This window comes from Gorilla gorilla, chromosome 19 (genome assembly GCF_029281585.2).
Source record: "Gorilla gorilla gorilla isolate KB3781 chromosome 19, NHGRI_mGorGor1-v2.1_pri, whole genome shotgun sequence".
Classification (NCBI taxonomy): Eukaryota; Metazoa; Chordata; class Mammalia; order Primates; family Hominidae; genus Gorilla; species Gorilla gorilla.
The window spans coordinates 22,211,140-22,281,737 of NC_073243.2; the positions used below are offsets into that span (position 1 = coordinate 22,211,140).

The following is a 70,598-nucleotide window of genomic DNA, read 5'->3' on the forward strand; positions in this document are numbered from 1 at the left end:
ACATTCCTATATGCCAGGGAGCTTGCTGGGTACAGTAATACAGCAATAAATGGGTCCTGCCCTCCCTTAATGAACTTAAAAAGTTGGTTCTTAATAGCTGAAATGCAGTTGGGTGTGGTGGCTCACGTCTGTAATCCCAGCACTTTGGGAGGCCGAGGCGGGCTGATCACCTGAGGTCGGGAGTTGGAGACCAGCCTGACCAACCTGGAGAAACCCCATCTCTACTTAAAACACAAAAGTAGCCAGACATGGTGGCAGGCTCCTGTAATCCCAGCTACTCGGAAGGCTGAGGCAGGAGAATCACTTGAACCTGGGAGGCGGAGGTTGCAGTGAGCTGAGATGACGCCATTGCACTCCAGCCTGGGCAACAAGAAGGAAATTCCGTCTCAAAAAAAAAAAAAAAAATCAAAATAGCTGAGATGCTTCCCTGGTATATGCTGGATTGATTGAAAAAACAGAAATCTCCACCCCTCTCTATATCCATTCTCTACACAGTATGACTTTGTAGATCCCCCCACCCCCCACCAAAATGTGGAATCTATTTCTCTGGCCCTTGAACCTGGGCAGCCTTGCAATCTGCTTTGGCCAATAGGATGCAGCAGAAACGATGCTTCAGTTCCAAGCAAGGCTCTGAAGTCCTTGCAGTCTTCCAATTTCTCTCTTGGACCCCCACCCAGCCATTCTGTGAACAAGGCCAGGCTAAGCTAATGTGGCCCAGTCATCCCCATTGTCCCAGCCCAGAGCCAGCCAAATATGAGACATGGGAGCAAGGCTACCCTAGACCAGCCAACCCCAAGCCAACCCACCAGCTGACCACAGACGCATAAACAAGCCCAGCCAAGATGACCCAAACCTGGCCAGACCAGACCTATAGCCTCATGAGCTATAATCAATGCTTACTGTATAAGCCCTGAGCTTTGAGGTCGTTTGTTACACACCAATTGCTAACCAATACACCTGGGGATCTTATCTACATCTCCCAACAAGTCTGGGATCTTCAGAGAAATTAAACAATGGCTTTTCCTAATCATCCTAAGTTTATACCATCTTTAAGTGACAGAAAAGATTTGAACTCAAATCTATATGAGAAGAAAATGCTATTTTCTCAATCACATAGGACTTTCGAAGGCTTCACCTGGCTTCTCCACTCTGCCATTTTTAGATTGCCAAAAATCAAGCAACACAAAGTACATAAGTTCTCACGAGAGTATATATTCACTTATATGAAGTATATACACGAGAGTGTATGATTTCACTTATATGAAGTTCTGGAAGCTCTAGAAGAGGCAAGGCCAATAAATAGTGAAAAAAAAGTAGATCACTGGCCTGGAAACAGGGAAGTGGTTGGACTGCCCAGAGGCATGAGGGGACTGGTGGGGGTGATGGCAATGTTATCTACTGTGATCGGAGTGGTAGTCACCTAGGCATGCATATTTGTCAAAGTCATCTCTACTCTTTAAATGAGTGCATTTTTATTATGTAAAAATTATACCTTCATGAAGTTGACTTCCAAAAGTTGGAAAAAAAATAAAAGCTTAAGAACACTATAACATCTTTTTAAAATTAAGGAGAAAAAATTTCAAAATGTTAGCAGTGCTTCCAATCTCCCAGTGCTTATTTGTCTCCCAGAGCGGTCTTGCGAGGAGGTCGTGAGAAGAGTCCTCCTCCCCACCGCCATTTCTGTGGCTGGGTGGTCCCACCAAAGGCAGCTCAGTGACTCTCCTGGCTGGTCTGACCCAGGCCAGCCTCGCAGACCCAGTGGTAGGGCCTCTGGCAGACGTCGTCATTCCACCTGCCGTCTGGATGGAAGTGAGCACAGTCCTCGCCTCCACCCAGCCCGTGCCCCTGCCAGTCGTCTGGCTGGCCTGGCTTCCAGTTCCTGAGAGGAAAAGACAACAGCAAGCTAGGAAGGGTAGATGGAGTAGAATTCAGTTCAGGGGAGGAGAGGCTGCCAGTCAGATCCCTGGGGGAAACGCTGACAGAGGACATTGGCACAGAAAGCCAGGGTGCACTCACTGGAAGCCGGTCGCATAGTCTGTTCCATCCACCCACTTCCAGGCTCCTTCAGGGTCACTGAGGCCCATCCAGGTGTATGCGGAGCCTAGATATTTCTGGACAAAATTCTGGGGTGACAGAAGAGCAGTGGTGACTTCTTCCCATCCCAGCCAACTCCTTAAACTAGTGATTCTCAACTTTAGCTCTTCGTTAAATCAGCTGAGGAGTTTGGAGATGTTTCTCTGGATGCTCAGGCCTATTAAATCTCTGAGGGTGTGGCACAGATGACAGTCATTCTGGAAGCTCCCAGATGATTCCAATGTGCGGCCAAGCTTAAGAACCATTTCCCTAAATAGGACATGTCTTAGGAACTGAGTACCAGAAGCCCTCACCTGCTCCTCCCTGGAGTTGATGACCACCAGGTGTGCGTTCTTCAGCTGGCAGTACTTCTCAGCCTCGGCCCAGGACATCCCAGCACGAGAGAACCAGTAGCAGCTGTCTTGGTGCTCCACCCAGTTGACGGGGCAGCAGGTCCCATCAGTGGAGGCTGAGTGGGGAGAAATAGGGTGGAGAGGCTGAGGCTCTGCCCAGTGGGCCATGGGCAGAAAAGTAGGGCCAGGTACTCCTCACACCTTCCTCACCATTGTTGTTGAGAGTAGCCACCTGGCAGGTCAGTTTCTTCAGGTCTTGCACCAGCTGCTGGACTCTCAGGAGCATTTCAGAATGAACTGGGACACACACAGATGGGCAGTGGGGACAGTGGCCTAGGTGTGCCTTCTGCGTAGTGTGTTCCTGGAGCTCAGATACCCCTGCACAGGGCCAAGCCAGGGAATGTTCCTTCCCGCCCCCACCCACCCCCTACATCATGACCAGGTGCAGCCATCAAATCTGCTTTGGATTCCTCTGCCCCTGTTTCTCCAGCCTGCTCTCCAGAGAAAGCATGCTGCCTTTTTTTCTTTCTTTCTTTCTTTCTTTCTTTTTTTTTTTTGAGACGGAGTTTCACTCTTGCTGCCCAGGCTGGAGGGCAATGGCGCGATCTCGGCTCACGGCTACCTCCGCCTCCCGTGTTCAAGCAATTCTCCTGCCTCAGCCTCCCTAGTAGCTGAGATTACAGGCGCCCACCACCACACCCAGCTATTTTTTGTATTTTTTTTTAGTAGAGACGGGGTTTCACCATGTCGATCAGGCTGGTCTCGAACTCCTGACCTCGTGATCCACCCACCTCGGCCTCCCAAACTGCTGGGATTACAGGCGTGAATCACTGCGCCCGGCCTGCATGCTGCCTTTCAAGCTGCTGGCTGAAGGGGAGGGTGGTTCAGCACCAGGAGTCTGTTCCCACCTCCACTGTGTCTGAGCGCCTAGCCCCCCACACCCATACTCGGAGGGTCTCTCACCTGCCTGCCGTTCCTGCTTGAGACCCTCCACCTCAGCTTTCAGAGATGCTATCGTTTCTTCCAAGCTGCTGCCTGGAGGACATGGAGACTTGGCTTAGGGGTCAACTTCCTCCTCCCTGGCCTGGCCCCAGCCCAGAGCCCCATCCAAACCAGACTCACCCTGGGAAGTCAGTGCCTGGACCTCCGCCACAGTGTTTGAGGTGAAGTTGCTAAAATCTGTTCTCAGGGTCACCAGGTCCCTCTGAAATTTGGAATCTAAACAGGTGGATGGGAAGGTCAGTGCTGGGATTCATCGGGTCCTCTGTGCCAGCACCGAGCAGGGCCCTCCATAAGCATTGCCTTATTGGGTCCTCACGGCAACCCAGTGGGGCAGGCACTATTATTGTTCAATATTGCCGATGAGGAAACTAAGCCTCAGAGAGGTGAAGTAATTTGAGTACATAACCCAACTACTCAGTGACAAAGCCAGCAGCCATCCTGATTATGGGTCCGTCAACTCTCTCCATCACTACCCCCACCACCGTCCCCATCGATCACTCCATCAGTGCCCCCCCACCATTCCCATCAATCACTCCATCAGTGCCCCCATCACCGTTCCCATCAATCACTCCATCAGTGCCCCGACCACTGTTCTCATCAATCACTCCATCAGTGCTCCCACCACCGTTTCCATCAATCACTCCACCAGTGCCCCCATCACCATTTCCATCAATCACTCCATCAGTGCCCCCATCACCGTTCCCATCAATCACTCCATCAGTGCCCCCATCACCATTCCCATCAATCACTCCACCAGTGCCTCCCCACCATTCCCATCAATCACTCCATCAGTGCCCCCATCACCATTTCCATCAATCACTCCATCAGTGCTCCCATCACCGTTCCCATCAATCACTCCACCAGTGCCTCCCCACCATTCCCATCAATCACTCCATCAGTGCCCCCATCACCATTTCCATCAATCACTCCATCAGTGCTCCCATCACCGTTCCCATCAATCACTCCATCAGTGCCCCCATCACCGTTTCCATCAATCACTCCACCAGTGCCCCCATCACCATTCCCATCAATCACTCCATCAGTGCTCCCATCACCATTCCCATCAGTCACTCCATCAGTGCTCCCACCACCGTTCCCATCAATCACTCCATCAGTGCCCCCATCACCATTTCCATCAATCACTCCATCAGTGCTCCCATCACCGTTCCCATCAATCACTCCATCAGTGCCCCCCCACCATTCCCATCAATCACTCCATCAGTGCCCCCATCACCATTTCCATCAATCACTCCATCAGTGCTCCCATCACCGTTCCCATCAATCACTCCACCAGTGCCTCCCCACCATTCCCATCAATCACTCCATCAGTGCCCCCATCACCATTTCCATCAATCACTCCATCAGTGCTCCCATCACCGTTCCCATCAATCACTCCATCAGTGCCCCCATCACCGTTTCCATCAATCACTCCACCAGTGCCCCCATCACCATTCCCATCAATCACTCCATCAGTGCTCCCATCACCATTCCCATCAGTCACTCCATCAGTGCTCCCACCACCGTTCCCATCAATCACTCCATCAGTGCCCCCATCACCATTCCCATCAATCACTCCATCAGTGCTCCCATCACCATTCCCATCAATCACTCCACCAGTGCCCCCATCACCGTTTCCATCAATCACTCCACCAGTGCCCCCATCACCATTCCCATCAATCACTCCATCAGTGCTCCCACCACCGTTCCCATCAATCACTCCATCAGTGCCCCGACCACTGTTCTCATCAATCACTCCATCAGTGCTCCCACCACCGTTTCCATCAATCACTCCATCAGTGCCCTCATCACCGTTCCCATCAATCACTCCATCAGTGCCCCGACCACTGTTCTCATCAATCACTCCATCAGTGCTCCCACCACCGTTTCCATCAATCACTCCATCAGTGCCCCCATCACCGTTCCCATCAATCACTCCACCAGTGCCCCCATCACCATTCCCATCAATCACTCCATCAGTGCCCCCATCACCATTCCCATCAATCACTCCATCAGTGCCCCCATCACCATTCCCATCAATCACTCCACCAGTGCCCCCATCACCGTTCCCATCAATCACTCCACCAGTGCCCCCATCACCGTTCCCATCAATCACTCCACCAGTGCCCCCATCACCATTCCCATCAATCACTCCACCAGTGCCCCCATCACCATTCCCATCAATCACTCCATCAGTGCCCCCCCACCATTCCCATCAATGACTCCATCAGTGACCCCCCACCATTCCCATCAATCACTCCATCAGTGCACTGCACAGTGTTCCCATCAATCACTCCATCAGTGCCCCCCACCATTCCCATAAATCACTCCGTCTGTGCCCCCACCACCGTCCCCATCAATCATTCCATCAGTGCCCCCCCACCGTTACCATCAATCACTCCATCAGTGCCCTCTCCTCCATTCCCATCAATCACTCCATCAGTGCCCCCATCAGTGCTTCAGTGGCTCTGTTGTGAACCCCATGACTGTTGGTAGCACTGTCCTCACCATGCCCCATTGTCATCTCCACAGCTGCCCCCAACACTGTGCCCTGCATTGCTCCTACTGTGGACCTCACCATCGCCCTGCCACTGCCCTACTGTAGCACCCCATTATTTATCTTCTACCCCATTATTTCTCTCTTGCCTGTCCACCCCTGTGACCCTCACTTTGGAATCCAACCACACAGATGATGACCAGCAGCAGGAGGCCGAGGCCCAGGGACAGCAGGAGATGGCAGGGCCCAGAGCGGAGACGCTGCAGGAGGGACTGGAGAGGAGGTGGCCCTGCAAGAGGAGAGGGTGTCAGGATGAGGAGGGTCCAGACACCAGAGACGGGAGAAGGAGAGGGCCCAGGGAGCTGTCTAGTGAGGAGGGCTGGGCACAGGGGATGCCAGGGGAGGGTTAGACAAGGAGGATTTTGGGGTGGGGGATGCCCAGGCCTTTGACTTCAGGGACCAGCACAAGTCCTCAGTCACACAGCCCCCTCACACCCCTGGGGACCCACGTGATAGCGATATGAGGGGTCCCATGGTCAGAGCTGGGGGCAGGGGCAGGAGGACACAGGGAGAGCTGGGGGCAGCCAGCCCTTCATGGGCTTATGCTCACCTACCTGCTGGACAATCAGGTTCACAAATGAGTTTCCTTCCAAACCCAACTACTTATCTTTCCCTCCACCAATGCGCAGCTCTCGTCCCCACCCCACAGAGCATCAGAAGCTGGGTCCACTGTGATCCTCCCTGTCCCAGTCTTTCTAGAGACCTTGCATCCTCTTCACACTAGGCCCGTCAGAGGCTGGGGCCTGACCTCCTCAGAGTGAGGACCCACCAGTGCACATGGTGGAGGTACAGAAATGACAGGAGAAATCCTTCTAAACATATAAAGAGGGCATTTTAGGAGAGTTTCCCCTTTCCTCTTACCATTTTTAAACCCCTGGACTTTCATCTCATTCTCCAAGTACTGGAAGTTTTCATACGTCCTTGTCATGCTTGAGCCAACACGGCTCTGAGGTTGTCACAGCTGAAATGGAGGCAGGGCCGGCGCCCAGTCTGGGGTGGAGCTGGGGAATAGGAGGTTGGGACTAAGTTGGAGCCGAGGGCAGGGCTGACGTTGAGTTGGGAGATGAGGCTCAGGTTGAGAATGAGCCCAGGGTTAAGGCTAAGACGGAAATGAGCCTGGGTTTGCAGTCGAGTTAGAATTGGGGTCGAGTTGAGTTTGGGAGTGAAACTGGAGGGTAACGTTGGAGCTAAACGCATTGCTAGGACTACCCAGAGGGCCAGTAATCAGGCAGGACTGGAGGTTGTGTCTCATGCTAGGATTGGGGTCAGTATGCACGTTGGAGCCATGGATGGAATTGGGGTTAACTTCGGTGGTGAATTTGGAAACAGAATAGAGTCGAGGTTCAATTTTGGCTTTGGGCTGGTGTTAAAATTCAAGTTGATTCTGGGGTTGGGGTTAAAGTAGGAGCTGGGTGGGGGGCGACAGGTGCGGTGGCTCACGCCTGTAAATCCCAGCACTTTGGGAGACCAAAGCAGACAGATCACTTTAGGTCAGGAGTTTGAGACCAGCCTGGCCAACATGGTGAAACCCCATCTCTACTAAAAATACAAAAATTAGCTGGGTGTGGTGGTGTGTGCCTGTAATCCCAGCTACTTGGGAGGCTGAGGCACGAGAATCACTTGAACCCAGGAGGCAGAGGTGGCAGTGAGCCGAGATTGTGCCATTGCACTCCAGCCTGGATGACACAGTGAGACTCAGTCTCAAAAAAAAAAGAAAATGTAGAAGCTGGGGTTAGTATTGGGGTTAGGGCATGGCTGGGCTGAGGTGAAGATAAGGCTGGAAATGGGCCACCCATGAGGCTGAGTTTGAGTCTTAGTTTATTTTTATTTTTATTTATTTATTTTTTGAGATGGAATTTCATTCTTGTCGCCCAGGCTGTTGTGCAACGAGGCCGTCTCGGCTCGCTGCAACCTCTGCCTCCTGGGTTCACAAGATTCTCCTGCCTCAGCTCCCGGAGTCTTAGTTTATGACAGGGGATTGTGGCTGCCGTAACCCAATCTAGAATCCAGTGAAGGGAACAGAGTCTCAAATCTCCACATAGTAATTAAATCCCACACTGCCGCCTTATATTTATTTTCATTTAGTCCTACCCAAGACCCAAAGTCCCCCTCTCCCTGCTTCCTCTGACATCCCCTGTCCCCTGGGTCTCACCGGCACCGGCAGCACCATTACCTGTGGGAGGTCTGGAGGGTGTGATTCCCACGTTGGTTGTGCAGCAAGGACCAGAGGTGGGACGTCACTCAGAGTTGGGAGCGCTGTGTCCTGGAGAGCTGGGGTAGAGGTGACTGGAGTCCTGCTGGTCTTGGGTCTGAAATCCCAGGAGCCCTATCATCTGGGACATCCCATCTCCTCAACTTTAGACAGTAAATGAGAATGAACAGGGATTAGAACACACAGAGACCATGTGTGGGTGGGGAGAGCTGGGTTTGAGGCCAGCTCTGTTCTCCTCCTCCAGGCCATGCCTACTTCCTTTCCTCTTCTCGGAGCTTCCTCATTTTTACCATCTGGGAGCAGGGCTGGATCGGAGGTATAATCTGCTGTTGCTCCTCTACCCTACACTTCCTTTCACTTCCTGCCTCTACATTTCCCAGAATTGTTGGGTCTCCATCATCGCACCTCTGATCCTAGAGAAGCCCAGTCTGTTCTCTTGCTCAATCCTGGCCTGAGTCCCTGGCATCAGCATCCTCTGGGTCCCAGTCATTCGGCTGCTCAGCTGTGGCCTCGCTCGCCTCACTCCACTCGGAAGGAGGGATGGGGGTGCCAGAGAATAGAACTTCTTGGCCCTAATAGGACGGGAGAAGCCAAGGAAAAGAGCAAATTTTATTGAGTAATCTGTGATAGGATTATGCCAGACATTTACCTTCCACAACCATTCCCCACAAGCACCTGGGGAGGCATTTTGGATGACGGACTAAAGGCTCAGAGCCCAAGATCACACACAGCTTGTAAGCAGACAGTTTGGCACCCTGCTCTGGCTCTCAGCACAGGCGCTGTCTTCATGAACGGGATTCCATTTCATCCCATGATCCCTGCCCAGCCCCTAAGGGAGCTGCCCTGAATCCACACGCACATCCCTTTCAGTAGGAAGGAAACTGAGTATCTTACAAGGTGGAGAAGGAGAAGAAATACATTTTAGGTTATATTTTCTATGTACATGGGGTTGTGTTGTGCTATGTGCTTTTTTTTTTTTTTTTTTTGGAGTTAACAAGCTATCAGGAACATTTCTCCACATCAGTTTATAAAATGTACTTGATCTACCTGCACCTCATTTCATCATAGGCACCATAATTTATTTATTTAGCATTTCTCTACTGACAGAAATAAATCAGAAATTTAAGTTGTTTTTTTTTCTTTTTCTTTTCTTTTTTATTTATTTATTTATTTTTTTGAGACAGAGTCTCACTCTGTTGCCCAGGCTGGAGTGCAGTGACACAATCTTGGCTACTGCATCTCCTGGGTTTAAGTGATTCTCCTGCCTCAGCCTCCCGAGTAGCCGAGATTACAGGTCCCGCCACCACACTCAGCTAATTTTTGTATTTTTAGTAGAGAGGGGTTTCACCATATTGGCCAGGCTGGTCTTGACCTCCTGACCTCACATGATCTGCCCGCCTCAGCCTCCCAAAGTGCAGGGATTACAGGCGTGAGCTGCCACGCCCGGCCAGGTCGTTTCCAGTTTTGTTTTTATTTGGTATTCGGTATTTTGATTAGTATATGCTGCAGGTTCGGTTTTTGGAAGCCAAGGTTGAGGCTGAATTCGGGGTACAAGCTATTTATTAGGGATTAGCACTTCGAAAAGGAAAGTGGATGAAATGGTGCTGGGCAGAGGGAGAAGCCCAGCACTTTGGAGAGCTTCAACCAAACCAACAGGGAGCTCTGGGTTCAAACAATGCCACCCCTGGGAGCTGTCCAGCATTGGACTGCCACAGGGTCCTGTAGAGCACCAGCTCCTTCGGTCACTGGCAGTCAGCCCTGACATGGGTGTGACCTCAGGAAGCAGCTGTCTGCAGGTTACACTCCCCACAGTGGGTCACCACATCCTTCCTAGAAGGGGGACCTGGGTAGCTCTCTGTGTGTCTACCACAGTCTTGCAGTGTATTCACGTATTAATTTGGAGATAATCAACATTTTGACATTGTTGAATCTTCTATGAAAAGAACATGATATTTCTCCATTCACTAACTTTTTTTTTCAGTCTGGTTCAGTGGGTTTGAAGCTTCTATTTTTTTTTTTTAGTTCTGGGATACATGTGCAGAATGTGCAGGTTTGTTACGTAGGTATACATGTGCCATGGTGGTTTGCTGCACCTATCAACCCATCACCTAGGTTTTAAGCCCCGCATGCATTAGGTATTTGTCCTAATGCTCTCCCTCCCCTTGCCGCCCACCCCCTGACAGACCCTGGTGTGTGATGTTTCCCTCCCTGTGTTCATGTGTTCTCACTGTTCAGCTCCCGCTTATGAGTGAGAACATGCGGTGTTTGGTTTTCTGTTCCTGTGTTACTTTGCTGAGAATGATGGTTTCAAGCTTCATCCATGTCCCTGCAAAGGACATGAACTCATTCTTTTTTATGGCTGCATAGTATTCCATGGTGTATATGTGCCACAATTTCCTTATCCAGTCTATCATTGATGGGCATTTGGGTTGGTTCCAAGTCTTTCCTATTGTAAATAGTTCTGCAATAAACATACATCCAATCACTCTTATACACATTTATTCATCCATTTGAGTACTTATCGAGTCTACAGCATGCCAAGCACTTTCCTTCCCAAGAGGCAGAGTTCAGGAGTTCAAAAGTAAACAGACAAAAAAGTCCTGCCTTCATAGAGCTTACCTTCTAGTGGGTCACCAATAAACAAAATAAATGAGTAAAATATACATAAGCCGCATGGCAATAGTGCTTTGCGGGAAAAGAGCAGGGATATGAGATAGGGTCGATTTTTAATGTCCCTCAAGAATAGGGCATGTATTAGTCCATTCTCACATTGCTCTAAATAAATACCTGAGACTTGGTAATTTATCAAGGAAAGGGGTTTAATTGCTTCGTAGTTCTGCAGGCTGTGCAGGAAGCATGGTGCCGGCCTCTGCTCAGTTTCTTGGGAGGCCTCAGGAAACTTATGATCACGGTGGAAGATGAAGGGGGAGCAGGTGCCTCACATGGTAAGAACAGGAGCAAGAGAAAGACAGGGGATCAGATTTTAAATGACCAGATCTCACAGCTGGGCGCAGTGGCTCATGCCTGTAATCCCAGCACTTTGGATGGCCAAGGCGGGCGGATCATGAGGTCAGGAGATCGAGACCATCCCGGCTAACACGGTGAAACTCTGTCTCTACTAAAAATACAAAAAATTAGCCAGGCGTGGTAGCGGGCACCTGTAGTCCCAGCTACTGGGGAGGCTGAGGCAGGAGAATGGCATGAACCCAGAAGGCGGAGCTTGCAGTGAGCCGAGATCGTGCCACTGCACTCCAGCCTGGGCAACAGAGCAAGACTCCATCAAAAAAAAAAAAAAAAAAAAGACCAGATCTCACGAGAACTCCCTCACTATCATGAGAACAGCACCAAGGAGATGGTGCTAAACCATTCATGAGAAATCCATCCCATAATCCAATCACCTCCTACCAGGCCCCACCTCCAACATTGCGGATTACAATTCAAGATGAGATTTGGGCAGGGACACAGATCCAAACCATACCAGAGTGTCAAGAAAGGCCTCACTGGGAAGGTGATATCTGAGCAAAGTTTGAAGGAGGTAAGGAAGCAAGTCACAAGGGGCTCTGGCAGGAAGAGTGATGCAGGGAGCGGGCAGAGCAAGTGCAAAGGCCCTGAGGTGGGAGAATGTCTGGTGTGTATGAGGATCATCCATTTGACCGACTTGCCAGAGATTTTATAGAGAAGTGAGTCAGGGAGGAGAAGAGTAGATGAGCAATGGGGGAAAATGTGAGCCTTGTTGGCTGTTATTAAGGATTTGTTTTTACTCTGAGTCAGAGATGCAGACTTTGAAGGGGTTGGAGCAGAGGAATGACATAACCTGACATATGTTAACAGTAACGGTGTGGCTTTTGTGTTGTGAATTTGATGAAACAAGCTGGAAACAGAGAGTCTAGGTAAGAAGCTGCTGTCATATCCAGGTGAGAAATGAGGTGGTCAGAAGTGTTGTGATTCTGGATATATTGTGAAGGTGGAGCAGACAGAATTTCGCTGATAAATTGCTTGCGGGTTTCACGAAAAAAATAGTTCTCCTTCTAGTCCCCAAAATAAATTAAACATTGAGCATTTTCTATAAATTGCTGACTCCCTAGAAAAACAACTTCAACCCTGATGTTTGCAATGCTGACGCCTGGGTAGGTCATGACCTTTTGTGCATATGAAAATCATGTGAGAAAACCGCTGGGTTTTGCCATCATGAGTAGACTGATAAAAACGTGCTCACAATGGTAATCTTGGAGAATTTCCCTTTCAATACCTGTTGTGGTTTTAGTTTGGCAAGACTGTCCTAAAGTCTGATTTATTTGCCAGGTCTTGGCAAGCAATCTTCTTTTCTTTCCTAAATGCTTCTGTCCCTGAGACCCCTTTCACTGTTGACAATGATCGTTTCCCTCTTCCGCCACATTTTCCGCGAATTCTTACCCTCTCCTAGAACCGCTACTGGTCAGGACTTTTTTTTTTTTTTTTTTTAAGCTAGGAACAAGAGAAAGCACGCTCGTGCCACCAGTTCTTCATGAGATTCTTCCAGACCATACAGAAAGACAAGTGATTGGAACATATGAAGGTTGAAAGGGAAAGAGAACTGTCATTATTGGTAAATGACATGATTGTCTACTTTAAAAATCCAAGAGAAACAGCCCCTCCTGGGCTCAAGTGATCCTCCTGCCTCAGCCTCCTGAATAGCTAGGACTACAGGCATGCACCACCACACCAGTTAAACATTTTACTGTGTAGAGAACAGATCTCACTATTGTTACCCAGCCTGGTCTCAAACTCCTGGCCTCAAGCAATCCTCCCACCTCAGCCTCCCAAGGTGCTGGGATTACAGGTGTGAGCCATCATACCCAGCCTGTGTATTCTTCGATAATTTTTATAGTTTCAGCTTTGATGTGTGTCTATGATCATTATGAATTAGATTTTTTCATATATATACAGTTGTTCCAGCACCATTTATTGAAAATACTTTTCTCCATTTAATTATTTCTACCTATATAGTTGATAGAATTCATCAGAGAAGTCATCTGAAACTGGATATTTTCTTTGTTGAAAGATTTTAAATTGTGAATTTATTTGAATTCAGGTAAGTCTGTTCAGATTTCCTATTGCGTTTTTAGTTTTGGTAATGTGTATCTTTCAAGTAGTTTTTCCATTTTATTCTATTTATGGGCAAATTTATTGGCAAAAAGTTGTTCATATTATCCTTTTGATGTATGTAGGATCTGTATTTATATTTTCTTTTTTTTTTTTTTTTTTTTTGAGATGGAGTCTCACTCGTCACCTAGGCTGGAGTGCAGTGGCGCGATCTCGGCTCACTGCAAGCTCCGCCTCCCGGGTTCACGCCATTCTCCTGCCTCAGCCTCCTGAGTAGCTGGGACTATAGGCGCCCGCCACCACGCCTGGCTAATTTTTTTGTGTGTTTTTAGTAGAGACAGGGTTTCACCGTGTTAGCCAGGATGGTCTCGATCTCCTGACCTTGTGATCTGCCCGCTTCGGCCTCCCAAAGTGCTGGGATTATAGGCGTGAGCCACTGCGCCCGGCCTTATATTTTCTTTCATTCTTAACACTGGCAATTTGGGGGTTTGTTTGTTTGTTTTTGAGACAGAGTCTCACTCTGTTGCCCAGGCTGGAGTGCAGTGGCATGATCTCGGTTCATGCAGCCTCTGCCTACCAGATTCAAGCGATTCTTGCACCTCAGCCTTCCAAGTAGCTGGGATTACAGGCGTGCGCCACCATGCCCAGCTAATTTTCGTTTTGTTTGTTTGTTTGTTTTTTGAGACGGAGTCTCGCTCATCGCCCAGGCTGGGGTGCAGTGGCATGATCTCGGCTCACTGCAAGCTCCGCCTCCCGGGTTCACGCCATTCTCCTGCCTCAGCCTCCCGAGTAGCTGGGACTACAGGCACCCACCACCACGCCCGGCTAACTTTTTGTATTTTTAGTACAGACGGAGTTTCACCGTGTTAGCCAGGATGGTCTCGATCTCCTGACCACGTGATCCACCTGCTTCGGCCTCCCAAAGTGCTGGGATTACAGGCGTGAGCCACCACACCTGGCCAATTCTCGTATTTTTAGTAGAAATGGGGTTTTACTACATTGGCCAGGCTGGTCTCAAACTCTCAGCTTTAAGTGATCTGCCCACCTTGGCCTCCCAAAGTGCTGAGATTACAGGCATGAGCACTGTACCTGGCCAACACTGGCAATTTATGTCTTCACACTTTTTTTCTATCAATTTTATCAATTTTATTGATCTTTTCAGAAACAGTTTCTGGTATAATTAATTTTCCTTATTTGTTTGTTTATTTCATTGACTTCCGCTCTTATTTTCTTCATGTTCGTACATTGGATATAAACATCTTTTTCTGGTCTCTTAAGGTAGAAGCTTAGATTCTTTGATTTTTGGCCCTTTCTCTTTTTCTAGTATAAGCATTGAATGTTGTAAAATTTCATCTAAGCATTGTTTTGAATGCAGCATCTTCTCATTTTCTTTTTGTTGTTGTTGTTGAGACGGAGTCTCGCTCTGTCGCCCAGGCTGCAGTGCAGTGGCAGCGCTATCTCGGCTCACTGCAAGCTCCACCTCCCGGGTTCACTCCATTCTCCTGCCTCAGCCTCCCAAGTAGCTGGGACTACAGGCGCCCGCCACCACGCCCAGCTAATTTTTTGTATTTTTAGTAGAGACGGGGTTTCACTGTGTTAGCCAGGATGGTCTCGATCTCCTGACCTCGTGATCCACCTGCCTCGGCCTCCCAAAGTGCTGAGATTACAGGCGTGAGCCACCGCGCCGGGCCCTCATTTTCATTCAGTTAAAAATATTTTCTAATTTATGGTTTCTTTTTTGATCCATAGGTGATTCAGAGGTATATTGTTTAATTCCAAAATATTTGGATTTTTTTTCCACTTTTTTTGTTATTGATTTAATATATTTAATATTTAATTCCATTTTGATCTTAGAAAATGTATTATTTTTAGCTTTAAACATTTATTGAGGGCTTCCAGTTCCAGGTAAAATGATGGAAACACATTCCATCCTTTCTGTCCCATTGAATACAACTCTAAAATGTGGGTAGAATATATGCATCAGCTTATTGAAAACCCTGAAAAATGAATTGTAACATGTTTGTTGTAGCAAAACACCAGAATTTGAAGTACCACTGAATTGGTAGCAAGTTTACCATTTTTTCTTCTATGGTTCCCCAACCTGAGTTCAGCATGGCCAAAATTCTGGAAATGAACACTGTGGCATGGATAGAGGGAGCTCCAGGAAATGCTTTCTAGGCCTGGCTTGAGGAACTCCTAACACTCACAGGAAATACAGAAATCTCCTGTGGATTTTTGGATTTTTCCCCCCTTTCTTTTCTTTTTTTTTTTTTTTTTTTTTTGTGACGGAGTCTTGCTCTGTCCAGGCTCGAGTGCAGTGGCGGGATCTCGGCTCACTACAACCTTCGCCTCCCAGGTTCAAGCGATTCTCCTGCCTCAGCCTCCTCAGTAGCTGAGACTACAAGCACATGCCACCACACCCAGCTAATTCTTGTGTTTTTGGTAGAGACAGGGTTTCACCATGTTGGCCAGGATGGTCTTGATCTCCTGACCTTGTGATCCGCCCACCTCAGCCTCCCAAAGTACTGGGATTACAGGTGTGAGCCACCACGCCCGGCCTCCCCCTTTCTTTTCTTGTGCCATGTCCATGGTCAATCTCATGGCAGCAATGGCAGCACTGGGATGACTAGGGCCAGGAGAGGCCAAAACTTTAAGGGAGAAGAACCTTCCTCTCTGTGTAAGGGAGCTGCAGTTCCAATAAATTGAGAATGCCTTTGTGTTGTTATTGTTTTTTTTTTTCTCTGTGCCCTTCCTCCATTTAGACCTTTGAGTTTCTCACGATAGAGCCGAAAAGAAGAGCTGCAGGAAACCAGAGGGTACCAGGGAGACCATGAAGATATGTATGCTTGGGAAAGCTACACGGTAAAGTTGTTGATGAGCTCCAGGGCTGACCACTGAGCCGTGCTTGTAAGGATCTCACCCTAATTAGCATCCTAAAGACTTTCAGATCTAAACTCACGAACAAACTACCACTTATGCCGCACACTAACCAGAGTGGCACACAGTCATGACAGACCTAAAGAGATCTTAAAAAAAAAACAGAAGAGAACATAACATATCAAAAGGCTTTAGAACTGAACTGACATTGGAACCATACCCTACAGAGGTGTGTTGGAACACACAGCCTCAACCTAACCAGGTCAATTGCCTGCTAAACAAAAATATCAACTGTGGGGAAAAGAAAGAGAGATCAGACTGTTACTGTGTATACGTAGAAAGAAGTAGACATAAGAAACTCCATTTTGTTCTGTACTAAGAGAAATTCTTCTGCCTTGAGATGCTGTTAATCTGTAACCCTAGCCCCAACCCTGTGCTTGTAGAGACATGTGCTGTGTTGACTCAAGGTTTAACGGATTTAGGGCTGTGCAGGATGTGCTCTGTTAAAAATGTGTTTGCAGGCAGTGTGCTTGGTAAAAGTCATCGCCATTCTCTAATCTCGAGTACCCAGGGACACAGTGCACTGCGGAAGGCTGCAGGGACCTCTGCCCAGGAAAGCCAGGTATTGTCCAAGGTTTCTCCCCATGTGATAGCCTGAGATATAGCCTCATGGGAAGGGAAAGACCCCAGCCCGACACCCGTAAAGGGTCTGTGCTGAGGAGGATTAGTGAAAGAGGAAGGCCTCTTTGCAGTTGAGATAAGAGGAAGGCATCTGTCTCCTGCTCATCCCTGGGAATGGAATGTCTCGGTGTAAAACCGGATCGTATGTTCTATTTACTACGATAGGAGAAAACCGCCTTATGGCTGGAGGTGAGACATGCTGACGGCAATACTGCTCTTTAATGCACTGAGATGTCTGTGTAAAGTCAAACATAAATCTGGCCTATGTGCACATCAAGGCACAGCACCTTTCCTTAAACTTATTTATGACACAGAGATCTTTGCTCACATGTTTTCCTGCTGACCCTCTCCCCACCATTACCCTATAGTCCTGCCACATCCCCCTCTCCGAGATGGTAGAGATAGTGATCAATAAATACGGAGGGAGCCGGGCGCGGTGGCTCACGCCTGTAATCCCAGCACTTTGGGAGGCTGAGGCGGGCAGATCACGAGGTCAGGAGATCGAGACCATCCTGAACACGGTGAAACCCCGTCTCTACTAAAAATACAAAAAATTAGCTGGGCGAGATGGTGGGTGCCTGTAGTCCCAGCTACTCTGGAGGCTGAGGCAGGAAAATGGCATGAACCCCGGGGGGCGGAGCCTGCCGTGAGCCGAGATCGCGCCACTGTACTCCAGCCTGGGCGACAGCGAGACTCCATCTCAAAAATAAAATAAAATAAAATAAAATAAATACTGAGGGAACTCAGAGACCAGTGCCGGCGCGGGTCCTCTGTATGCTGAGCGCTGGTCCCCTGGGCCCACTGTTCTTTCTCTATACTTTGTCTCTTTGTCTTATTTCTTTTCTCAGTCTCTCGTCCCACCTGACGAGAAACACCCACAGGTGTGGAGGGGCTGGCTCCTTCAATCAACAGTCTCTATAGAATCTAAACAAGACCTAGAATCTCATAACTTAACATTTAAAATGTTCATAATAGGCTGGGCCCAGTGGTTCATGCCTGTAATTCCAGCACTTTGAGAGGCCGAGGCAGGTGAGTCACCTGAGGTCAGGAGTTCAAGACCAGCCTGGCCAGCATGGTGAAACCTCGTCTATACTAAAAATACAAAAGTTAGCTGGGCATGGTAGCACACGCCTGTAATCCCAGCTACTCGGGAGGCTGAGGTTGCAGTGAGCCAAGATCGCACCATTGCACTCCAGCCCGGGCGACAGAGCAAGACTCCATCTCAAAAATAAAACAAAATAAAATAAAATGTCCAGAATACAATCCAAAATCATTTGACATATAAAGAACAACTAAAAGTTTGACCTGATGGTAAAAGGCAGTGCCAAGATGACAACAATGTTGAAATTCTCTGACAGACTTTAAATCAGATATTATAAGAATGCTTGAGTGAGCAATTGATAACACTCTTGAAACAAATGTTAAAATAGAAAGCCTTGGTAAAGAAATAGAGGCTATAAAGAAGAACCAAATAAAAACATTAAAACTGGCCAGGTGCAGTGGCTCATGCCTATAATCCTGGCACTTTTGGAGCCCAAGGCAGGAGAGTCACTTGAGGCCATGAGTTCAACACCAGCCTGGGCAACATTGTGAGACTCTGTCTCTACAAAAAAAAAAAAATTTAAAAATTAGCTGGGCGTGGTGGCATGCACCTGTAGTCCCAGCTATTGAGAAGGCTAAGGTGGGAGGATTGCTTGAGGCCAGGAGGTCAAGGCTGCAGTGAGCCATGATCATGCCACTGCACTCTAGCCTGGTCAACATAGCAAGACCCTATCTCAAAAAAATTAAATAAATAGAATTTTAAAAATTAAAAAATAAAAATGTTAAAATTGAAAGGTACAATAATTGAAACAAAAAACTCAATGGTTGAACCTAGAGCAGAATGGAATAACAAAGGAGTCAGTGTATTTGAAGATACATCCATAGACACTACCCAAGCTGAGGAACAGAGAGAAAAAAAAAAAAATAGGAAAAAAATAGCAGAGCCTTAGGGACCGACTGTCGTCCAATAAGGAAATATCTTTTTTTTTTTTTTTTCTGAGACAGTCTCACTTAGTCGCCCCGGCTGGAGTACAGTGGTGTGATCTTGGCTCACTGTAGCCTCCACCTCCCAGGTTCCAGAGATTCTCCTGCCTTAGCCTCCCAAGTAGCTGGGATTACAGGCATGCTGATATTTGTATTTTTAGTAGAGACAGGGTTTCACCATGTTGGCCAGGCTGGTCTCGAACTCCTGACCTCAAGTGATCCACCCACCTCAGCCTCCCAAAGTGTTGGGATTACAGGCGTGAGCTATCACACCTGGCCACTTAGAAAGAAATTTATTATAAAATGCTTATGTTAAAAAGAAGAAAGTTCTCTTAAGTCAATAATCTAAGTTCCCACCTTACAAAATTAGAAAAAGAAACACAAAAGAAACTCCAAACAAGCAAAAGAAAGGAAATAACAAAGATAAGAGCAGATATCAATGAAGCTGAAAACAGAAAAACAGTAGAGAAAATCAATGAAACCAAAATCTGGTTACTTGAAAAGATCAATACAATTGATAAACCTCTAGCAAAACTGATGAAGAGGGAAAAAAGCAGACACTACAAAATACTATTTGTAGGGTCCAGCCCTTTGGGGCTTAGCGGGTGTTCTCCCCGTGTGCGGAGACGAGAGATAGTAATAAATAAAGACACAAGACAAAGAGATAAAGAGAAAGCATCTGGGCCCGGGGGACCACTACCATCAAGATGCGGAGACCGGTAGTGGCCCGGAGTGACTGGGTTCGCTGATATTTATTGCATACAAGACAAGGGGGCAGGGTAAGGAGGGTGAATCTTCTAAGTGATTGACAAGGTGCAGCAAGTCACATGATCACAGGACAGGGGGCCCTTCCCTTTTAGGTAACCGAAGTAGAGAGAGAAGGCAGCATACGTCAGCGTTTTCTTCTATGCACTGATAAGAAAGATCAAATACTTTAGACTTTCACTATTTCTTCTACCGCTCTCTACTACGAACTTCAAAGAGGAACCAGGAGTAAGGGAGGAACATGAAAGTGGACAAGGAGCGTGAGCATTGAAGCACAGCACCACAGGGAGGGGTTTAGGCCTCCGGATGACTGCGGGGAGGCCTGGATAATATCCAGCCTTCCACAAGAAGCTGCTGGAGCAGAGTGTTCCCTGACTCCTCCAAGGAAAGGAGACTCCCTTTCGCGATCTGCTAAGTAACGGGTGTCTTCCCAGGCACTAGCGTTACCGCTTGACCAAGGAACCCTCAAGCGGCCTGTATGCGAGCGTGACAGAAGGTTCACCTCTTGCCTTCTAGGTCACTTCTCACAATGTCCCTTCAGCACCTGACCCTATACCTGCCGGTTATTCCTAGGTTATATTAGGAATGCAACAAAAAGTAATATTAAAACCTAATGATTAATAATGTTTATAATAATGATTGATAATTGTCCATGATCATCTCTATATCTAATTTGTATTATGACTATTCTTATTCTAACTATTTTTTTTATTATACTGAAACAGTTTATGCCTTCAGTCTCTTGCCTCGGCACCTAGGTACTCTTTCGCCCACAACTATTATCAAGAATAAAATAGGGGATTTCACTACAGACCCTGAAAAGATTAGAAGGATAATAAAGGACCATTATGATTACGCACAAAATTTCAACAGTTTAAACGAAATGGAACAATGCCTCAAAAACCACTAACTACCAAAATTTACCCAAGATTAAATAAATAAACTGAATAGGGCCTGGCGCAGTGGCTCACGCCTGTAATCCCAACACTTTGGGAGGCTGAGGCGGGAGGATCACAATGTCAGGAGATCAAGACCATCCTGGCTAATACGAGACCCCGTCTCTACTAAAAATACAAAAAATTAGCTGGGCATGGTGGCAGGCGCTTGTAATCCCAGCTACTCGGGAGGCTGAGGCAGGAGAATCGCTTGAACCCAGGAGGTGGAGGTTGCAGTGAGCCAAGATCACGCCACTGCACTCCAGCCTGGGCGACAGAGCAAGACTCTGTCTCAAATAATAAATAAATAAATAAATAAATAAATAAATAAATAAATAAATCGTTCTAGAACTATAAAGAAATTGATTTTAGCCAGGCATGATGGCTCACACCTGTAATCCCAGCACTTTGCGAGGCCGAAGCGGGAGGATCACTTGAGCTCAGGAGTTTGAGACCAGCCTGGGCAACATGGCAAAACTCCATCACTACAAAACAATACAAAAATGAGCCGGGTGTGGTGGGTTGCACTTGTGGTCCCAGCTACTCTGGAGGCTGAGGTGGAAAGGTGAATTCAGCTGTACACCCACCAGCTGTACACTCACTGCAGGAGGTCGAGACTGCAGTGAGCCATCATTGCACCATTGACTCCAGCCTAGGCGACAGAGGCACTGTCTCAAAGTAAAAAAAAAAAAAAAAAAAGGAAAGAAATTGAATTCATAGTTTAAAACCTTCCAAAACAGAAATCACCAGCCCAGATGGCTTAACTAGCGAATTCTACCACACATTTAAAGATGAAGTAACACCAATTCTATGCAATCTCTTCCAGAAAATAGAAGAGGGACCACTTCCCAACTCATTTTCTTAGGCTAGCATTTGCTCTGATCCTGAAAGCAGACAAAGGTAATACAAGTAAAGAAAACTACAGACCAATATCTCTCATGAACATAGACATAAAAGTCTCAACAAAATATTAGCAATTGGAAACTAGCAATACATAAAAGGATAATATACTATAACTAAGTAGTGCTTATCTCAGGCCTGAAAGGCTGGTTCAATATTCAGAAGTCAATTAATATAATCCAGCATATTAACAGTCTAAGAAGAAAAGCAACAGAATTGTATCCACTCATGCAGAGAAGGCATTAGACAAAATTCAATATCCATTTATGATTTTTTTAAATACTCTTAGTACACTAGGAATAGAAGGAAAGTTCCCCAATAAAGGGCATCATCTACTAATATGTCATTCATTGTTATTCAATAGACTTTTTTTGGATTTTTCTTCCTATACATTCAGCTGTCGAAGACAGTTTTAATTTCAGGTCTCAAAAGTCCAGCCCAGACTAAAGCAAACCTTTTTTTTTTTTTTTTTTTTTTTTTTTTTTGAGATGGAGCCTCGCTCTGTCGCCCAGGCTGGAGTGCAGTGGCGCGATCTCGGCTCACCGCAACCTCCGCCTCCCAGGTTCAGGCAATTCTCCTGCCTCAGCCTCCCGAGTAGCTGGGACTACAGAAACACACCACCACACCCTGCTAATTTTCTGTATTTTCAGTAGAGACGGGTTTTCACCGTGTTAGCCAGGATGGTCTCGATCTCCCGACCTCGTGATCCGCCTGCCTCGGCCTCCCAAAGTGCTGGGATTACAGGCGTGAGTCACCACGCCGGCCGATTTTTTTCTTAACACTCAGCACCACTGTCTGTCTGTCGGAGGACTGCCTTCACGCCGCTACAGAAGGCAGGAAGTCACAGAATGGATGATAGCCTGTGACTGTTGCGTTCTGAGGTGTGAGTACTCCAGCTCCCCTGTTCCTAATGGGGGCAACTCTGAGATGTGACCTACACTGTTTCCAATGCTCCCCAGTGGGATTGAGATAGTTACACCACCACCAACAATGCAAGGCTTGCCTTCGAGCACTTCCTGATGAATTCCTTTCCCAAGAACCAAGCTCTCACAGCGAGCTTCAAGTGCATGCACGCTTGCCTTCCTTCCCTTCCTCTTCCTGATTCCCCATTCTCCTGTCCACTTCTCCTAAGAGCACTTTCTAATGAATCACTTTCATAAGAATCATCTCGGGGACTGACCGAGAGAAGCCAGGACTGGAGTCCTGGGAGGTTCTGTTCCTCCTTTCTGTTTCTTTTCCTCTTCTCAGTACTCCTCAAGGGCTGGGTCAAGGGAGAGAAGAATGCAAGGAAACCAGCGCTGCCATCTGTGCTAGTGTGGCGGTCGAGGAGGTCTCCACAGCAAGCATCCGACACTGGCTTTCGTGAGGTCTATTGGGGGTGTCCAGAGACCCCCGCAGGATCTTTTGTGACCCAGCCGTTCACCACCAGTTCCTGCCCAGATGAAAACTGTACACCCACCGCCTCTTACAGCCTCGCTCTGCCATGCAGTCCTCTTGGGCAGGGTCCTTCCTAGTTGGCTCAAGTCTGACATCTGTAGAGTCGCCTCGGCTCACGGGTTCTCTGACATTCTTATGCTGCCAGACTACCAAGTGCAGCCTGATTGACTGGTGGACGGGGCAACTCCAGCCCAGGTGTTTGTCTTCAGACTTCTGCTGTCAAGAAGCAGAGATGAGTCTGTTTCTTCACAACTGCCACAAAACTCCTGAGGACACAGCCATAGCCTCCACTAAAACTCTTCTTGCCCCTCTCACGTAGCATTCTACGGTGGTCCCAATGGTGTCTGCATCTTATAAGGCTACCATCAGGCCTGGCAGGGAGATGCTCGTGTTATCCCCTGGCAGACAACCACTGTCTCTAAAAACAGTTCTCTTGCAACTCTATTATCTCACTGATAGAGGTTTAAAGAAGCATTCCCCTTCCTGTGGAGGGAAAAAGTGTTGAATCCCTTGTTACACATCTAAGAATTCCCTTGAGGCCGGGTGCGGTGGCTCACGCCTGTAATCCCAGCACTTTGGGAGGCCGAGGCAGGTGGATCACTTGAGGTCAGGAGTTCGAGACCAGCCTGGCCAACATGGTGAAACCCTGTCTGTACTAAAAACACAAAAAGGAGCCAGGCATGATGGCGGGTGCCCGTAATCCCAGCTACTCAGGAGGCAAAGGTAGGAGAATCACTTGAACCCAAGAGGTGGAGGTTGCAGTGAGCCAAGATCGAGCTACTGCACTCCAGCCTGGGTGACAGAGCAAGACTCCATCTCAAAAAATAAAAAAACAAAAAAGAATTCCTTTGAAACAATCCCCTTAAATCTCCATTCATCTTTTGTGTAGTCTGGGAAGAGTGATGGTGATTATGTTGCCTCTCTTAGTTAGTCCTGCCTAGATGCATCCAGCTTTTCTCTGTTTTAAATGGGCACTTACCAACGATCATTCTCAGCTTTGGGAATCTAGCCAAATTTTCTATAACAACAGGAAAAGTGTCATTTAACCTCCCTATTTCTTGTGGTCATGTCACTTTTCTCAGTTCCTTAATTGGGCTTGCCAAGATGTTGTTTACCATATTAGTCTTTTTGGAAATGGGTTTTTGTTAAGAGGATAACATGACAAGCTACAGACTTGGAGAGAATATTTGCAAACCACATATCCAACAAAGGGTTAGTACCTAGAATATATAATGAATTATCAAAACTTGACAGTGAAAAAGCAAACAATCTCAATTAGAAAATGAGCAGAAACCTGGGCACAGTGGCTCACGCCTGTAATCCCAGCACGTTGGAAGGTTGAGGCAGGCGGATCACCTGAAGTCAGGAGTTCGAGACCAGCCTGGCCAACATAGCAAACCCCATCTGTACTAAAATACAAAAATTAGCCAGGCATGGTGGCGAGCACCTGTAATCCCAGCTACTCGGGAGGCTGAGGCAGGAGAAACACTTGACCCTGGGAGGTAGAGGTTGTGGTGAGCCGAGATCGCACCACTGCACTCCAGCCTGGGTGACAAAGCGAGACTTTGTCTCAAAAAAAAAGAAAGAAAGAAAGAAAGAAAGAAAATGGGCAGACGACATGAAGAGATGTTTTACCAAAGAGGATAAGCAGATGGAAAATAAGCACATGAACAAACGTACAACCTCATTAGCTGCCACAGAAACGCAAATTAGAACCACAGTAATGTATCACTATATATCTATCCAAAGAGCTAAAACTTTAAAATATTGACAACAACCAGATACAGGTGAGGAAGTGGGCAAACTGGATCATTTATACATTGCTGGTGGGAATATAAAATGGTACAACCACTCTGGAAAACAGTTTGGCAGTTTCTTTTAAAAGTAATCATGCACCCACTGTATGACCCAGAAATTGCACTCAGGCATTTCTCCCAGAGAAATAAAAATGTGTGTTCACACAAAAACTTGCACATGAATATTCATAGCAGCCGTATTTGCAACAGCCAAAGACTGGAAACAACCCAGATGTCCTTCAATGAGTAAATGGCTAAACGAACTGTGGTACGTCTATCTATACCATAGAATAGCGCTCAGCAACAGAAAGAAATGAACTGTTGACACATGCAACAACTTGTAAAAATCTCGAGGGAATTACGTTGAGTTTGAAAGTCAATTCCATGGCCGGGTTCAGCGGCTCACGCCTGTAATCCCAGCACTTTGGGAGGCCGAGGCAGGTGGATCATGAGGTCAGGAGTTCAAGACCAGCCTGGCCAAGATGGTGAAACCCCATCTCTACTAAAAATACAAAAATTAGCCAGGCGTGGTGGTATGCACCTATAGTCCCAGTTACTTGGGAGGCTGAAGTGGGAGGATCACTTGAGCCCAGGTGTTTGAGGCTGCAGAGAGCCATGATCATGCAACTGCACTCCAGCCTGGGTGACAGAGCGAGACTTTGTCTCAAAAAAAAAATACATATATGTATATGTGTGTGTGTGTGTGTGTGTATACACATATATATGTATATGTACACATACAATTTATATATATATGTATATATAGCATTTTCTAGATTCTGTGATGTTTCTGGTAGCTCTCTGCTTTTGAAATTTGTGATTTTTTTAAATTTAAATAAATGGTAATTTTTATGCTTAATTTTATATCCATAATTTTGTAATTGTTCTTACAGAGGGCTCCCCAAAATTGTGTACACCTCAGGCCCCATAAAACCTGGAATCACTTCTCTGGCTCTAGGAAAAAGTACACCAAGTACAAGTAAAATACTGATTATACGACTGGTTTGCACGTCTGGAAAAATTATATTGTCAAGCTTTTTACAGTTCAGGAAGACTCAGCAATAAGTTAAAAGAATATGAGGCAAATTTTTTTAATGGAATACTGATTACTTTCAGAAGAAATGAGAGTTGTGCAAGAAAGGGAATGTAATCAGATTATAGTAGTTGACTCAGCAGTAACCATATTGACACAGATACAACTGATACAAATTTTAAAGTAGTATTTAAATACAAATTGTAGACTACATTGGAAGATTTTACCTCGTTTACATGATAGCGACTAAATAATGTCTACAACTCATACGAAGATGAAATATCAGTTTGTGTGTCTTACTTAGAACTGCAGATGTCAGTACTAGAAGAAACAGCTAGAATCACTGAAAGCAGTTTCTCCAGGCAGCAAGAGGAGCTAAAGGGGGCAGGTCAAGTAACCTAGAGCACTGTAAAACTTCTAGTTTTATAGACTTTATACTTCTAGTTTTATAGACTTTATAAAATTTCTAGTTTTCTATAAAAATTCTAGTCCTATAAAATTTTAGAGTGTATTATTACTTCCATAATTTATTTTTTGAGAAAGGATCTCGCTGTCTTACCCAGGCTGCAGTGTAGTGACACAGTCACAGCTCACTGCAGCTTCAATTTCCTGGGCTCAAACTATCCCCTCATCTCAGCCTCCCAAGTAGCTGGGACTGCAGGGATGCACCACCACATCCAGCTGGGGTGTGTGTGTGTGTGTGTGTGTGTGTGTGTGTGTGTGTGTGTGCATGTTATAGAGACTGGGTTTCCCCATATTGCCCAGGCTAGTCTCAAACTCCTGAGCTCAGGCGATCCACCACCTTAGCCTCTCAAAATGCTAAGATTATAGGCATGAGCCATTGCGCCCAGCCTATTTTCACGGTTTTTAAAATTTAATCCCAATCGTGTACATTTTGAAGGGGCAATCCTAGAAAATTTTGCAACTGAAAACTGGGAAGTCCTGACCTATCCCAAGCTTATGAGCAAAAAAATTACTTTGAAACATTCTATGTGAAAACAAAGAAACAAAAGTGGTAACTACTTGCCCCCTACAGAGAATGATTACATAATGCATGGTACATCCCTACTTTGGAATTCTCTACAGCTGCTAAATCCAAGGAGGTAAAACCTGCCAGGTAATGGCATAGATTAGATTGGTGTCCACAAGACACCGTGAAGCGGAACAGGCACTATGTAATGACATAATATTGCATCTACTCATGTACACAGGAAGGGCTCTGGCAGGGGACACAGGAAAGAGTTGACCCTGGGGAGACGGAGGAGGACTGAGAGGACACTCGTGTGCGTGCGTGTGTGTGTGTGTGTCATTTAAAACATTTTTTTACTAATAGAATGTATTACTTCTGTAATTTAAAAATTTAAAAATATGGGGCCGGGCCCCGTGGCTCATGCCTATAATCCCAGCACTTTGGAAGGCAGAGGCGGGCGGATCACCCGAGGTCAGGAGTTCGAGATCAGCCTGGCCAACGTGGCGAAACGCTGTTTCTACTAAAAATACAAAAATTAGCTGGGTGTGGTGGCGCATGCCTGTAATCCCAGCTACTCGGGAGGCTGAGGCAGAAGAATCGCTTGAACCCGGGAGGTGGAGGTTGCAGTGAGCCAAGACCGCACCATTGCACTCCAGCCTGGGCAACACAGCAAGACTCCAACTTAAATAAATAATATAACCGCTGAATAGTCTTTTTAAGGTCAGTTTCAGAATGTTCTTGGAGCGGGAAGTTTGCCCACTGTGGAGATTGTTGGTGACACCCTGTGTTGAAGATATGTCTAGATCCGCTTGGGGCCAAAAAGACAGAGCCACGGTGGTGAGAAAGTGACTTACCCATCCTCCTCCTCGTCGTGACCATTTTCCTTGAAGGCTGAGAGTGGAGCTGGGGTATGCCCTGCGACCCGGTCTGGGGAGAATCCAACCGCAGAGAAAGATGTTTCCTTTGGGAGCCCTGGTGTGTCCGGAATTGGTGGGTTCTTGGTCTCACTGACTTCAAGAATGAAGCCGCGGACCCTCGCGGTGAGTGTTACAGTTCTTAAAGGCGGCGTGTCCGGAGTTTGTTCCTTCTGATGTTCAGATGTGTTCAGAGTTTCTTCCTTCTGGTAGGTTCATGGTCTCGCTGGCTCAGGAGTGAAGCTGTGGAACTTCGCGGTGAGTGTTACAGCTCTTAAGGCAGTGTGGACCCAAAGAGTGAGCAGCAGCAAGATTTATTGCAAAGAGCGAAAGAACAAAGCTTCCACAGTGTGGCAGGGGACCCGAGTGGGTTGCCGCTGCTGGCTGGGGCAGCCTGCTTTTATTCTCTTATCTGGCCTGATTGGTGCGTTTACAATCCCTGAGCTAGGCACAAAGGTTGTCGACGTCCCGACCAGATTAGCTAGATACAGAGTGTCAATTGGTGCATTCACAAACCCTGAGCTAGACACAGGGTGCTGATTGGTGTGTTTACAAACCTTGAGCTAGATACAGAGTGCCAATTGGTGCATTTACAATCCCTTAGCTAGACATAAAGGTTCTGCAAGTCCCCACCAGACTCAGGAGCCCCGCTGGCTTCACCCAGTGGATCCTGCACCGGGGCGGCAGGTGGAGCTGCCTGCCAGTCCGGCGCCGTGCGCCCGCATTCCTCAGCCCTTGGGTGGTCGATGGGACTGAGCGCCCTGGAGCAGGGGGCGACGCTGGTCGGGGAGGCTCCGGCGGCACAGGAGCCCACGGAGCGGGGGTGGGGAGGCTCAGGCATGGCGGGCTGCGGGTCCCGAGCCCTGCCCCGCGGGAAGGCAGCTAAGGCCTGGCAAGAAATTGAGCACAGCAGCTGCTGGCCCAGGTGCTATGCCCCTCACTGCCCGCGGCCGGTGGCGCCGGCCGGCCGCTCCGAGTGCGGGGTCCGCCGAGCCCACGCCCACCCGGAACTCGCGCTGGCCCGCAAGCGCCGTGCGCAGCCCCAGTTCCCGCCCGCGCCTCTCCCTCCACACCTCCCCGCAAGCTGAGGGAGCCGGCTCCGGCCTTGGCCAGCCCAGAAAGGGGCTCCCACAGTGCAGCGGCGGGATGAAGGGCTCCTCAAGTGCCGCCAAAGTGGGAGCCCAGGCAGAGGAGTTGCCGAGAGTGAGCGAGGGCTGTGAGGACTGCCAGCACGCTGTCACCTCTCACTGGGAGCCAGGCGGACCCTCCAGCCACAGCCCAGCCAACCCCTTTCCCACCAGTGCCAGCCACTAAGCCCGTCTGCTCCAAGCCCCTTTCCCGTTTCCCTGACCAATGTCCCTCGGGATTAGGGACCAAGGAGCAGCTGTCTAGGATGCGCGCCTTGCGTCTTCCACGCCCTCCCCTCTCCCTCCTCTTTGCATGCTGTTTCTCAGTTCCCAATAACCAGGCCACACAGAGATTCAAGCATTTGTTTCTTCTTTCCTACGCCATTGAAGAGGCTGACGATTTTAATAATTACAATGAATTACAGAAGGAGGTGGGATCTCAGTCCTCCAGGGTCAGGGACTCTTAAACTACCTCCTTTCTCTCTTTGCTCAGCTCTTCCCCATACCCCTGTCTCAGTGTTTCTTCCCTTCCTCAAAATCCTCAACAGAGAAGCCAGAGCTGGGCAGGTGTGGGGTATGGGTTAGCCAGAGGTGTGCCGGGGTCAGGCCGCCTCGCCGGTGGCATTCCGCCTTTTCTCACACACCCAGCGGTACACCTGCAGGCAGAAGTCATCGTTCCAGCGGCCATCCGGCTGGACTTCAACACAGTCTTCACTTCCACCCAGCTCGTGCCCGTGCCAATTATCTGGCTGAGTGACAGCCCAGTTCCTAAGGAGGCAAGAGAAAACTCGGACTCTGCCACGATGGTGAGAAAGCGACTTACCCATCCTCCTGCTCTTCATGACCATTTTCCTTGAAGGCCGAGAGTGGAGCTGGAGTGTGCCCTGCTACCCAGTCTGGGGAGAACCCAACCGCAGAGAAAGATGTTTCCTATGCCCAGTCCCAGCAACCTTCACCCCCAGCCCAGAAAAGCACAGCTTTGGAGGGGTTGGAGTCTGGGGAGGAGAGGATTGGGGAATTTGGTCCCTGAGGGACGAGTCAGGGTAGCTTGGAGTGAAAGGCCAGGGGGCTGTCCCCAGAGAAATCTAACAAGGAGATGAGGGAAGAGGCCACTTACTTGTAGCTGTGCCTATAGTCTGTGCCATCCACCCATTTCCAAGAGCCATCACTGTCCGTGAGACCTATCCAGGTATTGAAGGGGTTCGTGTGTTGTACAATGAATTTCTGGAAACACAGGCAAACAGGAAATTTCTAGTCTCTTGTGCCTTTCTCCTCCCTCCATGCAGGCATGGAACCGTGGCCCCCCTCAGCCTTCCCCAGCCTGATCTGCCCCCAGGCTGAAGCACCAGCTCCCGACAAGACTGCTTCCTAGCTTTTTCTTCTGTCACTCTAGCTACTGTTCAGTGCACATTTGCTAGGCTAGACTTTGTGCTGTCTGTGCAAAGATGATCTCATTTAATCCTCAGAAGCCCTCTAAGATGGGCACTGCAGTGACCACATTTTGCAGGGAGTTGCAGAGCCAGAGAGCCAATCCTGTACCTGAGTTAGTGGCCACTGTCCCCTGTTCACAGCCCTGGGCCGGTGTCCCCCTTCATTCCCAGCTTATGGCTCTACCCAAGTTCCAGTTCTCTCCCTGTCTTCTGCCCACAGCCTCGAACTCCTGGGATCCCGACCCTGGTCCCTGCTCTTACTGGCCCCCAGACCCCAGACCCACTGAAGATCTCAGTTTCACTGGCCTCTCAAGTACATTGGCCCCTGGTAGCTCTCGCTTCTATGTGTAGCTGTCATTTCCTGAGATCTGTCAGGCCCGGGAGCTTCTAAGCTTGGACCCACTGCCCAGGGCCCCATTATGATCTAGCTACGTGGAGTCTGACAATCGGGGCAAAATAGGAAGACACCGGGGTGTGAGGAAGCAGCCCGGACAGCCAGTTGCCAGGGGCTTGGGTGAAAGCGGACTTCGAGCCTGCAGATAGCTCCCCGGGACTCACGCTCACCCACACTCCCAGCACGGTAGCCCCTCCAAGTGGCTTTCTCTTACACATACAGCTGTTACTGGGGACCTAGGTCCCGTGGTTCGGTAGGGTAGGAGGGGAAGGTGTGGTCACCTGGTTTTGTGGAGAAAGTGGAGAGGGATGGATCCGTTGAGCAACGTGCACACTTAACAATTCCCTTTGACAGCCTGGAATTTTCCTTCCAACAGTATTTGAAGGACAATTGCCTAATTCTACTCTCACTCTCTAGAAAAACAACTAAGGTTGCAGTTATTCACCTCTTCTGATTGAGCATCAGAAACTGGGGCATCCCTAAATTCTGGAATCCCACAAATAGGACAAAGTCCCATGCATGAAGGGGCAGCCCTCAGAGGCAGGTGAGGCTGCTCCCCAAATTCAGAGGAGTCAACGGAGTTGGAGAGAAAGTGCCTGGAGACAACACACACTATGCGCTGCTACCTGCTGCCAGCCCTCCCTCCCATCACCACGAGAAACAGAACAACTGAGCAGACTACAAATTAGCAGCATCCAGCCCGCTGTGTTAAAGACTGAGAGGAGGAATCAAATCATGCCAGATGATCAGAGAAGACAGTCCAGGAGAATTCATTCCCCCTTTCCTGGGTGAACCATAGGAAAGAAAGCACTGTGCCCATTCACAAAAGTAATGGAGAAAATAATCATGAAACTTATGCCCCCAAAAAGAAAGAGGAAGATGAGGCAGATGAAAAATGAACTGTGATATCAAAAAGAGAGGTGAAAAATAGACTTTGAAAAGAAGCCTTGTTTTGGAATATGAGGGGATGTTGGAGAACAGTTTCTTTTTTATTATTATTATACTTTAAGTTTTAGGGTACATGTGCACAACATGCAGGTTTGTTACATATGTATACATGTGCCATGTTGGTGTGCTGCACCCATTAACTCATCATTTAACATTAGGTATATCTCCTAATGCTCTCCCTCCCCCCTCCCAAGAACAGTTTCTTTACATGCTTAAAAAATTGTAAAAAGAATGACATAAAACATGAAAGAAGATATAAAAAAAAGAACATGATAAGGAAAGGAAATGAAAAGTTTGAGCTACATACTAAAAAAAAAAAAGCCCAGGTGTGGTGGCTCATGCGTGTAATCCCAGCACTTTGGGAGGCCAAGCCAGGTGAATCACCTGAGATCGGGAATTGGAGACCAGCCTGACCAACATGGAGAAACCTCGTCTCCACTAAAAATACAAAATTAGCCAGGCGTGTTGGCGCATGCCTGTAATCCCAGCTACTTGGGAGGCTGAGGCAGGAGAATCGCTTGAACCTGGGAGGCGGAGGTTGTAGTGAGCCGAGATCATGCCATTGCACTCCAGCCTGGTCAAAAAGAGCAAAACTCTGTCTAAAAAAAAAAAAAAAAAAAAAAAAAAAAAAAATCCAGGCGCAGTGGCTCATGCCTGTAATCCTAGCACTTTGGGAAGGCGAGGCGGGAGGATCACCTGAGGTCAGGAGTTCAAGACCAGCCTGGCCAACATGGTGAAACCTTGTCTCTACTAAAAATATAAACATTAGCCAGGCATGGTGGCAGGCACCTGTAATCCTAGCTACTTGGGAGACTGAGGCAGGAGAATTGCTTGAACCGGGAGGCAGAGCTTGCAATGAGTCGAGATCGTGTCACTGCACTCCAGCCTGGGCGAAAGAGCAAGTCTCCATTTCAAAAAATAAAAATAAAAAATTTCAGATAAAACACTTGAGGGGCCGGGCGCGGTGGCTCACACCTGTAATCCCAGCACTTCAGGAGGCCAAGGTGGGTGGATCACGAGGTCAGGAGTTCAAGACCAGCCTGACCAACATGGTGAAACCTGTCTCTACTAAAAAATATAAAAGTTAGCCAGGCAAGATGGCGGGTGCCTGTAATCTCAGCTACTCGGGATACTAAGACAGGAGAATTGCTTGAACCTGGGAGGCAGAGGTTGCAGTGAGCCAAGATCGCGCCATTGCACTCCAGCCTGGGCGACAGAGCAAGACTCCGTCTCAAAAAAAAAAAATTTTTTTTTTTTTTTCAGATACAACACTTAAGGAACCTAGGAAAGGAAAGACTCAGACACATGGGAATAAGAGGTATCCTGGTCTCCTCACCTTTCCTATGGAAGTTATACAAACTTTTAGTTTTCAAAGCCAATAATTTTCAGCCTATTATTTAAAGTTATACAAGTAATCACTGGAATAACTCTAAATAAACTACATAGTTTCCAAAATACCATAAAGAAGAAAACAAAAAGAACACCTCTCACATAGCAATTGTAAGAAAATTAAGAAGCATGTAAAGCAGAAAAAAGAAAGGACTAGGGTTAAACGTATCTATTAAAATGTAAATGAGACACTCACCTATTAAAAGAAAAGGTACTTATCAGATTTTTAAACATCAAAAACAAAACCTGCCAGGTGCAGTTTTTGGATTACAGTGGCTCAGACACCTGTAATCCCAATATTTTGGGAGGCCCAGGCGGGCGAATCGCTTGAGGCTAGGGGTTCAAGACCAGCCTGGGCAACATGGCACAACACCATTTCTACTAAAAATGCAAAAAACTACCCAGGTGTGGTGGTGTGCACCTGTAGTCCCAGCTACTTGGGAGGCTGAGGTGGGAGAATCCCTTGAGCCCGGGAGGCACAGGTTACAGTGAGCTGAGATCATGCCACTGCACTCCAACCTGAGCGATAGAGCCAGATCTTGTCTCAAAAACAAAACAAAACAAAACAAAAAACCCATACAGGAGAAATACCTTAAGCGTAGCTGCCCTGTGATACCCCTCAGGGAATGGTCCAGGATGAAGCAAAGATTAATTTAAATCAGCATTTTTTCTTTTTTTTTTTGAGTCAGAGTCTCGCACTGTCACCCAGGCTGGAGTATAATGGTGCAGTCTCAGCTCACCACAACCTCCGCCTCCCAGGTTCAAGCGATTCTCCTGCCTCAGCCTCCTGAGTAGCTGGGATTACAGGCACCCGCCACCATGCCCGGCTAATTTTTGTATGTTTAGTACAGACAGGGTTTCACCATTTTGGCCAGGCTGATCTCGAACTCCTGACTTCATGATCCGCCCACCTCGGCCTCCCAAAGTGCTGGGATTACAGGCGTGAGCCACTGCACCCAGCCTAAATCAGCATTTTTAAGGGCGAGATCCAGGAGTCGATATATTTTTTTTAACTCTTGAAGAGATTGCAATGTACAGTCAAGACTGAGAATCATTAATTGAAAACAGAGATTTGAAAAGGTAAGAAACAAAAGGATGGACAGAGATACAGCAAGCAAATGCAAGTGACAAAAAAATCAAGGACCGTGGTATTTATATATCAGATAAATTCAAGGCAAAAAGCATTAACTGGGACACACGTTGGCTTCATAGTGACGAAAGCACCGTCCGCCACGAAGTTGTAGTGGTCATGAGCTTATTGTGTGCCAAATCACAGAGCACTGAGATCTTAGGTTGAACTGCATGAAACTGACATTTTTATAGGTCAAAACTGATGAAATGTTGGCAAGTTCAACCTGATCAGTAAAGCAAAATATGTTCGTACTCACAGTATGCTGTAAAGTACTAACAGAGCCTGATGTAATGCAAACAATATATCTATTCTGGCCCCTGTATCATATGGCTTAACTACTGTGGCATTAATATACTTCGAAGTTCAGCCGGGCGCGGTGGCTCACGCCTGTAATCCCAGCACTTTGGGAGGCCGAGGTGGGCAGATCACGAGGTCAGGAGATCGAGACCATCCTGGCTAACACTGTGAAACCCCATCTCTACTAAAAATACAAAAAATTAGCCGGGCGAGGTGGCGGGTGCCTGTAGTCCCAGCTACGCAGGAGGCTGAGGCACGAGCATGGCGTGAACCCGGGAGGCGGCGCTTGCAGTGAGCCGAGATGGCGCCACTGCACTCCAGCCTGGGCAACAGCGAGACTCCATCTCAAAAAAAAAAAAAAAAAAAACTTCAAAGTTCATGCCAAGCACAGTGGCTCATGCCTGTAATCCCAGCACTTTAGGAGGCTGAGGTGGGTGGATCACCTGAGGTCAGGAGTTCGAGACCAGCCTGGCCAAAATGGTGAAACCCCGTCTCTGCTAAACATACAAAAATTAGCCGGGCATGGTGGCGTGCACCTGTAATCCCAGCTACTCGGGAGGCTGAGGCAGGAGTATCACTTAAACCCGGGAGGCGGAGGTTGCAATGAGCTGAGATCGTGCCATTGCACTCCAGCCTCGGCAACAAGAGTGCAACTCCGTCTCAAAAAAAAAAAAAAAAAAAAAAAAAAAGCTTCCAAGTTCATACAGAACAAGGCCCTCATAGACCCCACAGTACCAAGGTGGCACGTAGCAGTTGAAAACACTGGCTAAAGAGAGTGTGTGGGTCTGCATTGTGGCCGCATCTCTCGCTAGCTGTGTGACAAGTTACTTAACATCTCTGTCCCGTAGTGTCGACATCCCCCCCTCCCTCAAACTGGGAATAATACGAGTACCCGTGCCCTGGGATGGTGGGGTTTGAAAAAGTGAATGTATGAAAACACATAGTAAGTGCTCAGTAAATGTTACCATTATTACCCTCCTTTTCCAAAACTGCCCTGTCTATTCTAAAGGGTTGATTCTTCTCCACGAACTTTGCTGTCTGGCAGCAGCCGTGGGAAGGGAAAACAGAGCACCTTGGAGGGAACCGGTCACCCTCTGCAGGTGAATCACGGGATTCCTGCCTCCTCGGTTCCTTCATCCACGTGACCAGCACTCCGAAGGCCAGCATAGCAAGAAGGGACTCTCAATGCCTTCCCTGTGTTCTCCGCCCTGTCCTGGCCCCTTCGGTCACCCTGTCTTGCATTCTGTCTCCTGACCTGCTACACATCACCTGGTTGCCTGGCTCCTGTCTCTTTGCCAAGCTCCAGGCTGCAACCTCCCACCTCTTAGAATCGACAGCTGCTTTAGATCGGAAAGTTGAACATATTAAAAAAAAAAAAACAAACTAAAAAGATTCAGTGGCTGTTTCACTGAACCTGCCAGAACTCCACCACAATTCTGCTTCTGGACTCTTTTTTTAGATTAAAAGGATAGGCCAGGCGCGGTGGCTCACGCCTGTAATCCCAGCACTTTGGGAGGCAGAGGTGGGCAGATCAGGAGGTCAGGAGTTCCAGACCAGCCTGGCTAACACGGTGAAACCCCGTCTCTACTAAAAATACAAAAAAGTTAGCCGGGCGTGGTGGCACGTGCCTGTAATCCCAGCACTTTGGGAGGCCAAGGCAGGAGAATGGCGTGAACCCAGAAGGCGGAGCTTGCAGTGAGCCGAGATCGTGCCACTGCACTCCAGCTTGGGTGACAGAGCGAGACTCCATCTCAAAAAAAAAAAAAAAAAAGTATAAAATAAGCCTGATCCAGCCTCCCAGAGCAGGCCTTCCAAGGGCTTCCTCCTGCCTGTGGGAAGCGTGGCCTCACCTGCTCCTCCCAGGAGTTGATGACCACCAGGTGCGCGTTCTCCAGCTGGCAGTACTTCTCCGCCTCAGCCCAGGCCTTCCCGGAGTGAGAGAACCAGTAGCAGCTGCCTTGGTGCTCCACCCAGTTGACGGGGCAGCAGGTCCTTTGGGAGCCTGAGGGGACAGGGGGCAGGGGGATGAGATCCAGCCGGAGGGGCAGGCACACTGGGCCTGGAGAGGGCCCCACCCCTACCGTTGCTGTGGAGGAGCTCCATCTGGCAGGCCACAAAGCGCAGGTCCACGGGGAAGTGCTTCAGATGGAAGAGCAGGGCATCGTGATCTAGGACAGACAGGCTGAAAGTGCTGCCGGCAGGTGTGGTCCCCACCTGCTAGGCTCCAGCCTGTGGCTGGGGAAGCATATACACCCACAGACACGTACACCATGCACAGACCACACCACACACCATACCACACACACACCACAGACATGTACACCACACATAGACCACACCACACACAGATCCATCACACACACACAAACACACCAAGAGACACACCACACACATCACATGCGTACACACACATATACCATACCGCACACACACAGACTCATCTCACACACACCACCACACATGCATACACACACAACACACACATATACACCACACTACACACCACACACAGATCCATGACATACCACACCACACATACGGAGAGAGACACAGATACACATGCAGGCACACACACGCACACACGCACACATGCACACTACACACACCGCACACGTACACATGCACGCACATGCGCACACACCTCGGAGGCTCTCTGACCTGCTTTCAGGTCCTGCTGCTGTTTCTCCAGCTTGGCTCCTAGGGATGTGATCTTGTCACCCACGCTGCCTCCTGGAAGCGGAAAGCCGGCTGTTTCCCCACTGAGCCTCCCTCCATCCTCATGCTGCTGGGGGACCGAGGGCCAGCGCCTCGTCCTGGGCGATGCAGGCGTCTACCTCCTGGCTTCCTCGACCCCACCCAGGCTCCCTGCACTGCCACAGTGGCTCAGGCCACTCTCCTGCTTCAGTCCCTTCAATGGGTCCCCATTTTCTCTAAATAAAGCCTCGCTCTGTCAGCACGGCTCACCTGCGTGGCCGGGCCCCTCCCCACCTCTCTCTGGCCACCCCTTACCTGCCGGCCCCTCCGATGGGCCTGCCACACTTGATTTGCTCACAGGCCCAAGACATGGTGCCTTCCTCACCTCCGGGTGTCGCAGATCCAACCTCTCCACCTGGCACTAACCTCGTCCGTCCCCACCTGCCTCCCTCCTATACATCCCCCAGGGCCCCTGGACGCCTTGCCCAGCCTGCACCCCCACGGCACCCCACACAGCCCTGTTGCAGACTCGGCACTGAGCCCAGCAAACCTGTGCGGATAAATGAGAACCCAGCCGTCCAGCCCCTCACCGTGGGTGCTGAGAGCATGGACCTCCGTCAGGGTGCTCGAGGAGAAGTTGCTGAAAGCTTCCTTCAGGCTCCGCAGCTCGGCTTGCAGCTGTGCACCTTGTCAGGTGGCAGTGGGGGCAGGATGAGGCAGAGGGGCTGTGTCCCCATCACTGTCCATGTGACTGGCCCCTCAATGCCCCCGCATTTGCCCCAGCTTGTGCTCCACCCCGCCTCCATCCCTTCCCCTCCCATCGCCCCGATCGCTGCCCGCCACTGCCCATGTCTCTTTCCCCACCCCTTGCCCATCCCTGCTGGCCCCTGTGACCCTCACTTTGGGACCCAATCACACAGATGACCACCAGCAGCAGGATGTTGAAGCTCAGGGCAAGCAGACTGAAGCAGACCATGGAGCAGAGACGCTGTGCCAGGGGCTGGGCAGGAGGTGGCCCTGTGGGAGAGGGGCATCAGGAGCCGGCAGCCTGGGTGTGGGGAGCCGGAGGGTAAAGACAGGGCACCAAAGCCTGAGGAGGCATAACCTGGGTGGGGGGATTGGTTGGGGCCATGGGGGGGGGGGGTCATCATAGGCTTTGACCCCAGCATTTGAGCATTACACACACACTCTTACACACTCGCACCCATATTACCATGTATAAATATACACACGCAGCTAATCTGGTGCACACACGCCCATGCACGCGACTCAGGATATTCACATCAGCTGTGTGCAAAGCCCGGATCCTGGAGCTGGGGGACTGGGAGACACACAGGGGGCTGGGGGACAGACCCGGCCCTGCCTAGGCACACATCCTGAGAACGGGGATCTGTGAATGGTTTTCCTCCCATCCAGCCAGTGGCAGAGGCCTCCAGATCACCTCGGGCCTTAGTCTCAGCTCTTCTAAGGCTCCTGTCCCCTCAGATTGGAGACTCCAGAAGCTGGGCCCTGTGTTCTTCCTAAAATCCATACTGGAACAATCCCTCCCCTGCCAAAATTCCATTGAGATCCTTAAATCTGGGTCATTCCACCATAGCCCACTCTCCAAGCACAACCCTCCAGGTCCCACCTGTTGTCCTCATCCCCCACCACGCAAGGCCTCCTCCCCAGCGCCCTCTGCCCTCGCTCCCCTAGAAACCTCGTTCCACACTAAATTTGCTCCCCTCAGCCCGAGGTCATCTCACAGGTACCTCTCCCGCCCCTTGATCCATCTGCACCCTGACAGCACTGACACACACATTCACATGCCCTCACAAACTCACACACACTCACACACTCACACATTGCTCACTTCACTCAAAAACACACATTTGCACACACTCATGACCATGCTCTGCTGTACCCACTCTCACATGTGCATATGCATGCTAATGCACACATTCATACTCCCTCCCACACACACACACCTGACACACCCACACACGTACACTCACACACCCACGTCTTCCTGCACACAGAGCGGGGCTCCCTCTCTGCTGCCTCCAGACCCAGAGCAGCTCCAGTTGTCCCAGGCCTGAGCTCCTCTCTTTGCAGCATCCACCTGCAAACAGAACACCTTCTAGACCTCGGACCCTGACTCTGTGGACTTCCTTGTCTTCTCATTCCTATCACCCCCCGACCCAGCAGGACCACATCCTGGGGAGGCTCAGTCAGGGGCCCAGAATCTTCCTCCCCAGGTCACTTCCTGCCACTGTCCTGAGTCAGACACTGCCCCTGTAAGTGACTATCCATAACTCTTCATCTTTTTCACACCAGTGACTTCCACCTTCCCCACTGCAGCCACACTCAGGACCCCATTTGACCCAGGGAGGCCTCTGACACCTCCACTGCCCACTCCCACTCTGAGCACAGCCCCACCCTCCCTCTCACTGCCCCCACCCCTTCCTCCGAGGCCTTTGCATTCCTCTCCATCCAGAAGCGCTCCATGACCACGGTGTTCCCCACCAAGCTGGCCCTCCACGGCTGAGTCCCTGACTGCTGTCTTCAGCACCCTCCACTCAGAGGGTCCTGTCCTGCTTCCCAGTCCGACTTATCAACTCCCAATGCTGGGTCAGCCCAGCAACGTGTCTGTATATCCACCCTGAAACCAGACTGCCCACAGGTAGCCCAGCTGTGCCTCCAGGTAGCTCTGAGATCATGCACCAGCATTCAGTTTCTCCGTGCTTCCATTTTCTCATGTGTAAAATGGAGATCACAGTCGTAGCTACCCGACTGCATTGCTCGGATAATTAGATGAGTTAAAATATGTAATGTGCTTCTTAGGCAAAAGTTTGAACATAAAAGACAGGGTCTGCCCAAGATGAGAAGAGTTCTTCTCTCCCCAAAGACAATCAAAACAAAAACAGACAACTATAGAACATGGCAGCTTTCAAGACTCTGGACATCAGGCAAGGAGGAGTAAAGATCCCTGAGGGATAAGAAGCAAACGACAGGAACCCTCCGATCACCCCAGCTTAATGTTTGGAGAGAGTCTGCAGGTTACAGGCCAGGAAAGGGAAGTCCAGGCAGAGCCCAAGAGACTCCCCACATTGAGGAGATGGAGCTGAGAGTCCGAGGAGACCAAAACAATTAAGAGTTCAAACGATCAAACTGACTCTAAGTTGCTTAACTGCATCCCAGAACAAAGCTCAAGAACATTTAGAGGAATACAAAAATATCCAGCACCCAACAAGGTGAAATTGACAATGTCTGGCAGCCAACCAAAGATTACAAGGCATACAATGAAACGGGAAAACACAATGCATAATGAGGAGGTTCATAAATATCAAAAGAGATCCAGAACTGACACGGGTGCTACAATTAGCAGGCGAGGATGGTAAAACAGATATTATAGCCATATCCCATTATGTTCAAAAAATTAAGTAGAATTGTGGAGGATATTTAAGAGTCCCCAGGTGAACTTCTAGAGATAAAAACTACAATGTCTGAAATGAAAAAACACACTGGCTGGGCGCCGTGGCTTACGCCTGGAATCCCAGCACTGTGGGAGGCCAAGGCGGGCAGATCATGAGGTCAGGAGATCGAGACCATCCTGGCTAACATGGTGAAACCCCATCTCTACTAAAAATACAAAAAATTAGCCAGACGTGGTGGCAGGCGCCTGTAGTCCCAGCTACTCGGGAGGCTGAGGCAGGAGAATGGCATGAACCCGGGAGGCGGAGCTTGCAGTGAGCCAAGATTGCGCCACTGCACTCCAGCCTGGGCAACAGAGCGAGACTCCACCTCCAAAAAAAAAAAAGAAAGAAAAGAAAAAACACGCTGGATGGAAATAATGGAAGATGAGAAATGCGTAAGAAAAATTTAGGGCCAGGCACTGTGGATCACATCTGTAATCCCAGCACTTTGGGAGGTCGAGGCGGGGGGAATCACTTGAGCCCAGGAGCTCAAGACTAGTCTGGGCAGCATGGCAAAACCCCTCTACATGGCAAAACCGTCTCTACAGAAAAAAATTTTTAATTAGCCAGGTGTGGTGGCACATGCCTATAGTCCCAGATACCTGGGAGGCTGAAGTGGAAGGATTGCTTGAGCCCAGGAGGTGGAGGCCACAGTGAGTTGTGACAAGCTACTGCACTCCAGCCTGGGCAACAGAGTGAGATGAGAGAGAGAGGGGGGAGGGGAAGTGAGGGAAGGAAAGGAGCAGAGGGGAGGGGGAGGGGAGGGGGAGAGGGGAAGGGGGAGAGGGATGGAGGCGGAGGGGCAGGGGAGGGGGAGGAGGGAGAGGGAGGGAGAGGGAGAGGGGGAGGGGGAGTGCGAGGGGAGGGAGAGTGTGAGGGGAGGGGGAGGGAGAAGGAGGGGGAGGGGAAGGGGAAAATTTAGTTAACTTAATGAACAGCAATAACTCTATAAAATGAAACACTGGGAGAAAAAAGAATAAAAAAATGGAAAGAGAATGAGTGAGCTGTGGGACCCTTAATACATGCATAATTGAAGTCTTTAAAAGAAAAAGGGGTAGCAGAAAAAAATCAAGTGCTGAGACAAGTGGAAGATGGGCCCCGGTGAGCAGCTGATCAGTGTGGGCTCCCATGATGACGTTCCCCCAGCCCCCACCACCCGGGCTGCTGGAGAGAAATGCGGTGACTTTGCTACATCCCTTCAGATGGCCCCTCACTGGTGTCCCTCCGTCCATTCGCGTGAGCTCACTCTCCCATTAATTTCAGAAATCCCAGCCTCTCTCCAAGCCTCCTGCTCAAACTCTAGACTCCGTCACCCTCAGAAGATTCAGCAGCATCCAGTATTCTTTCTGAGTGTTCACTATGTACCGGGTGCCGTGTGGGCATTGGAGATGCAGAGGAGAGTGAGGCGGACAGGGCCTCTGCCTGTGGGGACACCGCCTGGTGGGAAGTCCAGCCAGCCCCCTACAGGGAGAGGAGATGCTACTGGTGTTCCTGAGTGGTCCTCGGGAGGGACCTCCTATCCCTCCTGTCCCCTGCCCTGCCCTGCCCAGCACCGGCCCTCCCTCGGTTGGCCAGCCTCAGGAATGAGGAGTCCCTCATTCCAGCCCAGCTAACCAATCCCCTTCCTAAGCTCCAAGCCCCTGCTCCTCCTGCCTCCATGGAACCCGGCTCCACCGCCAGCACCCACACACCTGACACTCCTCCATTCCTGGCTCTTGCCCTTCTGCCTAGAACTGCTCAGATCTCTCTCACCTTAAAATCTTTTCCCACCAGCCTGGGCAACATAGCAAGACCCCATTTCTCTAAAAAATTTTTTTTAATTTGCCAGGCACAGTGGTGCACACCTGTAAGTCCTAACTACTTGGGAGGCTGAGGTGGGAGGATGGCTTGGGCCCAGGAGTTCGAGGTTGCGGTGAGCTGTGATCCTGCCACTACACTCCTGTCTCTAAAAAAAAATGTCCAAGGCACTTGGGTCCTTCAGTCAAGATTTATTACAGAAGGATCCAGAGAAGGGCCTTGGGAGATGAGAGGAGCCGGAATCTTCCAGGATCTCTCTGTGCTCATGTCCCCCACCCATCCCAACTCACCCCACCTCTACACACACATGCACACATACAATCACATACACACACTAACACACACACGCACACATACAATCACATACACACACTAACACACACACGCAACACACACACACAACATACATAACACACACACAACATACACACACACACAACATACACACACAACATACACTCACACAACACACACACGACATACATACACTCACACAATACAGACTCACACACAACATATGCACACACACAACATACACAACGTACACACACACAACATACACACACTCATACACAACATACACACTCACACACAACATACAAACACAACATACACAACGTACACACACACAACATACACACTCATACACAACATACACACACAACGTACACAACATACACTCGCACAACACACATGCTCTCACACAGTCACAACATACACACACTCACATACACAACATACACTCGCACAACATACACACATGCACAACATACACACACAACACACACAACATACACTCACACACAAGATACACTCGCACAACATACACACATGCACAACATACACACAACACACACAACATACACTCACACACAAGATACACACAACATATACTCACACAACATACACACACAACACACTCTCACACACACAACATACCCTCTCACATACACGACATACACACACACAACATATGCACGTTCTCGCGCACATATACAAACACACAACATTCACTCACACACACACACACAGAGTCCCAGCTGAATCCGCATTCCTCATATGCACATACGTGCACACGCACACACGGGGCACACATGTTCTTGGGTTGGGAGGAGAAGGGCAGGAAGTTATCTTCCAGATCTCCCCACGCCTCTGGCACACGCCTTTCCTGGGGTCCTGGGGTAGACAGGAAGGTGAGGTGAGGGAACAAGCGGGGGTGTCGGGCCCTCCTCAGTCCCTGTTCACAGAGTGGGTGCGGCAGAGACCTCAAAGGGACAGAGCGATCATGAGCTGAGACAGAGAGGGAGCAAAGCCGCAGAAACTGCACGCTTGCCTTTCAAAAATGGATTTCCTCTCCTGGGATTCAGCCCGCGAGTGCCTGACCCCTCACCTTGATGGAAAGGATGGTCATTTTCCTCCGAGCTCAGCTGCTGGATATCTTGAAAGTCCTTGGCCATGATGGGGCCCGGGCTGGAGCTGGAGCTGGGCCGGGCTGGGCTGAGGTTGCTCTGAGGGCTGGGGCTGGGGCAGAGGTGCAGATTCACGTGGAGGTTGACGGTGGGATGGAACGCAGGGTCGGAGGGGTTCGGGGTGGTGGCCTGGGTAGGATCTGAGGTTGGCAGGGTGTTTGGGATGAGGTTTGAAATCCTGCTGGGTCCTTTCCCTTCTCAGGAAACCGCTTGAGCCTTGACCTGGCCAGGAGACCCCTCCCCACGCTCATGGACCAGACCACCCACAGTTTCCCATGGGGTCCTCCCCATCCCTGAACCAAGGCCTCCTTGTTCCCAAGCATCCTCGTCCCAGTTTCCTCCCCAGCCTCAGTTACCTGTGAAAGGTGTGGAGAGCGGACATCTGGCTCCCGCAGGCAACCCTGGCCTTGGCCAAGGAGGGGTTAAAGCCAGGAGAACTGGGGCAGGTGGAGCTCACAGAGGAGAGGAGAGTGGAGGAGGGGCTGATCCGGGCAAGGCCTGCACTGGAGGGTCTGAGTGTCCAGGCTCTAACCTGGCACTTCCTGGCCTGGGACTTTGGACAGTAAACAGAAGAGGAAACAGAGCTGTAACTCATTTGTGGGGTGGGGGCAGGGGACGGGGCTATCTCTGTTCTTATTCCCAGAGATGGGGGTCCCCTGGGCTGCCCTCAACTCCACACGCCACTCACCCCACTGATTGCACCATTTGGAAGGGGTGCCAGGCCAGGAGGGGCTGGGGTGCAGTTTGCCGTTTCCCTCTCTCCCTCCCCCTCTCACTTCCTGCCTCCGAATTTCCCAGAACTGTGGGTGTCTCCAAATATCCCTGACCAGGATCACAGGGACCAGTTCTCTACTCTTGCCCAATCTGGCATCTGAACCACAGACCCCAGCTTCCTGTAGGCTCGGCCACCAGACTCTCAGCTCTGGCCCAACTCGCTTCACTCTCCTGGGGAGTAAAGCCTCTCAAATCCAGAAGCTGCAGCAGGAGGAGGAAGGGGCTTTGCAGAAAAACAGCTCTCCTCGCAGGAGGAATCCAACCTCAGAGAGCCCCATCCGGCCCAGACCCTGCCCCAGCCCAGGCAACACAAACACTGTCCTCAGGCCCAGCCACTGCCCTAAATTCTCCAAGGTGTTTCTTCATTTATCACAGCACAACACTCCCACGAGGCAGGACTTCTGTTACTCCCATTTCACAGGGTTCGGAAGCAGAGCCTCGGAGAGATGAGGCAACTTGCTCTAGGTGGTGGCCCAGGTGAGTAGAGAAACTGGGAAAGCAAAATGGAGTAAAGAGGGGAAAATAACATCATAACAAAAGGTCTGGCCGGGCACGGTGGCTCACGCCTGTAATCCCAGCATTTTGGGAAGCCGACGCGGGTGGATCACCTGAGGTCAGGAGTTCGAGACCAGCCTGGCCAACATGGTGAAACTCTGTCTCTACTAAAATACAAAAATTAGCCGGGCGTGGTGGCAGGGGCCTGTAATCCCAGCTACTCAGGACGCTGAGGCAGGAGAATCAATTGAACCTGGGAGGCGGAGGTTGCAGTTAGCCAAGATTGCGCCATTGCACTCCAGCCTAGGCAACAAGAGAGAAACTCCATCTCAAAGAAAAAAAGAAAGAAAGAAAGAAAAAGAAAAGGTAAGGTCTTCATGGTCCTACGAGGAAGACTGGCTTCCATGAAGCAAGGAACGTGATTGACTAACTGTCTACACTTGCGCTAACAATAGCTCGGGAAAGAAAACACAGTTTTTGTGCATGATTTTCTGACCCTCACCAAACTTGGGCGGATGGCTACAGGCAGGGTTTCATATAAAGCTGCTCGTTTCCCCGGGTGCCGAAAAGGAATTCAAACAGAGGCCTTTTCTGTTCTTGTCACTTGCTGACCCACATGGGAAGTAGCCACCCCCCAGTACCCTGACATTCCCACCCAGCCACCAGGCAGCAGCAGCAGCTGGGCTCTCTGACTGCAACCCACAGCGAGAGACGAATTTCATGCTATGATCCAGAACATACACACAAGCACCCGCACACACAGGTGCATTTGTATGTGTTACTTTCTCCTGGATCCCCAGTGCCTGCCACACAGTAGCTGCTCAACAAGTATCTACTGAGTGAGTGAGTGAATAGAATAATGCGTTTGGAAATACATGGTTGACACTAAAGTTTGATGGGACAATGCTCACCCTACTACGTGCCTTCTGTTGAGTTTCCCAGTCCATTAATGGGTCACAACTCAAAGTCTGAACAACACTGCTGTGAAGCCCCCATCTTAAGGAGCATGTGGATTTAGTCCTGAGATACAGGTAAGAGCTTCACAGATGGATTGTCTACTGCATGTCAAGCTTTGCCAGCTGCCAGCCAGGGATGGGGCCATCCTCATTGGCCACCCCTCTTGACTGAACCAATTCCAGGTTTCAGGGCTTGTCACTTACACCGCCACTCACGGCACTACAGGGAGGGAAGGGACAGAGAAAGCCAGACTCATCTTCTGCGTCCTTCTCTTTCTCCCTATTTGAAAATCATTTTAACTTAGAAGTTAACATGTACTTGGACTATTTCTGAAGTTTCCGTATTGTTGGAGGTTTTCTGTTTTGGGTTATGGAATCCTATTTTATTTGATTTTTTTTTTTTTTTTTTTTTTTTTGAGACAGAGTTTCACTCTTGTCACCCAGGCTGGAATGCAATGGTGCGATCTCAGCTCACTGCAACCTCCACCTCCCGGGTTCAAGTGATTCTCCTGCCTCAGCCTCCTGAGTAGCTGGGATTACAGGCATGCACCACCATGCCTGGCTAATTTTTTGTATTTTCACCATGTTGGCCAGGCTGGTCTTGAACTCCTGACCTCAGGTGATCCGCCCATCTCGGACTCCCAAAGTGCTGGGATTATAGGCGTGAGCCATCGCGCCCAGCCTTATTTGGTTGATTTTGATTTGAGGTTTATTCGTACCTCAGACACAAAGGTTAGATTGGTCATATTCCTTACTTCATGACACTAGGTCTTCCTCAGAGGTCTGAGCTAAACCTTTGTCCTGTTTCGTTCTTCCCTAGCCCCCATCCTGTTTCCCCTCACCAATTCTATACTGTCTACTCTCTATAGGCAGCCAGAAGGCTGAGTGCCCTGACAGTCCCCACAGATGGTGCCCATCAATTTCTCCCCTCACCACATGTGCAAGTCACACCACCCAGCCAGGGGTAGAGTCTGTTTCCCCTCCCCTTGAGTCTGGGCTGGCCGTGTGACTTGCCTTGACCAACAGAAAGCACTAGAAATGACACTCTGCCAGTTCTGGGCCTGGACCTCAAGAAACCTGGTAGCTTCAGTTTTCAATCTTGGAAGTCAGCCACCATGCTATGAGGAAGTCCAACTATCCTGCCAGAGAGAGTCCTGGGGGATAAGACAGCACATGGAGAGAGAAAGAGGCCACACAGAGGTGCACTGAGGCCCCAGACATGTGAGCAAAGTCTTCTGGGAGTTTCCAGGGCAGCCCAGTCACCAGCTGATTGTATCCAAGTGTTTCACTCCAACCAATACCCCGTGGACCGCCCAGCCTAGCCCTGCCCAAATTTCTGACCCAGAGAATCTTAAGAAAAAACAGTTGGTTTAAGCCACTGGAGCTTTGGGGTGCTTTATTATGCATCGGTAGATAGCTGAAACAATATATATTACTAAATATGTAGGTACCCTTATAAAATATGTGATGGAGTTTGCATGTCTATCTGTTCTGTATTTACATACACAGAACTTTCATATATCTCATTTGTTTCTGATCTTTTTCACTCAACGAGAAATTTTTAAGAGCTATTTGTATTGCTGTTTGTTACAATGTATTGTTACATTGCTATTTGTTTATCTGGTTTGTTGCTATGAACTGCTGCACAGTATTCAATGGTGTGTATCCATCACAGTTTATTTCCCCTAATAATGAACTCAAGTTGTTGCCAGCAACTATCACAATTAACATGACGACTGATGTCCTCATCGTGTTCCCATGTGGACCTAGGTGAGAATTTCTCTTGAAACTGTATCCAGGCCAGGTATGGTGGCTCAGGCCTGTAATCCCAACACCTTGGGAAGCTGGAGTTGGGAGGATCACTTGAGGCCAGGAGTTCAAGGCTGCAGTGAACTATGATCGCACCACAGTGTTCCAGCCTGGGCAACAGCAAGACCCTTTCTCAAAAAAAAAAAAAAAAAAAGGAATGAAAGAAAAGAAAAGAGAAACAAAGGAAAGGAGGGAGGAAGGGAGGAAGGAAGGAAACTATATCCCAGAATGGTATTGCTCATTCGCAGAGTATTGCCATACCTAATTCCACTCAGGACTGCCAGACTGTTTTCCAGAATGGCTCTGCCAGTTCACACTCCCACCAGCAGTATATGAGGGTTCTCTTTTTGGCTTTGTTGCTTGATATTATTAACATCGCAGTTGTTGCCAAGCTGATGCCATATCCTTGTTCTTTTATTTTGCATTTCTGGCTAACAGTGGGTTTGAACATTTCTTCATCGATTTATTAATCATTTGGGTTTCCTCCTGCATGAATTGCCTTTTCATATCCTTTACCCGTTTTTCTATTGGCTTTCCTGAATTCACTTTGTTGATAAGCCAGAATTTCCTGTATGTTCTACTTGTTCAGAAAACGAGACCTTTTGAAAGTAAAAAATATATACATATTGTTAACTCCAAAAAATTTAATAGAAGCTCTGAAATATAAAATTTAGAAAATCTTCCAGGAAAAAAAAAAGACATAGTTTTTTTTTTTAAATGATAAAAGTTAAATTGGGAGAAATTATTTTTTCTCTGGTCTCATGCTACTGAATATATTTCCCACTAGGGAAACTAGACAATCTCCAGACTCCCTTTCTCTCATTTTTTTCTTTCTTTCTTTTTTTTTTTTTTTTGAGACAGAGTTTCCTTCTTGTTGCCCAGGCTAGAGTGCAGTGGCCGCGATCTCGGCTCACTGCAACCTCCGCCTCCCGGGTTCAAGTGATTCTTCTGCCTCAGCCGCCTGAGTAGCTGGGATTACAGGCACTCACCACCACACCCAGCTAATTTTTGTATTTTTAGCAGAGATGGGGTTTCACCATGTTGGCCAGGCTCGTCTCGAACTCCTGACCTCAAGTGATCCGCACGCTTCAGCCTCCCAAAGCGCTGGGATTACAGGCATGAGCCACCGCGCCCCGCCCAGACTCCCCTTCTTAACCCACTCCTCCTCAGGGGAGGAAACTGACTGATTGGCATGCTTGGCTCCGCCCCTTGGGGGGGCTCCCTTTGGTATCTTTCTGCCCACAAGAAGCACACCTTGTATTCTACTCTCTGCCACGTGGCACAGAGCTGCTCCTGCTTTGCCCTCCTCTGCCTGTGACTGGGTGGATATATCTGCTTAATTATTGGATGAACTAATTACAAGGTTTTTTGATCTGAGGTTTTAAGTCAAATCCTTCTTGTTGTTTATCAGTAATTATGCCAACATTTTGATATCCGCTTATCTGTCTACTGTGTCTTGGCTCTCAATTGATTTCAAACTTAAGAGGAAAAGATAGGGTTCTTTTTTTTATTAGCCCCATAAAACCTCCACAAATAACACAAACAATATGTTCAAAGAACCAACATCCAATTAATAGAAGTTCTAGAAGATAAATAAGAGGAAGAAAAGGAAGAAAAAGATGAAAGAAAGAATACAAGGCTGGTACTTAGAATTAAAAAGGATAAGTCTCCAGATTTAGGTATTCTAGTAATAGCCCAGCCGAGCACATTCATTCAAAAATGACCCAAAGCGTGTCACCGTGAAATTTCAGAATAACAGGGATAAACAGAAAATTCCAAAAACTACCAGGGGTGGGAGTAAATCACCTACAAAGAAACAAGAATCAGAATGGATTTCACTTTTCAGCTGTTACATTGAACACGAAGAGACAACAGGATGATGCCTTCAAACTTCCAAGGAAAATTTTTTTCAACCTAGAATTGTAGATTCAAATGATCCATGGCACGAGAGGGTAGGCTACAGAACTGTCAGATATTCCAGTTCTCAGACTATTTATCTCCTACTCTCATGTCAGGAATTACCCCAGAAAGTGAGGAAATTATCCAAAAACAACACATGTAGAAGAACATCTCAGTATAAGCCTTTTTCATTATTAGAAAAGAAAATCTTATTCAGCTCTTTCTGTATTTTTTGCCTACAGGCTGACTTTTTTTTCTTATAATGCAAACTGGTGAAATTCCAGAACCTGGCCTTGGAAATGCAAGTCACCATAAAGAACATGAGTTTAAGGTCTGGGCATGGTGGCTCTCGCCTGTGATCCCAGCACTTTGGGAGGCCAAGGCGGGCAGATCACCTGAGGTGGGGAGTTCAAGATCAGCCTGACCAACATGGAGAAACCCTGTCTCTACTAAAAATACAAAATTAGCTGGGTGTGGTGGTGGGTGCCTGTAATCCCAGCTACTCAGGAAGCTGAGCCAGGAGAATCGCTTGAACCCGGGAGGCAGAGGTTGCGGTGAGCCAAGATTGCGCCATTGCACTCCAGCTTGGGCAACAAGAGCAAAACTCTGTCTTTAAAAAAAAAAAAAAAAAAGAACATGAGTTTAAGGAAGCAGTAGAGACTCTCCTATGATAAGCCATGAAAGTGAGAACGTTTACTAACTCCCCATCTTGTTCTCTCATGCACTGTGGAAACCTAGGTGGGCACTCATAATTCCTGCTGACTTTCGGCCGGGCGTGATGGCTCACGCCTGTAATCCCAACACTTTGGGAGGCAGAGGTGGGCGGATCACGAGGTCAGGAGATCGAGACCATCCTGGTTAACACGGTGAAACCCTGACTCTACTAGAAATACCAAAAATTAGCCAGGCGTGGTAGCGGGTGTCTGTAGTCCCAGCTACTCGGGAGGCTGAGGCAGGAGAATGGCATGAACCCGGGAGGCGGAGGTTGCAGTGAGCCAAGATCGTGCCACTGCACTCCAGCCTGGGCGACAGAGCGAGACTCCGTCTCAAATAATAATAATAATAATTCCTGCTGACTTTTTATGTTCTCTGTAACATTAAATATCTCTGTGGAAGGCTTAAGGCTTCCAAGAGTTTAACAGAAATTGTTACCAACCCTAGTAGAAATAAGTTCCAAAAAATGCCTATGATTCTGCTTGGCCATTGTCCTTGCTAATCTGTTGCACTTAGAATCCCTTAGCAAGGATAAGATTCTTGTTTCAAATTGTCACCGAAACCCATCCTGGCCAACATGGTGAAACCCCGTCTTTAAAAAATACAAAATTAGCCGGACGTGGTTGCACGCCTGTAGTCCCAGCTACTCGGGAGGCTGAGGCAGGAGAATCACTTGAACCCGGGAGGCAGAGATTGCAGTGAGCCGAGATCGCGCCACTGCACTCCAGCCTGGCAGAAAAGAGCCAGACTCTGTCTCAAAAAAAAGAAACTGTTAGCGAAACATCAGGAGTTCAGTCTAAGTCCTGCGGCTTTGCCGCACACAGAAAGCCAATCACTGAGGTGATGAGTAGTGCCAAGGAAGAAGGCTTTAAATCAGGTGCTGCAGCCAAAGAGATGGGAGCTGTCTCAAATCCATCTCCTGGACTGACTGAAACTAGGGGTTACATAGCAGGGAAGAAATGTAACAATGTGTCAGAAAACAGGAACTAGGGAGGTGCAAGGAGGCATTTGGTGCATGATCTGGTGAGTTTCAGTTCTTCCATACATTTCATTTTTTTTTTGAGACGGAGTCTTACTCTGTCACCCAGGCTGGAGTGCAGTGGCACGATCTCAGCTCACCACAACCTCTGCCTCCTGGGTTCAAGCAATTCTCCTGCCTCAGCCTCCTGAGTAGCTGGGATTACAGGCGCCCGCCACCACGCCCGGGGAATTTTGTATTTTTAGTAGAGACAGGGTTTTACCTTGTTGGTCAGGCTGGTCTTGAACTCCTGACCTACTATACGTTTTTGAGAGGACTGAAGGTACTTTCCTGAGGAAGGAACTCAAATCAAACAAATATAAGTTTCGCCGGGCACAGTGGCCCACACCTGTAATCCCAGCACTTTGGGAGGCCAAGGCCGGTGGATCACGAGGTCAGGAGTTCAAGACTAGCCTAACCAACAGGGTGAAACCCCGTCTCTACTGAAAATACAAAGATTAGCCAAGCGTGGTGGCGGGTGCCTGTAATCCCAGCTACTCAGGAGGCTGAGGCAGGAGAATCACTTGAACCTGGGAGGCAGAGGTTGTGGTGAGCCAAGATCACGCCACCCTACTGCAGCCTGGGCAACAGAGCAAGACTCCATCTCAAAAAATAAAAAAATAAACATATATATATATATATGAGTTTCAAGCTTTAACGGCAGAAGGGTCAAGTTCTATCTTTATCCAAAACTGTCTATGGAACTATAGGGCCGGTTTGAAAATCAGAAGAGGGGCACTGGCCCTTTCCTCTTCTCCTATGGGCATGATGGAATAACTAGGATTTGTAAGTCTGCTAGAATAACACTTAGCAAATAATTCGAATTAAGTTAACACTCAAGACACTGACTGTGGCTAAGAACGCCACAAAGGAAGTCCTCCTGAGAAAGAAGAATCTTATTTTAGAGAGTTTTTATTTTAAGAAATAGAAAACTGCCCTAAGGAAAACATTGCAAGATTAGAATAACTGGCATATCTCCAGTAAAAGCAAAAGAAACTATGCAAGAAGAGAAATGTTATGACAATAGAGTACTAGGTTCTGCAGGACATAACATTTACATAGACATGTAATGTGAACGTTTCATTTTCGTTTTTTTACTAAAGATGCTGATGTAACTGCATTTGGAAGACAGCAGTGACTAAGAGCTAATCCTCATCTTGGGAAATAAGCAGTAGAATATTAATAAATCCCCTCTCCACTTTGTCCAATGGTCACCTGGCATTGGGAGGGATCTAGTTCGAGGAAAGCTGACCAGTAATTGTACTTTCCTGCCTCTGTATTATTATTTTTATTTATTTATTTATTTATTTAAGATGGAATCTCGCTCTGTCGCCCAGGCTGGCATGCAGTGGCAGGATCTCAGGTGACTGCAACCTCCTCCTCCCAGGTTCAAGCGATTCTCCTGCCTCAGCCTCCCAAGTAGCTGGGACTACAGCCACCTGCCACCACACCCAGCTAATTTTTGTATTTTTAATAGAGATGGGGTTTGGCGACGTTGGCCAGGCTGGTCTGGAACTCTTGACCTCAGGTGATCCACCTGCCTCGGCCCCCAAAGTTCTGGGATTACAGGCGTGAGCCACCGCACTCAGCCCCTGTCCCTGTATTCTAAAGGATGTTAGCAAGAACCCTCGGAAGCCCAACCACAGGAGAGGCGTGGACTTAGCAGCAACCATTGTAAACATCGGCTGTGGGAAGCAGAGGAGAGGGGAACCCGGGAGAGCCAGTTTTCAGGCTGAAACAAGCAGATGGCTGGTGAAGCCACTCATCGGCCAAGGAGCCCGTGGGAGAGCTGGTTGCCAGCAAGGCAAGGAGTCGTGGAGTTTTGTTTGGGACATGGGTTTCTTGTGCTGTTGGTGCATTCAGGTGGAGCTGGCTAGAAGGCAGTTGGACATAGATGAATCAGACACTTGGGGGCCGGAGACTGGGAACCATCAAAGGCAATCAAAGCCAGGGAAGCGGAGAGAAGGGTCTAGAACAGAGCCTGAAAAACACCCACATGGACCTGGAAAGGAGAAGGGGAAGGTGCAGCCAGAGAGGCAAGAGGAAGACAAGGAGGGTGTCATCCAGTCCAGGATGAATACCTGAGCCTGTGTATTTCCCTGTGATGGTTACTACTGAGTGTCAACTTGACTGGATTGAAGGATGCAAAGTATTGTTCCTGGGTGTGTCTGTGAGGGTGTTGCCAAAGGAGATTAACATTTGAGTCAGTGGACAGGGAGAGGCAGCCTGCCTTCAACCTGGGTGAGCACTGTCTAATCAGCTCCCATCTCAGGTAGGATAAATGTAGGCAGAGGAACATGGAAGGACTAGACTGGCTGAGTCTTCCGGCCTCCATCTGTGCCCCGTGCTGGAACATCGGACTCCAAGTTCTTCAGCTTTTGGACTCTTGGACCAGTGGTTTGCCAGGGGCCCTCAGGCCTTCGGCCAAAGACTGAAGGCTGCATTGTCAGCTTCCCTACTTTGGAGATTTGGGGACTTAGACTGGCTTCCTTGCTTCTCAGCTTGCAGACACCCTATTGTGGGACTTCTCTTTATGTTCGTGTGAGTCAATACTCCTTGATAAACTCCCTTTCGTATATACATCTATCCTATTAGTATGTCCCTCTAGAGAACCCTGATTAATACATTCTCTCCACACAACTTCCCAATATGTTCCCTATTATTACAGTAGTAATAATTCAATAGAGAAAATATTCATATAACTATTGGAAATTAAGAAAAGATTTCCCTCACATGCCACAAACTCTGAGGCATCTCTGCAAGGCGCAGTGTGGATAAGGGTGAGCGAAGGGCAGAACAGCCCGGCACTCTGGTGTGGAGGGAGGCAGAAGGAGCCCTATGTGTGGAACAAACAGGACCCCCAGGGAATGCCACAAATATCCCTACCCTGTTCAGGTGGCGTGAGCGGGGGACAGGGCTATTTGGGGTGCCAAGTTCAATGGTATTGAGGTCTGCAAGAAGTGCCTCAGATGCCAGGTCCAGAGTGAGCCGAGGCCTCTGCAGTACTGTGGCTCCCCTTAGCAGGGCACACTCTAAAGAAGGCAGAAGTGCTACAAGCTTGGCTGCAAACTACAAAAGCAAAATGTCATAGAGGACAAGTCGCTGCCCCAGCTCCCTCTTATATTGCCACATAAATCCAGAGAACAGGCCGGGCGCGGTGGCTCATCCTTGTAATCCCAACACTTTGGGAGGCCGAGGTGGGCGGATCACCTGAGGTCAGGAGTTTGAGACCAGCCTGGCCAACATGGTGAACCCATCCCTACTGAAAATACAAAAAAAAAAAATTAGCCAGGCGTAGTGGCAGGTGCCTGTAATCCCAGCTGCTTGAGACACTGAGGCAGAGGAATTGCTTGAACCCGGGAGGTAGAGTTTGCAGTGAGCCAAGATGGCGCCACTGCACTCCAGCCTGGCGACAGAGCAAGACTCCATCTCAAAAAACATCTCATTCGAGCTTAGGAGGTCAAGGCGCAGTGAGCCGTGATTGCACCACTGCACTCCAGCCTGGGTGACAAAGCAAGACCCTGTCTCTAAAAGATATAAATAAATACGTAGACAGATACACAGATACATAAATACAAAGAAAACATTTCTCCAAGCTGTATGAAGCCTTTGTTTCCTATTCCAATGCCTTCATCTAGAAACTGGCCTCTAGTTTCTGAAACAAACACAGCACCATTCATTAGCTCATGCTCATCAGAAAGTATCAGGGGCCTTCACTGCTCCAAGCATCAGCAGCAACTCAGAACACTCACACTTCCAAGACCATCCTGGCTAACACAGCAAAACCCCGTCTCTACTAAAAATACAAAAAAAAATTAGCCAGGCATGGTGGCGGGCGGATCACAAGGTCAGGAGATCGAGACCATCCTGGCTAACATGGTGAAACCCCGTCTCTACTAAAAATATGAAAAAAAAAAATTAGCTGGGCGTGGTGGTGGGCGCCTGTAGTCCCAGCTACTTGGGAGGCTGAGGCAGGAGAATGGCGTGAACCCAGGAGGCGGAGCTTGCAGTGAGCCGAGATTGTGCCACTGCACTCCAGCCTGGGCGACAGAGCAAGACTCCAGCTCAAAAAAAAAAAAACTCACACTTCATATTCTCTTAGTTCCCCAAATAAAGCCAGGGCGTTTTTCCCCTCTGATAATAAGCATCCCGTAAATGTGTTTCCTTTTTCATTTTAGCTTCCAGGAATCTCAGAGTGAAACCAGACACTACACATTAACAACTTTGTCTGTGGCACATGCCTGTAATCCCAGCACTTCGGGAGGCTGAGGTGGGTGGATCACTTGAGGTCAGGAGTTCGAGACCAGCCTGGCCAAAATGGTGAAACCCCTTCTCTACTAAAAATACAAAAATTAGCTGGGCATGGTGGTGCACACCTGTAGTCTCAGCTACTTGGGAGGCTGAGGCAGGAGGATTGCTTGAACCCAGGAGGCGGAGGTTGTAGTGAGCTGAGATTGTGCCACTGCACTCCAGCCTGGGTGACAACCAGACTCCATCTAAGAAAAAAGAAAAGAAAGAAATAGGTAAAGGGAATGTTGTGTCCTAACTGGAGTTCTCTGAGGGCCAAGGACCTCAGAATTACCTTGCTCAAACAAAGCCTGAAAGAGCCAACCCTAGCTAAGGTGAAGGGTGTTCCTGCTCAGCAACCCACAGTCTCTGGGAAGACTGGAAGAGATCTTCAAGAGTTCCCGTAACCTTGCAGTGTGAAAGCAAAGCGTGAGTGATCCAAGGGAAAGTCCTGTGCGACCCCAGAAGTGTGGGCAGCAAGCCACCCAGGCGCCGAGGCAAGAGACCGAGGACACGAGCTGTTCCAGTATAATAAAATATAAAACAAGAATAGTTATACCAGATATAGATCTTAGATATGATTATATATGAATATCAATAATCATTAGTTTGTAGCAATTACTCTTTATTCCAATATTATAATAATCCTTGCTCTATAATCATAACCTAGGAAAAACCAGGCCATACAGAGATAGGAGCTGAGGGGACACAGTGAGAAGTGACCAGAAGATAAAAGAGTGCAAGCCTTCTGTTATGCCCAGACAGGGCCACCAGAGGGCTCCTTGGTCTAGGGGTGATGCCAGCATCTGGGAAGACACCCGTTGCCAGGCGGACCGTGGTCTAGCGGTAGCAAAAAGTGTCAAGGAACAACACCTGCTACTTAGCAGACCGGGAAAGGGAGGCTCCCTTTCCCCGGGGGAGTTTAGAGAAGACTCTGCTCCTCTATCTCTTGTGGAGGGCCTGACATTAGTCAGGCCCGCCCGCAGTTATCCGGAGGCCTAACCAGAGTCTCCCTGTGATGCTGTGCTTCAGTGGTCACGCTCCTAGTCCGCCTTCATGTTCCATCCTGTACACCTGGCTCTGCCTTCTAGATAGCAGTAGTCAATTAGTGAAAGTACTAAAAGTCTCTGATGTGCAGAAATAATGGCATAAGCTGTCTTTCTCTCTGTCTCCTCTCCCTCTCTGCCTCGGCTGCCAGGCAGGGAAGGGCCCCCTGTCCAGTGGACACGTGACCCACGTGACCTTACCTATCATTGGAGATAACTCACACTCTTTACCCTGCCCCTTTTGCTTCGTATCCAATAAATAACTGTGCAGCCAGACATTCGGGGCCACTACCGGTCTCCATGCATTGGTGGTAGTGGTCCCCCAGGCCCAGCTGTCTTTTCTTTTATCTCTTTGTCTTGTGTCTTTATTTCTACACTCTCTTGTCACTGCACACGGGGAGAGACCCACAGACCCTGTGGGGCTGGTCCCTACAAGAAGGAAAAAGGTCGAGCCAAAGGAACCCACCCAGGAGGTGGACAGGTGGAGACCACTGTAGGAGCTGAAAAGAATGCATTTCCCCCATAAGGTCATCCGCACAAGTCAATCATAAATGCCTGGTAGAGTTGGATCCTGCTCACACTGAATAAATGGTAAAGAATTCTGTGTTGTTGGTGGGACTGTAAACTAGTTCAACCATTGTGGAAGTCAGTGTGGCGATTCCTCAGGGATCTAGAACTAGAAATACCATTTGACCCAGCCATCCCATTACTGGGTATATACCCAAAGGATTATAAATCCTGCTGCTATAAAGACACATGCACACGTATGTTTATAGCGGCATTATTCACAATAGCAAAGACTTGGAACCAACCTAAATGTCCAACAATGATAGACTGGATTAAGAAAATGTGGCACATATACACCATGGAATACTATGCAGCCATAAAAAATGATGAGTTCATGTCCTTTGTAGGGACATGGATGAAACTGGAAACCATCATTCTCAGCAAACTATCACAAGGACAAAAAACCAAACACCGCATGTTCTCACTCATAGGTGGGAATTGAACAATGAGAACACATGGACACAGGAAGGGGAACATCACACACCGGGGACTGTTGTGGGGTGGGGAGAGTGGGGAGGGATAGCATTAGGAGATATACCTAATGTAAATGATGAGTTAATGGGTGCAGCACACCAACATGGCACATGTATACGTATGTAACAAACCTGCATGTTGTGCATATGTACCCTAAAACTTAAAGTATAATAATAATAAAATTTTTTAAAAAAAAAGAATTCTGTGTTCACCCCAGCAGGAAAGTGAAGGAACTTAGTTGCAACCATAGTGGTGGTTCAGTATTCCGTCTATTCAGGTCAACCAAAAAAAAATATATGGAATATGGAAAAATATAGAACCCAAGAAATATGGGCTGTGAGTTCAATCCCATCTGGAGAGCATGGATTTAGCAACTAGAACGGGATAGAGAGCTTCTCCCTGTGGCTCCAGGAAAATTATGCTAGTGACGAGCAGCCCAGACCGCACACATTCAGTGTCAGAACTCTGTCCAGCAAGCAGCCCCAGGCAACGCCTGGCAACCCCAGGGGATACAGAACGCGAATGCTTTTCCCTCAAGAAAGTGTATTCCAAACCTAGGAAGGTTTGAAACTAAATATATAAGCAACGAAGTAAATCCAACATGTAGTATTAATACATTTGTGCCAAATTTAAGATAATCTATATTTGGTATTATAATGTGTAAGAAAATTCAGCATACTAAAAGATTTGAAATTAGCCTGTGATAGCAAATTAAAATACAAAATGAAGTACTTGATTTTAGACTCGTGCTTTCTTTTTCAGTTGAAATGTATGAAATAATTTGATTAGGTTTGTAAACAATGTTGGAATGTTGAAGAGTCCTTGAGATTCCTTATGAATATTAATTTGCCTTATTTACTTAGTTTTTGATTGTTAAAATCCTTAAAATACACCAAATGTGTAAACTCAGTTTAAAAATGTTTCTAGGCATTTAACCGCATTGTGAATGAAGCTGATTATTTAAGAGAGTTTCGTGTCTTTGACTTTCATTATTATGCAATAATCAGTGAGAAGGTAAAGTCGGTGGCTCTTATTTAGCACAATTTATTAAAAGAATAATTACGGCCAGGCGCGGTGCCTCATACCTGTAATCCCAGCAATTTGGGAGGCCGAGATGGGTGGATCCCCTGAGGTCAGGAGTTCGAGACCAGCCTGGACAACATGGTGAAACCCAGTCTCTAATAAAAATACAAAAAATTAGCCTTGCGTGGTGGCACGTGCCTGTAGTCCCAGGTACTCTGAAGGCTGAGGCAGGAGAATCGCTTGAACCCAGGAGGCGGAGGTTGCAGTGAGCTGAGGTTATGCCATTGCACTCCAGCCTGGGTGACAGAATGAGACTCTGTCTCGAAAAAAAAAAGAATAACTATGTTTATAAGCTGAACTTGCAAGAAGTTTAAGGAAAAATTCGATTTAATGTACTTTAACAAACTATTAATTTCTTTAAGGAAACAAAATGATAATAAACAGTTCATTCAGTACACAAATACCAGCATGAACATGAAAAGCTCTCCTTGACTTTAGGGTCCACATGCCAAATGGCAGGGTCCAAGGCAGGCCACCAGAGACAGTGCCCCACCCATGCCAAGACCACCTGCAGCAGCGCCACCCCGGACCCCCCTTTCACCAGGCAAGTGGACAGGGCAAACATGGACAGGCCCCCGGCACCAGTCTGAGAGGCCCAGAGGCTAAGAGGGTGGGCTTCATGCCCCGGTTACCCGTGTCCCCACATCAGGAGACTGTGTGCATCCCCACCACACCCCTCTCCTCTTTCCTCCTTGCTCTGTTTTTCTCCACAGCACTCATCGCCATTTGATAATGAATGTTATGTATTTCAGTTATTATCTTTCTGCACATACAGCCAGGCATGGAGACTTAGGCTCACTCAGTCCTAAATCCCCAGCACCTAGAAAGGTACCTGCGCTTGGTCTGTCCCCATAAATCTGTGTTGCATGAAGGCACTGATGGCCTCAGCTCCTGCTTTGTGCCTCTCTCCCTGTCTGGACTGCCAGCTCCCTGACCTCATGAACTACCTTACTCACCACTCAATGTCCATGCCCAGCACCAACCCAGAAAAAAACAAGAGTCCGACGCATGTAAAAGTGACTCCCTGTGGGAAGCCAGGCAGGGCCTTCAGAATCAGACATGATCTTGAATTCTGGTTCTGCCACTTACCAGCCATAAGGAAACCTTGGATAAGTGACTCAAGGTTTCTGATATTCAGTTTCTTCAGCTGGAAATGGGTATGATAATACCTGCCTCACTCGGTTCTTGTTGGTATTAAACAGGTTAATGTAAGGCAAAGTGTCTAACACTGAGCCTTTTTTTTTTTTTTTTTTTTTTGTATAAGCAAAGCCCTCACATTCTAGGTGCTCAGTGAAAATCAGTTCCTTAACTCTCATGGTAGGTACCCAAAGAAAATCAATTACTGGCTGGGCACTGTGGCTCACGCCTGTAATCCCAACACTTTGAGAGGCCAAGGTGGATGGATCACGAGGTCAGGAGATCAAGACCATCCTGGCCAATGTGGTGAAACCCCGTCTCTACTAAAAATACAAAAATTAGCTGGGTGTGGTGATGCGCGCTTGTAATCCTAGCTACTCGGGGGGCTGAGGCAGGAGAGTCGCTTGAACCCGGGAGGCGGAGGTTGCAGTGAGCCGAGATTGTGCCACTGCACTCCAGCCTGGCAACAGAGCAAGACTCCATCTCAAAAAAAAAAAAAAAGAAAAGAAAATCAATTCCTTTACTCATTTTAACCTCCTCCAGTTGCTGCAGAGAAAGCTCTGCTTCCCTCCCCCTGAGCTTCAGGTGCTTGACTTATATTTATTCCCCTGGGGAATGACAGGAGTCAATATGGGCGGGCTGGAGAACCTGGCACCTGAGCCCCAGAGGAAGGCCCCAGCTTCCTGCAGCTCGGGCTGGCGGATGGGAGCAGAAGAATCAGTTCCTGGTTGGGAATTTGGAGACACCAACAATTTGGGGAACTTCAAAAGCAGGAAGCAAAAAAGATGTGAGAGAAAGGGGAAACACCAACCCTCCTAGACAGCCCCCCTCCCCACCCCCAATCACAAAAATGCAGAGCCCAGGAGAGCCAACTCCTGGGAAGGGACAAATTCCCAGTTCCTACCCCGGCCCATCTCCAGCCTGGTCCAGAACTCAGTCCTGAACCCAGCTCCCGGCTCCCACACCTCCATCAGCCCCAACCCCACTAGCAACCTGTCCCAGGCCCAATTCTAACAAAGACAAGGGGTGGGACCCTGGAGAAAGTGAGGTTCCCCAAATCACGAGAGAATTCCCTGGCCTCTCTGCCATCTGTTTCCACTTCCCCTGGTCTCTGTCTTCCTGTGTTTATCTGCCTCATTCCGTACTTCGGCCGTTCGCTCCTCCACAGGCTCTCTCTCTGCCTGTCTCTGGCTCATTCACTCACATATTACACAGCAGGTATGTGCTGGGGAGGAGGGAGCAGGCAGTGAGTGAAAGCAGAGGAGGCAGAGGATGGGGCCAGAGAGGGAGGCAGGGGCTGGATCACGGGGACCTCCAGGGCATGGAAGGCCGGAAGAGTTTTCTCCTCTGTGAAATGGGGAATTATTGATGAGTTAAACAAGGCGACACATAGCCTGATTACATTTTTTAAAGTCACCTTCAGGCTGCTGTATGAGGATGAACCTTTAGGGGTGAGAGTTGGCAGGGGATGTTGTTGCCAAAGTCCCAAAAGAGAGATGACGATGGTGTTTGGGACTGGAGGTGGCTGTGACAACAGTGAGAAGATGTCAGATTAAAAGCAGATCATGTCAGGGTGCGGTGGCTCACGCCTGTAACCCCAGCACTTTGGGAGGCTGAGGTGGGTGGATCCTCTGAGGTCAGGAGTTCAAGACCAGCCTGGCCAACATGGAGAAACTCCATCTCTACTAAAAATACAAAAAAAAAAAAAAAAAAAATTAGCTGGGCATGGTGGCAGGCGCCTGTAATCACAGCTACACAGGAGGCTGAGGCAGGAGAATCGCTTGAACCCGGGAGGCGGAGGTTGCAGTGAGCCAAGATTGTACCACTGCACTCCAGCCTGAGTGACAAGAGCGAAGACTCCGTCTCAAAAAACAAAAGGGTAGATAGTAAATCTTGGAGGAAGAACCATCAACTCAGCACTGGCTGGGGAGGGCCTGTGGGCGAGGAAAGGAAGGCTTCCTGAAGAAGCTTTGTATGCTGCTGAGAAAGTGACAGCAGGGTTAACTGAGCGGGAAGAGGGGGCAGGAGTGGGTCAAATGTGCAATGTAGAAAGAGGAACTAAAAGGGCCGGGCGCGGTGGCTCATGCCTGTAATCCCGGCACTTTGGGAGGCCCAGGGAGGCAGATCACTTGAGGTCAGGAGTTCGAGACCAGCCTGGCCAACATGGTGAAACCCCATCTCTACTAAAAATACAAAATTAGCCGGCCATGGTGGCACGTGCCCGTAATCCCAGCTATTCGGGAGGCTGAGGCAGGAGAATCCCTTGAACCCAGGAGGCGGAGGTTGCAGTGAGCCGAGATCACGTTATTGCCCTCTAGCCTGGGCAACAAGAGCAAAACTCCATCTCAAAAAAAAAAAAAAAAAGAAAGAAAGAAAGAAAAGAGAAGAAAAAGAGGAACTAAAAAGAGCTCAATTTGGGATAGACTGTGTTTGAGGTCCTTGTTAGACCCTAAGGTGAGATGCCAAGGCAGAAGTTGAATAAACAATCCAGGCGGGAACACACACTCACACACATTGACCCCAATCCCATGAGCCCCATTGTCCTGAAGACGTATCCCTGCTCCTGCCAAGCTGGTCCCTGACCCCTGACCCCTGGCTATGCTGGCCTCAGATCTGTGTCTCCTTCTCAAGTCATTGGCCCCCAGGGCCACTGTCCCTCGGTCTCCACTGGGTGCACTGGAAAGGCAGGGTGAGGTACAAGAAGCCCCATTTAAAACCATGAAATCAGCAGCTCAAACACCAGAAAGTCCCCAGCTTTTGCAACAGTTCATAAGGACTGGTGTTTCCTGCGAGCAGTGACACCCTGCAGGTTTCCAAACTCTGCTTCTCTTTGTTTTGTAAGGCAGTGTTCGATCAGTCCCCAAAAGCCCCTGGAGTGGATCACGCCTCCCTAATCTACCGTGTCCTGCATTTATCTACATCCGCAATGTTTGTTGTGGTCTTGTTGCTAGAGGCCTTGTTCCCCCTGCCTGGTTTATAAAATCCATGTAACCCAGGATTTTTTGTGGTGTGGATACTCTACGTTGAAAGGACATGCATGCTTTCTATTTTATTTATTTATTTATTTATTATTTTTATTTTTATTTTTATTTTTGGAGACGGAGTCTGGCTCTGTTGCCAGGCTGGAGTGCAGTGGCGCGATCTCGGCTCACTGCAACCTCCACCTCCCAGGTTCAAGCGATTCTCCTGCCTCAGCCTCCCGAGTCGCTGGGACTACAGGCGCTCGCCGCCACGCCTGGCTAATTTTTTTTTTTTTTTTTTTTTTGTATTTTAGTAGAGACGATGTTTCACCGTGTTGCCCAGGCTGGTCTCCAACTGCTGAGCTCAGGCAATCCGCCCGCCTCGGCCTCCCAAAGTGCTAGGATTACAGGCGTGAGCCACCGTGCGCGGCCGACATGCATGCTTTTGAAATACCACAAGGGCACTGGGGACTGGAAACAGGAACGGAAACAGGAAAGGTTCCCTTGTCCCCGTCGCAGGGCGTGTGACAGCGGGAATAGCTCGTTTTTTCAGAATCCCACTGCTCAAACCTCTAGGGGGAGCCTGCTGACGGGCAGCTTGTGGGGCTCCAACCCCACGGCAGCATCTGGGGGTGAATGCTTACAGCTCCTGAAGCCCCAGTGGGCGTGTGTGACGGGGGCTCTTTCAGTTTTGCCGTCTGTAGGCGGCTTGTGTTCATCAGCTCTATTAGACCTTCTGCCTCATCACAAGCACAGAGGGCTTTCTGTGTCCTGGGGTTCTTGCCTTGGTGTACTGGAAGAATGGGATCACATGTGGGCTTGGAGAATAAGTGTAAGGTTTTTTACGGAGTGGTAGCTCTCAGCGAGGTGGATGGGGTGGCCAGAAGGGGGATGGAGTGGGAAGGCGGTTTCCCCCGGCCCGGAGTCGGGCCACCCAGTGCCCGGGCCTCCTCCAACCACCTCGGCCAAACTCCGCAAATCGTTCTGCTGGTCAGTGACCTGCCGGCATCCGCCTGTCAGTGTGCTCCTATGCCCGTGCGTTCCCCTCGACGTCCAGCCGCTTCTGTGTCTGCCCGCTAGGGTCTCAGGGCTTTTATAGGCACAGGATAGGGGTGTGGCAGGCCAGGATGGTCTTGGGAAATGCAACATTTGGGCATGAAAACAGAAATGCCTGTCCTCGCCGAGGTCCGTGGGCACAGGCCCAGGGGTGAAGCCCTAGCCAGAGACCCGCCCTTCTCTCCCCAGCACTTCCCTGCCCGACTCCTGTATCAGAACCAAATGGTTTTCTGTCTTCTCGACAAGATCACAAGATTCTTTGAAGCCAAGCATAACCAGAGGGTCCTGGGGGGTGGGGGTGGGGGAGCACCATATGCCCATAGCGTGGCAGCTCTTGCCTGTGCCAGAAGCACAGAAATGAAGGGACCCTGCCTTCAGGAACAGCACAGTTAAGAGGAAAATAAGGCTGAGCGCGGTGGCTCATGCTTGTAATCCCAGCACCTTGGGAGGCTGAGGCGGGAGGATTACAAGGTCAGGAGATCGAGACCAGCGTGGCCAACATGGTGAAACCCCGTCTCTACTAAAAATACAAAAAAGTTAATCGGGCATGGTGGCGCACACCTGTAGTCCCAGCTACTCTGGAGACTGAGGCAGGAGAATGGCTTGAACCCGGGAGGCTGAGTTAGCGGTGAGCCGAGATGACACCATTGCACTCCAGCCTGGGCAACAAGAGCGAAACTCCATCTCAATAAATAAATAATAAATAAATAAATAAGAGGAAAATATACAGGTTCACAAGCATGGAGTGAGTGGGACCCCAGAAATAAGGTGTCCAGGGAGGGTTTTCTGGAGAAATGGTGCCTCAGCCACCCCTGGAAGAGCCTCAGTCCAGAACCTCACCCTCCAGAGTTTCCACCTACACACCTGCCTGTCAAAAGACAGCAAACTCCAGGAGAGCCACTTGCCACAAGTATATAGGATCTAATATGTTTGTTTGTTTTCATATAAAATTAATTTCAAATTAAATATTCCTGGATGATGAGGAGTTACCGAATGGGTACAAGGTACATTTGTTTGGGTGATGGAGATTCTAAAAGCCCTGAGTTCACCACTCCACAATCTATGCATGTCACAAAATTACACTTGTTTCCCATAAATTTATAAAAATAAATAAAGCTGGGCCAGGTGCCGTGGCTCACGCCTGTAATCCCAGCACTTTGGGAGGTTGAGGCGGGTGGATCGCCTGAGGTCAAGAGTTCGAGATCAGCCTGGCCAACATGGCGAAACCCCATCTCCACTAAAAATACAAAAAAAAAAAAAAAAAAATTAGCCGGGCATGGTGGCGGGCGCCTGTAATTCCAGCTACTCAGAAGGCTGAGGCAGGAGAATCGCTTGAACCCGGGAGGTGGAGGTTGCAGTGAGCCGAGATTGCGCCATTGCGCTCCAGCCAGGGCAACAAGAAAGAGACGCGGATCTTTTGAGCCCAGGAGTTCAAGGCTGCAGTGAGCCATGATTGAGCCACTGCATTCCAGCCTGGGCGACAGAGCCAGGCTCATCTCAAAAAATAAAAATAAAGAAATTCTGACACATGCTACACCATGGATAAACCTTGAAGACATTATGCTGAGTGAAATAACCCAGTCACACAGGGACAAATATTCCATAATCCCACTACCTAAGGTAGTCAGATTCATAGAGACAAAAAGTAGAATGGTGTGGTCGCCAGGGGGAGGGGTTGGTGGGCGGGGAATGGGGAGTTGCTGTTCCATGGATTTAGAGTCTCACTTTCACAAGATGAAGAGTTCCGGCCGGGCGTGGTGGCTCACGCCGGTAATCCCAGCACTTTGGGAGGCCGAGGCGGGAGGATCACGAGATCAAGAAATCGAGACCATCCTTCCTGGCCAACATGGTGAAACCCCGTCTCTACTAAAAATACAAAAATTAGCTGGGCGTGGTGGCGCGCGCCTGTAATCCCAGCTACTTGGGAGGCTGAGGCAGGAGAATCGCTTGAACCCAGGAAGCGGAGGTTGCAGTGAGCCGAGATCACGCCACTGCACTCCAGCCTGGCAACAAAACGAGATTCTCTCTCCAAAAAAAAAAAAAAAAAGATGAAAAGAGTTCCATGGATGGTTGCACAGCAATGAATGTGCCGCGTGCAACAGAAATGCATACTTAAAAACGGTTAAATTTTATGTGGTGTGTATTTTACCACAATTTTTTATGTAAAAAGCAAAGTTTTAAAAATTACTGCAATCAGTATTAAACCTCATTTCATATTTCTAGTTTACTCTTTCGCCCTTAGGAAGTTGGGTTTTTTTCTTTTTTCTCTTATGTTCCCAACATCAGGATAGCAGCGCCACCGTGTGGTCACAGCTGCAGGTGCCAGTCTGAAAGAAGAGAGACTCCCCTGCACCCCAACTATTTTTTAATACAGGTTGAGCGACCCTAATCCCGAAATCCAAAATCCGAAAGGCACCAAAATCCAAAATTTTCTGAGCCACAAGTGGAAAATGTCACACCTGACCTCATGTGACAGGTTTCAGTCAAAATGCCGTCGAAACTGTTTCATGCACAAAATCATTTAAAATAATATATATAATTACCTTCATAGCCTGGACAACATAGCAAGACCCTGTCTCTACAAGAAATTTAAAAATTAGCCAGGACTGGTGTTGCACGCCTGTACTCCCAACGACTCAGGAGGCTGAGGCAGGAAGATCACTTGAGGGCAAGCAATCTGCATTATACTTCTAAGTAGCTAAAGTGAAACATTAAACAGTAAAGAAATCATTCTTACATAGCTAAGAGTATTCAATTATTCAGCTCCTGAGAATATTTGGCTACACTTACCTCTCATTATCTTTCTTTTGCCAACTTGTAAGACATCCTAGCTTGAATCACAAAAACACTTTCTGGTTCACATCTTAGAGTCGAAAAAGGCTTGCGAAGCCCCTAAAGGTGTTGAGGCAGCTTGGCATGAGACCGTGATAGCTTCTGTTTCATCCCCAGATCTATTACATGGAGTTCAGAAACCAGGACGATTGCATTTATAAGCCCCAAATTTAAAAGACTCTTTGAAAAAGAGCTTCTTGAGTTTTACTCTTGACACACTAAATGCAATCCACAGCCTCTCTGCCCTAACAGACTTTCGTGTTCCTTCCCTCTTTTATAGTAAAATTAGGAAGTGGGGAGACGGGACAAGTAAGTAAGGGTATCTGCACAGGCTGAGCAACCCCACCCTCAGCCTTGCTGAGTTCTCTCCACCCAGAGGACACTGTACTCCTGCTCTGGGAAGACAGCGCCTCCCGCCAGGGGATTCCGCCAACCACCGCTCCCTGCAGTCGGGATTACCAGTGATGATTCTTCCCCCAGCATCACCCTACGGTGTCTTGGCAGCCTGCCTCCTTCACAGACTGCCTCGAGAGTCCCTCAGAGCTATTTCCTTAAAGGCCAAATGCGAGCATATCTTCACTGACGGGGTTTCAGAGCCTCACTTTGCAAGTTTTGAGGCAGAGGCTCAAACTAATTTTGCTGAGAAGGACAGGATAGCGGAGAGAGAATCAAACAGAACGGCGGCTCTCCTCCCATTCATGGCATGTAATGCTCTGGGCCCAGCTACATCTGCCATGGCCTCCAGGGACCTGCTGGAGGGGTCTCCCAGCCCCACCTGGTATAAGCCAAGCCTGCTCCAGACTCAGGATCTGCCCAGAGGGCTGGGATCTCACAGCCTGAGGTAAGCATGAGTCAGTCTGAATGTAATCTACCCTCCCTACACCCCTCCCCAGCCCCAGCCTCTCTGAGGGGTCTCATAGCCACCCAGCCTGCCTGTGACCTTTGCTGGCTATAGCTTTTCTTCCCATTAACTTTTTTTGTTTTGTTTTTGAGATGGAGTTTCACTCTGTCGCCCAGGCTGGAGTGCAATGGCGCGATGTTGGCTCACTGTAATCTCTGCTTTCCAAGTGCAAGCAATTCTTCCCCCTCAGCCTTCCAAGTAGCTGGGACCATAGGCACCCACCACCATGCCCGGCTAATTTTGGTGTTTTTAGTAGAGACAGAGTTTCACCACGTTGGCCAGGCTGGTCTCGAACTCCTGACCTCAGGTGATGCGCCCGCTTCGACCTCCCAAAGTGCTGGGATTACAGGCGTGAGCCACCATGCCCGGCCCCCATTAACTTTTAATAATAAAACATGGTGGACAGGCACGGTGGCTCACGCCTGTAATCCCAGCACTTTGGGAGGCTGAGGTGGGCAGATCACGAAGTCAGCAGATGAAGACCATCCAGGCTAACACAGTGAAACACCCCGTCTCTACTAAAAATACAAAAAAATTAGCCGGGCTTGGTGGCGGACGCCAGTAGTCCCAGCTACTCCAGAGGCTGAGAGGGGAGAATGGTGTGCACCTGAGAGGCAGAGCTTGCGGTGAGCCGAGATTGCACCACTGCACTCCAGCCTGGGCGACAGAGCAAGACTTCATCTCAAATAATAATAATAATAATAAAACATGCTGCCTGATTACAGGAACTTAAACTTGTTTTGTTTACCCAAGCTGACATGTAAAAGTTACTAATAACTTCTTTGTCTAGGCAAGTTAGCAAATGACTTTGTAAGCACTGAGCAGCTCCCCTTAACTGTTTAAGTGGGAAGCCAGCCGTCGCCTACCTCAGGCAGGGGAGGCAGGACTTCTCCAGCGGCTCAGGGGAGACTGCCCTTCTTTGCCAGTTTTGGTTTGCAGACAGGCCACTGAAAGGTGGGGCCAAAAAGCTTCTGTGAAGCAAAGAAATTTGAGACCCTAGTCCCTTTCTTTTGGAGATCTAATGTCCTTAGAACCTCTGTGATGAACAGAGATGGCTCTAGCTAAAGTCCACTGACGGGAAAAGGCACCAAAGGGCCCGAGGGAAGCCCATCATGACTGAAGAGGAAATAGAACTAGTGACCCTGTGTCTTAGTCAGCTTGCACTGCCATTGCAAAACACCACGGACTGAATGGCTTAAACAAAAAAAAAACCATTTATTTCTCACAGTTCTGGAGGCTGGGAAGTCCAAGGTGAAGGTACTGGCAGATCCAGTGTCTGGGGAGGGCTCACTTCCTGGTTTACAGACAGCCACCTTCTTGCTGTGTCCTCACGTGGATGAGAGAGCACACTCTGGCCTCCTCCTCTTCCAACAAGGGCACAAATCCTATCGTGGGGACCCCACCCTCACAACCTCATCTAAATGTAATTATCTCCTAAAGGCCCCACCTCCAAATATCATCACACTGTGGAGTAGGGCTTCCACCTATGAATTCGGGGTGGGGAGGACAGAAACATTCAGTCCCTAGAATCCTGTATCAGTGCTAAGGCCTGGTAGGGTTTGTGAGGGAAGCCGGGTTTGGCACAGGCTGAAGGTGCCCCCTGACCAGATAGATGCTGAGAAGATGTGCTTTGAGGACCTCTGCTGAGCAGGGCTATGAACTGAAGTGTTTTTTTCTCTGGAGCCCGAGGACACGGTGCAGTTGCTCAGCAGCACTAAGGAGGGACTGGGTGTGCCCTGAGCAAGCTGTCATTGGGGGTTAAAGACTGAAACTGTCACAGCCTAGGTGCCTAGTGGCTTCCGGGACAGAGCTAAGCAGGGCACAACAGGGGTAGATGGTCTGTTCCATTAAGCTTTTGAAGCTCGTTGTCTGAGGTAATACCCAAGGTTCATTGTCTCATGCCAAGGAAATTGAGGATGCGGGCACACACAAGGAGTGAGTTTAAGAGCAGAGGTTTAATAGGCAAGAGAAAGAAAAGCTCTCTCCTGCAGAGAGGGAGGGGCTCCCAAGTCGGTCTTCTGGCTCCGAGGTGAAATGCACTGGGTTTTATAGGTGAGCTTGAGGAGGCAGTGCCTGATTTGGGGGTTTTGTTTTGTTTTGTTTTGTTTTTGAGACAGAGTTTCGCTCTTGTTGCCCAGGCTGGAGTGCAATGCCACGATCTCAGCTCACCGCAACCTCTGCCTCCGAGGTTCAAGGGATTCTCCTGCCTCAGCCTCCCGAGTAGCTGGAATTACAGGCATGCACACCACGCCCGGCTATTTTTTGTATTTTTAGTAGAGACAGGGTTTCACCATGTTGGTCAGGCTGGTCTCAAACTCCTGACATCAGGTGATCCACCCAGCTCAGCCTCCCAAAGTGCTGGGATTATAGGCGAGAGCCGCTGCACGCACCCGGCCAGGCAGTGTCTGATTTACATAGAGCCCAAAAGATTGGGGGACCAGGTATGCCATTTACATAGTGCAAGAAGAAGCTGGCCGCCCCACCCTAATCTTTTATTATGCAAATGGATTCTCTACCTGGCTGGCATCATGTTGCTGGTTCCTTTACTGTACAGGTGGTTGATAAAGAAAAGGGAAGATGAAGCCTCCATGTTGAACATGCCTGGCCCCAGGTAGCCTTTTCCGATTGGCACGGCTGCCGCCATTCACCCGTTCAAGCTTCCAGCTTGCCTGTCAATGTCTGCAGCTCGATTTTACAGGCTGCTCTTTGTTAGAAAAGAAATGATGTGGGGGCTGCTTTTTGTTAAAAGGGATGCCTTACCGAGGACTCTCTTACCCTCACCAACTGCCTAAGTAATTTCTTTTTTTTTTTTTTTTTTGAGACGGAGTCTCGCTCTGTCGCCCAGGCTG

At 48.7% G+C, this 70,598-nt stretch overlaps 2 protein-coding genes across 6 annotated transcripts; both read right to left on the reverse strand.

The window, feature by feature from the left end:
• Positions 1-1,192: 1,192 nt before the first annotated feature.
• CLEC10A (C-type lectin domain containing 10A) lies at positions 1,193-28,339 on the reverse strand. 3 transcript variants are annotated; one of them, XM_055367324.2, is made up of 11 exons: positions 27,550-28,339; positions 8,600-8,766; positions 8,156-8,337; positions 6,844-6,983; positions 6,095-6,211; positions 3,549-3,644; positions 3,390-3,461; positions 2,637-2,723; positions 2,388-2,542; positions 2,017-2,123; positions 1,193-1,879 (listed from the first exon to the last, which is right to left on the reverse strand). In XM_055367324.2, exons 4-11 carry the CDS (start codon positions 6,908-6,910, stop codon positions 1,711-1,713), a joined length of 870 nt encoding a protein of 289 aa, XP_055223299.2. In that variant the 5' UTR covers positions 6,911-6,983; positions 8,156-8,337; positions 8,600-8,766; positions 27,550-28,339; the 3' UTR covers positions 1,193-1,710. The 3 variants fall into 3 exon arrangements, with proteins under 3 accessions (XP_055223299.2, XP_030859220.2, XP_030859218.2); XM_031003360.3 differs by lacking the exons at positions 8,600-8,766; positions 27,550-28,339 and having other exon boundaries at positions 8,156-8,389; XM_031003358.3 differs by lacking the exons at positions 8,600-8,766; positions 27,550-28,339 and having other exon boundaries at positions 2,637-2,804; positions 8,156-8,365.
• Positions 28,340-29,085: 746 nt separating this feature from the next.
• Positions 29,086-44,294, reverse strand: ASGR2 (asialoglycoprotein receptor 2). Of its 3 annotated transcripts, none has more exons than XM_004058444.4 (9): positions 44,098-44,294; positions 43,663-43,793; positions 37,921-38,037; positions 37,611-37,706; positions 36,985-37,056; positions 36,408-36,494; positions 36,177-36,328; positions 29,854-29,960; positions 29,086-29,504 (listed from the first exon to the last, which is right to left on the reverse strand). In XM_004058444.4, the coding sequence occupies exons 1-9, from the start codon at positions 44,121-44,123 to the stop codon at positions 29,339-29,341; spliced, it is 954 nt and encodes a 317-aa protein (XP_004058492.3). In that variant the 5' UTR covers positions 44,124-44,294; the 3' UTR covers positions 29,086-29,338. The 3 variants fall into 3 exon arrangements, with proteins under 3 accessions (XP_004058492.3, XP_018868443.3, XP_063556638.1); XM_019012898.3 differs by having other exon boundaries at positions 29,097-29,504; positions 43,663-43,881; positions 44,098-44,272; XM_063700568.1 differs by lacking the exon at positions 37,921-38,037 and having other exon boundaries at positions 29,097-29,504; positions 44,098-44,270.
• Between the last annotated feature and the right edge of the window lie 26,304 nt (positions 44,295-70,598).

What these genes read in the sequence shown, in the direction of transcription:
- ASGR2 (XM_004058444.4), bottom strand. Translation starts at nt 44,123, where the DNA reads ATGTCCGCTCTCCACACCTTTCACAG. An exon ending in GCTCTCCACACCTTTCACAG is followed by an intron (nt 43,794 to 44,097) that starts GTAACTGAGGCT and finishes CCTCTGCCCCAG; the next exon opens with CCCCAGCCCTCAGAGCAACC. An exon ending in GGAGCTCCTCCACAGCAACG is followed by an intron (nt 36,329 to 36,407) that starts GTAGGGGTGGGG and finishes CTGTCCCCTCAG; the next exon opens with GCTCCCAAAGGACCTGCTGC.
- CLEC10A (XM_031003358.3), bottom strand. Translation starts at nt 6,910, where the DNA reads ATGACAAGGACGTATGAAAACTTCCAGTACTTGGAGAATGAGATGAAA. An exon ending in CCAGGCACTGACTTCCCAGG is followed by an intron (nt 3,462 to 3,548) that starts GTGAGTCTGGTT and finishes CATGTCCTCCAG; the next exon opens with GCAGCAGCTTGGAAGAAACG. An exon ending in GGCTACTCTCAACAACAATG is followed by an intron (nt 2,543 to 2,636) that starts GTGAGGAAGGTG and finishes CTCCCCACTCAG; the next exon opens with CCTCCACTGATGGGACCTGC.